Source organism: Amphiura filiformis, chromosome 14, assembly GCF_039555335.1.
Source record: "Amphiura filiformis chromosome 14, Afil_fr2py, whole genome shotgun sequence".
NCBI lineage: Eukaryota > Metazoa > Echinodermata > Ophiuroidea > Amphilepidida > Amphiuridae > Amphiura > Amphiura filiformis.
The window spans coordinates 47,492,283-47,564,371 of record NC_092641.1 but is presented as its reverse complement, the minus strand read 5'-3'; the positions used below and the strand labels follow the sequence as shown (position 1 = coordinate 47,564,371).

Here is a 72,089-nt window from a genome sequence, read left to right as displayed (position 1 = left end):
AGCAGACTGAAGTAAGTGATACAGGTCTATAATTACTTGCTTTAGACTTATCACCTTTTTTATAAATAGGTGATATATTAGCCTGCTTCCAGTCACTAGGCAGAATACCAGTTTCAATTGATTTTTGAAATATCACAGTGAGGATGGGCGCAATTTCAGCTGCGCATTCTTTCAAAATGCGCGGTGGTATGCAATCAGGGCCTGGCGCTTTGTTTGCATGCAGGTTTGAGAGCAATTTTTCGATACCATTGGATTGTATTTTGATATCGGGGATTGGTGGTAAATCACAAGATTTCTGATCAGGAAGAGAAGTCAGGTTTTCTTTTGTAAACACGGACTGGAATTGCGCATTCAGCAAATTAGCTTTTTTGGTGTTATCAGAAATGAGTAGCCCTTGATCATTAAGGGCTGGGATACCAGACGAATCTTTGCGCAATCTTTTAACAAAGCTCCAGAATTGTTTCTTTGACTCCATGCAGAACTCTCTCACGTATCTGCGATAGGCTGATCTAGACGTTTTGTTTATGCTCATCCTCATTTCCTTAAAATGCTCCCAATCAGTTTCATTGCCACTCTTGCGCGCTCTGTTGTAAGCTCTTTGCTTGCGCCGCGATAATCTTTTGATCTTGTGATTTATCCACGGCGCCTTACTCTGATTACTAGCCATTTTGGAAGGGATGTACTTATCCATGGCTGTGAGGGTCTTATTTTTAAATTGTAACCACAAATCCTCTACTGACTCCTTGTATATGTCCTCATTACATGTGTTTGTGAAGTCTTTCATAAAATCATTCATGTCCTTTTTTAACCCATCTATATCACCTTAGGAATACTTTACGTGGTTTTTGACGGTTGATCTTAGGTCTGATGTTGATCATAATCTCAGGGATACCGTCGTGATCACTAATACCAGGAATGACATTGGAGTTTTCCACCAAGGTTTGATTGTTAGTAAAGAAAAGATCAATGATCCTATTCTTACGCGTCGGTTTCGTGACCATTTGATCAAAATTAAAGTCAGCCGCAATGTCAATCAGTTGTTGACAGACATGTTTTGGATCTGAACCAGTCTTAATTGAGCGATCACTCCAGTCAATATCACCGAGATTAAAATCTCCACCGATCCATATATTCACCTGGTCTGAGTTCTTTATCATAGTTAGGGACTCCCTCAGCTCATTTAGGTATTGAGTGTTCTTCCTATTTGGAGGACAATAAAAAGCTCCAATCAGAAGGGGTTTGGCCCCTACAATATCTCTCTGAACCCAAGCAATCTCACAGTTTGAATCGAGATCTACTCTATGGGCACAGACAAGGTCGTTTTTTAGGGCCACCAGGACTCCACCATGAGCATCCGCTCTGTCTTTACGAATAACAGTGTAACAGTCAGGGAAAACTTCACTACTGTTCGTGGATGGGCTCAACCAAGTCTCAGTACCAATGACTATGTCTGGTGACTTAAACTCCAAACATGCAGCAAATTCAGCTGTTTTGTTGTTTATACTTTGGAAATTGATCACAAGAACTTTGAGCGATCTTTTTGGCTCATGTTTTGGTTTCTGAATTTTTGGTTTATTCTTTTTGGACACGCCATGACCAGTTTGTGGTCCTTTAAATTTAGGCGATGAGGTGGCTACTGGTGGGCTCATGGGGACCTCCTCATTACCAACAGAACTATGACTGGAAAAGCTATTTGACATTTCCAAAGACCACTGGGAAAACAGGGATGTGGAGAAATTGGGTAATCCGCAATGACAACATGTCCATGATATGTTGGAATTTGCAAGGACCTCATAATGCAGACTATTTATACCCATGCAGCTAGTGTGATACCAGGTGTCACATTCGTCACACTGGACCGCTTTCTGGTCCCATGTGCATGGATCATTACAAACTTGACACGGGAAATTTGAGCAAGAATCATTGTCGTTTAATTCAGGAACAGGCACAGCAGGGGTTGGCCCCGGTATAGCATTCATATCTACATACTAACAAAGTATGATGTTTTGCATAACTTTTATTTTGCATAAAGAAACACCGCGCGATGTGTGTTGTAAGGGTGCATACCACCAAATTAATGTCCCTCATCATTTATTAGACATTAGGATAATCATCTCTGAAAACAGAAACATACAGTCATGCAGCGTACACTTAAGTGTGAAACATGTGTTTGAACCTGAGGTATACTGGTATACTACTCTCAGGTTTGACCAAGAACACTAATTTATGCAGGATACATCCCATCCCGACGCCTATACGGTAGGTCTGACCAAACACGGAGAAGCTGAAGGTCACTCTACCCACTCTGTTATTTATCTTCTACCTGACCAGCATGCAAATCCCTCAGAATTTAGACAACCGCAGGTCAAGGCCGTGTAGGCCCTATGTGTTGTTCGGTATCGGCCGCTTTAGGGGCAGAATGGATCCATACGGTCACTGTTCTAATATTGTCTACCTTTCAAAGAATAATTTATATTATATGTAGCCTAATACTTTAGGATTGTGGAGACAGATACAGATATTGCTAATTCATTTGTTACATACACAGTCCGCTATATTTTGCCTTTTTAAAATATAAGTTACCAATCATTGTGACATGCGCCCTTATTCACAAACACGAACTGCACGGGGTTTCCCAGCAAAACTTGTATTTTTTCATAGTGACCGTAAAGTATGATATTTTGCATATGCAAAACTACATATTTTGCCGAAGTATGTAGTTTTGCATATGCAAAACTACATACTTTTGGAAAGTATGTAATTTTGCATATGCAAAACTACATACTTTTGGAAAGTATGTAATTTTGCATATGCAAAATATCATATTTTGCAAAGGTATGTGGTTTTGCACGCAGCACCGGGTTGAGCTCACAGTCACCTGCTTGCATCAGAATTAAGGAAATGATGATCACAATTGACATTTTGTCACAACTTTTCAAGATCTTACTTTTGTTATTGGAGAGGAATAACTGTATTGGAAAATATTTGTATGTGAAATTTGTACACACATTTGGTTTCAGGGCTACTCTTTTCAGTAAATCAAAAATATTAGTCCACCTGTATGCATTCTGATAATTGTATAAGTCTGTGTTATTGTTTGGCATATCAAAAGCAGCATTTCTATCATCATGAATCTCAAAGATGTATTCAATACCGTTTTTGTTGAAGGATGTAGTATTTGAAACTTGAACATCATTTTGACGTACTCCAATCTGCAGCTGAAGTTCAGCAAAACATATGATACTCACGATTATCCACAGAAACATGATTGGTGGAATATTATGGGAAAGAAATAGCCAAATACCATAGGGAAAGACACCCGACACAAACCAGTATCCGTTCCACACTGCACCGACTCGGCGACAACTACTCCATACCGTCGATGGACGCCATGTTGATAGTCAAACTACGTCACGTAAACACAAAGATGGCTTCCGGTGATCAATCACTCACAGCGGGAAAAATTTGATGTAATATTTCTCCAGAACCAGGGCAAAAATATCCCAGAAGAATGGTCGGGGGATATCTAGAGTTCAATGGCTAAAGGAAAATCTGGTCTTCAGGTGTTTTGAAGACCTCGGAAGTTGTAAAAAAGGAGCAGAAACACGGAGACATTTGAGTCCCGACCTGCTCACTCCGATGCATGCACACTCCTTAGAGGCAGTGACGTTGACCCCTTAGAGGCAGTGACGTAGCAAGCACTTTTTCAGAGGGTGAACAAAGTGGGGAAAGGAAAACTTTGACGAAAATGGTCAAATATTGGCTAATAAGTACAAAAGGGCTACAAATCTGATATATCAGGGCAACCAGCGTCATGGGGCAATAGAGGTGAAAAACCTTTGGACAATGAGGGCCCAATTGAAGCCATTTGTCATTTTTTTTTCAATTTTAGCACTATTATTGGGTACTATTTTAGTTTGAAACAGCCACAAATTGGTGAAACGAAAGCCTAATTGAAGCCATTGAAAAGTTTTCACAATTATTGTATAATATAAACAATTGTTTTAAAAATAACACGTGGATGTCCATAGCAGAAGCAAAAAGGAAGACTTGTCCATTTTTCAAAATAAAGTCAGTAATAGACCTAAGTCCGTCTTAAATACTGATTTTGGTGACAAAATGTCACGGGCCTACATATCGACAGGCCGGCAGTAATTTTCACAGGCTTTTGGGCCAAGGAACGACATTTAAAGCACTGCCTATAATAATCACAGGCCTATACGTAGGCTTACTATATACTATCCTGGGCCTACTCAATAACATACAATTTAACCTTTTCCATGTTTTTCTTCTTTTTCTTTCTTGTCAATCACTAAAACTGGTAGGAATTTGATATTGCGTCCTCTACCCTTCAGAAAGTGCCCTCCTCAATACTACTTACATGCATGGGCCTACTAAATTACGTGCAATTTAACTTTTTCTCTTCTCTTCTCTCTTCAATTTTTCTCACTTTCTTTTCTTTTTTCTCTCCTTTCCCCCTTTTTTCTACTTGTCAGTCACTAAAGTACTGGGGGAAATATGATATTGCGTCACACACCCTTCAGAAAATCCCCCACCCCATGATTGATGCACATGTTCGCCATAGGCCTACATCCGGCACAAGCGCCTGCGAAACCTTGCAAACACCTGCGGTATATAAACGAAAGAATAACGAACAAACCCAGGGTATATATACAGAACTGTACGAACACACATCGGACAACTTCCGAACATGTGTATTCGGCACACTCCGTTCAAGTTTTGTGCATGCACAAAACTTGAAACGTATTGTCGACGGACTAAACAAACATCACCTAACACAAAACGCATTTGGCGGATAATAGCAGGACATATGAAGAACATAAAACGAACATTGACGAACACTAACGGATTTGCAAAAATACCATCCGTTTCTTATACGGAAGACCGATCCGGTGTAGTGTGACACTAACACGGTCTGGGTCAACGTACATCACCGAATGCAAAAATAATATGCTATCCGGTGGTGAAGGCCTCACAGGAACGTATTTGCAACGAACACGGGCCGAGTGCAACGAACAAAGAACGAACATGAACGAAAGGAGAGCGAACAAACTCCGGCAATATTCAGCACCATACGAACACACATCGGATAAATACCGAACATGTGTATTCGGTACACTCCGTTTCAAGTTTTGTGCATGCCGACGGACTTAACGAACATCACCTAACACGAAACGCATTTGGCGGATGATAGCAGGACATAAAAAGAACATAAAACGATCATTGACGAACAACAACGGATTTACTAAAATACCATCCGTTTCTTGTACGGAAGACCTATTCGGTGTAGTGTGACAGAAGCATTAATTAAATCAGAGTTTTAAGCTTAAATGTAATAGCCAGAGTAGTGCACAATTGGCAAGTGGACTACGGAGAAGTCTAGTATGCAACTAAAGTTTTTCTGCTCAAACTTCAAAGTCTCCCAAAATTCGCGAATTCGCAGTGGCCATAAGGGACTATAATCAAACTATTTCTTTTGCAGAACACCTTTATATAATGACCACTAGGAGATGAGGGAGTTGCAAGTAGACCAAGGAAGAAACTGATACGGGATTTTACAAGATTTGAAAGAGTGTGGGTTATGAACAAGAGAATGGTGGAAATTGGAGGTGAACCTTACACGGCTGGATGCATTGCGTAACCAAAAGGGGAGAGTATAGGCAGCTGCTTCCTGAAGTTTTCACCCCCCCTTGTCTACCTGTGGAATGCTGTCTGCCCTGATATTCAAGATTCTTGGCCCTATTTTGCCCCCTCCCCCCCCCTACCCCTCTGCAAAATATTGGAAACGTCTCTTCAACAGAGCCTTGTTTTATGGTCTTTTCTTAATACATGGCATCTACGAAAATGCAATTACCATTGACCAAATAGTCTAATTATATGCCTTTTGTAAACCAACTTTTGGTTCACCACGTTCACGGGTAAACAACATAGGTCTATACTGCAGCAGTAGTTGTCTTTTTAAATATTGTACCTAATTTTAGGTCAACATTTTAGAAGTCAATTAAACTAAAAGTATAGCGATATGAGTACACGCTGATATAATTGCTTTCTTCAGTAAATAGTAACATAGTTGAAATCTTCAGTAGATAACAACAAGATAAAATGAGCCATCTTCAATTGCATAACATGGTAGACTGGTATAATAATATGTAAAGGGCTTATGTGTCTTTGTCTCAATGAGAGAAGACACAACTTATTGCTCTGAGTTTGCTGTCTTTTTTGCTACTTATTTCAATTTGAACTTGGCTTCAATTGTTGACTTAGCAGTCCCTGTATCACTACCTATTTTGGCATATTTCATGTCAATTTGCAACGGTATTTCACTGTGCTTTGGTTTTAGTGATTTTTGGCTTTATCACTTTCATCCGTAGGCCTATATCTGTACATGCACTGAAATTAAATTTCATCCTGCATGGACCACATGCTTTCTTACTTTCTCTGTTTTTCTACCTCCCCTTCTTTTCAGTATGCATATTACACTTTAATATTTGAGACCTTCATTAACTTGTGTTTTATCCAGCAATTTTTGGTTTATTATTTTTCACTATACATGTATTGTCTAGGTCTATAAACATTATTTGTTTTTTATCTAATATGCATATTGCAGTTCGAGTGACATTAGTCCACTTATCCTATCTATTCATTCTCTACAACCTCTATTGATTGCGACCCCACTTGACATTTACTTCCTGTCAATTAGGACAATACCCTATTGTCCTGTGGTGGTGCTTATTTACATATTGTTTCCCAGTCTAACCTTGTAGTGAATTTGCTCTCAATGAGAGAAGATACAACTTATTTTGCTCTGAGTTTGCTGTCTTTTTTGCTACTTATTTCAATTTGAACTTGGCTTCAATTTTTGACTTGAATTTGTTTTTAAACTACAGCATGTAGTTTTTGTTGTTTGCCTTATATTTTGTTGTCTGTCCCTGAAGAAGAGCAGTTTATCTGCTCGAAACGTCGGTTGTTTTTTGTCTGTTTAGTGTTTGACTGCTATGTACACAGTGATTTTCATCACTTCCAGTGTACTGTTTTCCTGACACTTTTGTGGGCTCTGGAATTGGCAATTTTTGGCCATCGAACTTTGCCTGTTTTGTGCCTACTCTGGATGTTTGGTTAAGCTTGTCTGTTTATATGCACAGTGATTTTCATCACTTGTTCTAGTGCAGTTTTGTATTACCATCGATCCTTGTTGTTTTTGCAGGTTCAGCACTTACTTCTGTGGGCCTTGGAACTGGTAAATTTTGGCTATCGAACTTTGCCTACTTCTTTTGCCTACATTTGCTGTTTGTGTCCCCCTGCATACTGTCTAGTCTGCATTTTACTTGTTTCCCCACATCAAGTTGGTGTACCTTGCTTTTTTCTTTCCTGTTGTTCTTATTCAAGGTATCCTCTTGTATCATTTATTGATCCTTGATGTGTTTTGTGTCCTCGTCCGTTGGATTCACCATTACCTACTTTTTCTGATTTTGCTGGTGATCCCCTGCAGCCGTCATGGTTCCGGACCTAGGACTCCTCTCGTTTGTCTCTCGTCTACATCCCCAAATCCGTCTCGTCTTCAATCAGCTTCGTAAAACACAAGAAAAAATCTTGCGCCACACTTCTAATCATGATTTTCTTACTACCCTCAGATCCATCAAACTCATCCCTAAAGGATTGTCTATTAGAGGCCACATCAATACAACAAGTAGGTTTTGTTCTGACCTTGTTGATGAAGCTTTTCTTTCTACATCCAGCAAGCTTCTTGATATTCTCATTATAGATTCTGTCAATGCTGTTCAACAACAGTCTACTGAATTTCTGTCTCTCTGTCGTATTTTATCTTCTCTGGTTAACCCCGATATCTTTTCAGCCATCCTTATGAAACTCAAAGAAATGGGCTCTAAACTACAGTTCGAGCTTCTAACTCAAAAATGTCGCAAACTCCGTGAGAATATTAGCATTGCACACTCATCACCTGGTGCTTACCACTATATCGATGAGTCTAATCGTCCAGCTATGATTAGTGGTGATAAACCTAACATGCAAGCTTCCATCCTTAAGGCTACTAATAACAACGTTCACCAGGATAGTAGACCTACTCACAGGCCCACACCGGCACCAACCAGAACTCACAAACGGCGTTGGGTAAAACGAGCCTATCGGCATCGCCCCAAAATAGCCCCTATCACTGATAACAAGAGTGTTGTCAACTTGTCTTCCCACAGTCTTAACGAACATGACGCCTCTGTTCTATCCCGCGGGCTGAAATTTTGTCCGACAAGTACCTCTCTTGATAATCTTGAGCTTCGTACGGACTTGGATAAGTTTGCCCGTCGACTTCGTCTTAAAGTTCACTTTCACAGAGACGATGAGGAGAACACTAACACCACTCCTACTACTGATGAAAGTCTTCTTAATCATCCACTCTTGAAGCGGGAAAGTCTTTTCACACCCAATGCTGGTCAAGATCCATTTCTTGATGCTTATATCACTGAGGTTAAGGCAGACATTATCCAAGGGATAAAGCCTAAAACATATCGGAACATCTCTCGTGATGAGAACAAGGCTCTGCATGATATCAAAAATAATCGTAGTATTGTTATCAAGGAGGCTGATAAAGGTTCTGCAGTTGTCATTCAAGACAGGAAAGTTATGTTCACGAGTGTTTAAGACAACTCAACAACTCTGATCACTACCAACAACTTGACCATGATCCTACCCTGAATTTGAAAAGCGTGTGTGTAAAGGTCTTAACAAAGCCTTGGAGGTGGACCTTATAGATCATGATCACAAGGTTGCGCTCACACCCAAACGTCCCAAACCAGGTAGATTTTATACTCTACCTAAGATCCACAAACATTTTGACACTATACCAGTTGGTCGTCCAATAGTTAGTGCCAATGGCAGCGTCACAGAGAAGGTTTCTCTTTTCATTGACCACCATCTCAAACCACATGTCTCTACTTTGCCATCGTATGTTCAGGATGACATGGATTTCCTTCGCAAGATAAAGGCCGTTAACGCACATGGGCCCCTTGCACCTAACACCATACTTTGCACTATGGATGTTTCAGCCCTATACACTAATATCCCGGCAAACGAGGGTATAGATGCATGTCGCACTTATCTTGAACCTACTTGCTCTCCTGACCAACTTGATGCTTTCTGTGACCTCATGGAAATTGTTCTTACTTGCAATAATTTCACATTTGACAGCACTAACTACAAGCAAATATTTGGGACCAGTATGGGAACAAAAATGGCGCCCTCTATGGCCTGTCTTTTTATGGGTCGTCTTGAAGAACGTCTGCTCTCTTCAATCTCCAAGAAACCCCTCATGTGGATGAGATATATCGATGATATTTTCTTTCTGTGGACACATGGACCTGATGAACTTCAGCACTTTGTCAACTTCTGCAATTCATTCCATCCAACTATCAAGTTTACCTCTGAATCTTCTACCAAGGAAATACCCTTCCTAGATGTACTGGTATCCATCAGAGATGATACTCTCCACACGGACCTGTACTCTAAACCCACTGATTCACATCAATTTCTTCACTGGACTTCCTGTCATCCCAAGCATACCAAGTCAAGTCTTCCGTACAGCTTGGCTTTCCGGTTGAACCGCATCTGCTCCTCCCCTGAGACGCTTGAGAAGAGAAAAGTTGAACTTGAATGCTTTCTAAAGGCCAGAGGCTATCCTGGTTCTGTTATCAACAGACAAATCAACAAAGCTCTAGAGATTCCTAGATCTGATGCTCTCGAGCCTAAGACGCCAGACTCTGATAATCCAGAACGCATTCCACTGGTCATCACTTACCATCCTTCGCTTCCCAAACTTTCTCAGATACTTCACAAACACTTGCGTATCTTGCATTCTTCAGATAGATGTAAGAAGGCTATTCCTAACCTACCCATGGTAGCTTATCGGAGAAGTGCTAACATCAAGGACATGATTGTACGTTCATCCCTACCTCCAGCCCAACCTCCTCCCAGAGGCTCGATTGCATGTGGCTCATGTACTTTATGTAATCATGAGATCCACTCTAAACCTAAATGGGGTGGTGGCTCACCAGTCGCACACACCAAGAAAGGGTCGTCTTTCACTAGTTCTTCCACAGGTGAAAGTCATGTCATCCACAAACACCTCAGTTGTCAGAGTGAGAATGTGATCTACCTTATCACATGTGCTAATTGTCAAGTGCAGTATGTGGGAGAGACTGGTCGTAGCCTGGAAACCAGACTGACTGAGCATTGTGCCGATGCTCGTCTTAAGAGAAATACACCAGTAGCTAAACATTTCAACCTCCCAGGACATTCTGCAAATCACATTACTGTCATGTGTATTGACAAACCCCAAAGACTGACACTTTCATGCGAAAGAAACTTGAGAAAGACTGGATCTCTAAACTTCAGACAACCCAACCACTTGGCTTAAATGTTAAAGATTAACATGCCAGTGTATCTTTAGGCCTATGGATCTTGTTAGCATTTATTACTGGACCTACATGTAGGCCTATATGTTTGATGTGTCAATTCACATTTGGCTTTCTTATTGTAGGCCTCGTTGCTTGCTAATATTTTTCCAGCTTTTAGCAGTCCCTGTATCACTACCTATTTTGGCATATTTCATGTCAATTTGCAACGGTATTTCACTGTGCTTTGGTTTTAGTGATTTTTGGCTTTATCACTTTCATCCGTAGGCCTATATCTGTACATGCACTGAAATTAAATTTCATCCTGCATGGACCACATGCTTTCTTACTTTCTCTGTTTTTCTACCTCCCCTTCTTTTCAGTATGCATATTACACTTTAATATTTGAGACCTTCATTAACTTGTGTTTTATCCAGCAATTTTTGGTTTATTATTTTTCACTATACATGTATTGTCTAGGTCTATAAACATTATTTGTTTTTTATCTAATATGCATATTGCAGTTCGAGTGACATTAGTCCACTTATCCTATCTATTCATTCTCTACAACCTCTATTGATTGCGACCCCACTTGACATTTACTTCCTGTCAATTAGGACAATACCCTATTGTCCTGTGGTGGTGCTTATTTACATATTGTTTCCCAGTCTAACCTTGTAGTGAATTTGCTCTCAATGAGAGAAGACACAACTTATTTTGCTCTGAGTTTGCTGTCTTTTTGCTACTTATTTCAATTTGAACTTGGCTTCAATTTTTGACTTGAATTTGTTTTAAACTACAGCATGTAGTTTTTGTTGTTTGCCTTATATTTTGTTGTCTGTCCCTGAAGAAGAGCAGTTTATCTGCTCGAAACGTCGGTTGTTTTTTGTCTGTTTAGTGTTTGACTGCTATGTACACAGTGATTTTCATCACTTCCAGTGTACTGTTTTCCTGACGCTTTTGTGGGCTCTGGAATTGGCAATTTTTGGCCATCGAACTTTGCCTGTTTTGTGCCTACTCTGGATGTTTGGTTAAGCTTGTCTGTTTATATGCACAGTGATTTTCATCACTTGTTCTAGTGCAGCACTGAAAACCTAAATTGGTCAGCTGGACTAACTTAAAGCTAGTCCAGATGGTGCCCACCTGGACTAGCTTTAAGCTAGTCAGTTTTGCTGGACTAACAAGGTTGACTAACTTATCTTAGTCCAGCATGCTGGACTAGCTTTTAGTTAGTCGCTTGACTAGCTTTTGGTTAGTCGCTTGACTAGCTTGATGTTAGTCCAGCACGCTGGACTAGTTCAGGTTAGTCGCTTGACTAGTTTCTTGACTAGCTTGATGTTAGTCCAGCATGCTGGACTAGTTAAGGTTAGTCGCTCGACTAGTTATTGACTAGCTTTAAGTTAGTCCAACTGGTGCCCATCTGGACTAACATAGCCCTAGTCAAGCCAGCTGGACTAATGTAACATTAGTCCAGCTGACTTGACTAACATGCTCGACTAACCTCAAGCTAGTCCAGCCAGCCGAACAAACATAATGCAAACCATACATGCAGTTGCAGATTGGATACAGTCTGATAAGGGTTATACAATTGGAAAGTAAATGAGCCACATGTGGATTTAGTCTAGATAGGTTAATGTTTGCTTATTGCTTCCCTGCATGAATTTACAAGAATTATTCCATAGATAATCTTGAATCATGCAGCATAAATAGTGAAATATGAAGCAAAAGCAAGCACCAATAATTAGTGCAGAACTAGACCTGCATGTTGGCGAGGATTTTGATTTTTCTCTTCTGACCATGTTGTCTCATTTCATCTGGCTACCTAGTACCCACCACAGACTGTATCCTATCCTCTTTTGGAGACAATAGATTCTGAAATAAGAAACAATTCAAAGTCCAAAATAACATTAGAAAAACTTTATGACATTCTTATCTTGCATCCAACAAAACATTATGATACCCAACTCTTCATAATATTATTATAAAAGCCTTAAACATAAATTACAAAGATTTCTGTTTATGAAATTTAGTAAATAAATAACTAATTATAAATGTATTTAATCTGTCAAAACCGTAACTGTTTTTTGTTAAAAACAGCTTGGTTTGACAGATTAAAAACATTAATATTGATCATGTTGATTACAATTCACAGTATAGAGTCTATCTAGATATCATACAAATTAACATACAAAATAAGCATCATGGATATAGGTATAATACCATTTTTCATCCTGATATGGCAGTGACGTCATTGAATAGTCATCCAGCAAACAAACTCATGATGTTCCTTTTTTTAATCTACAATTCATATTTGCGAACCTTAGAGAAAGCGAACCTTAGAGATTGTGGTCCTTAATAGAGATAGCAGACCACCGCTGGTCGGAAAGGGCATTATATAACTTTTTATTAATGCCTGATTGGGAGAAAAATAGTCATTAAAGTTTGTCACTCATATTCACAATAATGAAGTCACCACAATCAAAAGTTTTGATGAAATCATTTTGAATGCGTATCAAATCATGAATCAGGCAAGTTTCATGTGCATGATTCAGATAAATCCATCTTTGACAGGCAAAATTAGTGCAAGGTTCTTTTTCACACTGCTTGTTTGTGTAACGTCTTTAACTCGTTATTTTGCACGGCTGATGTACAGCATTTTCTTCTTGATGAGTTGCAATTGTTGGAAGTCCATTTCTACCACAGTTGGGTTACATTTCAGCAGAACCTGAAAGCAAATTATACAAAAAGTTACTATTAGTTAAACTTTAATAGGCAAAATGAATATTCCTGCTTTCACATCTGGCAGTTTTCAGAAAAAATATTTTGTGTCAGCAAGAACTTTACAGTTTAATACATGTATAGTCTACGGAGCCCCCAAAGTGATATGGAAGGAAAAAAACGGAGTCTGACTTAGTAACTCACGGCCCAGAGATAGTAACTCAGGGCCCGAGATAGTAACTCGGGGCCCCTAATTAGTAACTCGGGCCCCAACTTACTAAGCCGGGAGTCGGAGATAGTATTTCGGGGCCCGAGTTACTAACTCGGACCCCAAGTTACGATGTCGGGGCCAAAGTTCCTATCTTGGACCCCAAGTTTTTTTTCTTCCATGTCACTTTGGGGGTTCCGTAATAGTCCCACCAATTAAATCACCAAAATTTAAGGAAGTTCTTACACCTCCAAAATTTTGGTTGGTCATGTATTTCCGCATCATTTTTTGGGACAGTGTTTACCAGGGACAGTGTTTACAAATATAGCGTACTGTCGTAAAGGGCCGCGTCAGATTCTGACATTCTGTTGTGGTTTGAAGATAGGCCTACCTCACATTGAGGCCGGCATCACACTAATTTCTGATTTCTTGGTGATGACTTTCGAGTTAAATTGCCTTAGTAGCAGTTTTAACATTTAGAAGCAAAAATGTGTTTTAAAATGGCCATAGAACCAATAGTTGAGGCAATACGGGGGCATTTGCTTCCCCCATATTTTTCTTGGCCCCCACTTTTAACTCAAATTTTCACTTTTTGCAGCAATTTTACCCAATTTTGTTGATTTTGCCCCCCCCCCCCCCTGAAATTTACTCCCCATCCCCCACACCCACCCAAAAATCTTGGTGCCGCCACTGAGAACCATATGTGTGGTAACCACAGTTTATAACATTTAAACATGCTAAAACGTAACATATTTCAGTCATAAAATTTCACTTGGGGTTATAATATATGAGCTTTCTTCTGATGCCAAAAAATCTTCCTTTTGCCTGTCCTTTTGATGAGATATTTGTAACAGTAGGGGATGAGGATGTCATCTGGTCATACATTTTTCAATTACCTTTGCTATTTGAGTGAAATCCTCCAGACTGTATACATGGTATAGTGTATATGATGGCTTTGGGTCTTTCAAGCTTCACGGTTGCATCTCGTCAGAAAAGGAACAGAACCTATATGAAAAAAATACATGACATTAAAATGGTATAATTTGACAAACTGTCGACAGTAGATTTTGTTTGGGTCGTGGTTATTATTCTAAAAAGTGATAATTAATAATTTTGCAGACCATGTACATAGCATTTTAGCAAGTTATTACTATTTAAATGAGTCATATTTGAAATTGGTTTTAAGTTTGACTTTAAATTTCTTAATAATAGTGAAAAAAAAATATGTTTTAAAATTTCTAGTTGCTCTATTAATATATAGTATTTATGAACAAAAAAGTATCCATCCAGCTTTAATTAATGATTTCTGCTAAGTTTAATTAGCCTAAGCATGGCACATAAATGTATACCACCAGCACACCACACGTCAACACGCTCTGTATTCTGTTTACATGTTGGGTAATATTTTAATTAATATGTATTTCAAATTCGATCACTTTACTAGTTTACCAAAATTAAGATTTCTTAATATCCGAATGTTCTCGAAAGTCGAAATTATGAAAAATAGTGGTAGTTTTTCAATCCAAATAAAAATAGTACTCGTTTTAGAACAAAATAGGGGTTAAAATTGCTCAAAATGTTCTTGCAATTTGGCTCAATCATGGGTCGCTTTGAATTTACAGACAATCTTCATCATCATGTGTTGCCTTTGATTAATTTATAACTGGGGCTTTGTAATTGTTGAGAGCCCCTGGAGGAATTTGCAAACGGCATACCCAAAAATGCCTGCCCCTACCTCTAGGCCTGCCCAAAATCCACCCCTTGTAGGTCCCCCTATGCCAAATTTTTGGGATCCCATTTTGCAACCATGGTCTATATTGCGAGTAGGAAAATTTACATAGCATTTCCGTACTGTTTCCTAAGCCTTTTAAGATCATTTTATTTAAAAGGTGCCCCTGAATGTGTACTAAAATTTCCCCCCTTTCGGCTAGCCAAAAAGTCCCCCCTCCCAATTTAATTTCACTTTATTCCAAGTAGTTTATTCTAATTCCATTGTGGTCCTTGAACCATGAATTGTACTTTACATTTAGAATAAATTATAGCAACAAACAATAAAGTATCAAAAACAGTACACAACTTTAACCCCCATCCCCAGTAGCGGCTTATAATATTACACACTGTCATGACTGTACACAGAGGCAGTCCCTAATTTAACTTGGAGGATCTGGGCTCATATTAGTCATAAGCTAGCTTACCAATACCTTTATATCATTATAAAGGTGCCGAGGCATGTAGGCCTACTTTTACTTAAATTTTATAATGACCAAGGCCCAAATACAAGTACATTGTAGAATATCATACATGTATAGTGTACACATGATTGCTATTTAAACAACAAAATTAGTAGGATCATGCATGATGTATTGTGCTGTTTACTGTATGCGGTGCATAGGCCTCTGAGCTGATATTATTTTTGTCTTTCTGATGTAATATTATAACAAATTGCAACCTTACATATATCAACACAAAGCAAGACTTACCTAGAAGTGAATGACATGTTATACAAAATCTTGATGAATTAATTCCAGGACATTTTGTGGCAAAAACTTGAGAGCGTTGCTCTGTAGTGAACCATTGCATTGAGTATGCAGTTGACCTCAGCAGTTGACAGTTGCAAAATCTATGTTTGCCCGCTTGAAGACCTTCTTAGATTTCAGTTGGGTCAGAGGTCACATACCACAGAGTACTGGCAAATTGACTAACTTAAGCTAGTCAAGCCAGTCCATCTTCCTTCCTGCTTGACTAACCATAAGCTAGTCAATTGACCTTTTCGGTAAATCCCATAAGCCTTTGCGAGTACACCTAAGAACTCGTCATTCTGCGTCACGCCGCTCCGCGCCGATGCGCACATCGTTTATCGAACATCGATACTGCGCATTGCAAGTCGGCGTGACGTCAAATGACGAGTTCTCAGGTGTAGACTGCTGCCCTCAGTCGTCAACCGTCTGCTAAGTGTAGACGGCTGATTGGAATTAGTCTATCTCAGGTGTACTCGCAAAGGGTTATGGGATTTACCGAAAAGGTCAATCCTTAAAACTAGTCAAGCAGGACAAATCACATTAGTCAAGCCAGCTGGACTAATCAAAAACTAGTCCAGCTGGCTGAAAACTAGTCCAGCAGGCTTGACTAGGTTGAAATACTAGCTTAAGCTAGTCAAGCAGGCTTGACTAACCAGTTTGACTAGTTTAAAGCTAGTCCAGCCTGCAATTGACTAGTTTAAGTTTTCAGTGAGTTTTGTATTACCATTGATCCTTGTTGTTTTTGCAGGTTCAGCACTTACTTCTGTGGGCCTTGGAACTGGTAAATTTTGGCTATCGAACTTTGCCTACTTCTTTTGCCTACATTTGCTGTTTGTGTCCCCCTGCATACTGTCTAGTCTGCATTTTACTTGTTTCCCCACATCAAGTTGGTGTAGGCCTACCTTGCTTTTTTCTTTCCTGTCTTTGTAGGTTTACAAAACACAATCATTTGGAAAAGAAAACCCGAAACTAATGTTGCACACGGATTTGTTTAATATAATTACAAGTTGAAATAATTCTACACCAAAATAGGCATGACACAATTTATATAATTGAATAGCGAATTAAAAAAAGACTAGTTTAGTTTGCGTATGACGTCCTGCCAACCAGACCAAAATGCTGTACTGCGCAGATCAGCAACCATTCACGCCGCGCCTTTGCCCTGACGTCAGACGCAAACTAGTCTTCAATTCGGTCTTCAATTATAGGAGACACCAAACTAATAATTTCACAATGAGGGTTCTGTATTTTGTCCATTTTGTTATCATGAGGTAGCTAGCTTAACCCTGGAATTGGGGAAACTTTCGATCTAAAGTTATTTAGTATACATTTTTAGAACTGAAAAGACTTGATAAATTCATCTGTGAAGTCAAATTTGGACCAACTTTGAGAAATTTGCACCAAAAATGGTCAAAAAATGCTCAATTAAAAAAAAAATAATCATAAAAAGTCTGATTTCGCCAAAAATTCAAATATTTTTGGTGAAGTTTATCAAAATTAAAAAAAAAAAAAAAAAAAAACCTAGATATTTTATCTTATTTTAAAAATTATTCAAAAAATTTTTGGCCAATTTTTTTGATATGTTGACCGAAAAGAAAAATTTGGGCCAAAAAAACCGTTTTGGAGGATTTTCTCTAAAATTGAGCATTTTGGCCAACATTTGACCTCATAGATGAGTTTATGAAGTCTTTTTTGCCATTCTAAAAATGTATACCTATATTTTATAGGCTCCCTACTTTATAGACCAACAATTTAGCAGTTACGAAGTCCGAAAGTTTCCATGAATTCCAGGGATATACCACCCTTAAATAATCAAGAGGAGAGGAGAGGGAGAGGGGAGGGGAGGGGAGGGGAGGGGAGGGGAGGGGAGGGGGGGGGGAGGGGAGGGGAGGGGGAGGGGGGGGGGGAGGGGAGGGGAGGGGAGGGGAGGGGAGGGGAGGGAGGGGAGGGGAGGGAGGGGAGGGGAGGAGAGGAGGAGGAGAGGAGAGGAGAGGAGAGAGAGAGGAGAGGAGAGGAGAGGAGAGGAGAGGAGAGGGAGGAGGAGAGGAGAGGAGAGGAGAGGAGAGGAGGTCGAGAGGAGAGGAGAGGAGAGGAGAGGGAGGGAGGAGGGAGGAGGAGGAGAGGGAGGAGAGGAGAGGAGAGGAGAGGAGAGGAGGAGAGGAGAGGAGAGGAGGGGAGAGGAGAGGAGAGGAGAGGGGAGAGGAGAAAAGAACGTTATGAACTTTGAGCCTCCATATCTCCAAATAACAAAACTATAGGGCCTACACCAAAACAAGCTGTGGAAAGTTGCGTTTGGCAACCGGACTAACCCTGGGGACTAATCACGGAGGAGGGAGATTACAAGCACACATGTGCCCCACCCACACCCACCCCTACAAACAAACACACGGGCACACCCCACTTACATCCCCACACACAATAAAAGTCTAATAAACAAAAGTATGATCGATCGGTTGTTTTATTTATTTATATACTTTGTATGAGGAAAAATGCAGTAGGCTACTCGTCCACTCGTCCATCACTGTGCGCCACCATTTTACTAAATCGTGTTATCTTTTGCGAAAATGGCGCTATTTCTCTAGGCTAGCCGCTGCACCAACGCGTTTCAACGAAATCAAAATGATGTCTAAATTGTCGTACATTTTCCATGTCGCAAAATCGCAGCTGCGATTTTGCGACATGGAAAATGTACGACAATTTAGACCATGGTCAGTGGAGTAGCCAGTGGATGATTTTATATGACTGAAAGCAGTCGTTAAAAAAAATATTTAATCAGCTAATTAGCACTAATTAAACATTTTGAATAATTAATCAGGTCTGATAATGAAGCCACTTTTTATCACCCTGTATACATATAGAAGCAAGTATATGTATATTTTGGTGAACCTTTTCAAGCTCTGTTAGATTTTGTGGTCCTCAGATTGAGTTAATAGGTCTACTCCTGAAAAGAAATATAGGCACTCCCAAAATATACCACATGTTCATTAAAAAATTCATTGTTACACCCTATATTTCTTCTAGTACACCTAAATATTGACTTCAGGTTTGGTTCATTGTAATCTATGTTTTTATGCTTTCTAGCAATGTATACTTTTACATACCTGTAACTGGTACATAAAAAAAAGTATAACCATTCATCTCAAAATTTATGTTTTCAGTTATGAAAACAGTATGTGACGAAAAAGGGTCTCAACTTGTGACTTTATGACCTTATACATTACAACAAATATTGGTATCGTGTAAATTCGTCCAAATTTTAAAAATAAATCGACTTATAAAGAAGACTAAGAAGATGCTCCGCGAGACTATATTTACACCCAACATTAAAGTACTTGAGTTCTTATTCCATGATATTTTTCACTAGGTACAAAATAATATCGAAACCATGGTAAATGTTAGTCACTCTCCAAAAATTAATATTTTAAAAACTAATTAATTCAAAAAAAGTGACACCAATGCTTGTTTGATAATAAACATTCTTGTTTCATTTCACCCGGTAATTCATAGTCAAATTTTGTGGAAATTGATACCAATATCCAGAATTTCTGCATCCATTGCTATATTTCTATCAATGACGGTTTTGTTGTTGGAAAGATAATAAATTTACAGAGATTATAATAAGTGCATTGACCTAGAGGCCCTGATGCCCTATCGAGAGCTACTTTACTTAATATAAAATATCATTAATCTAAAACTTAAGCTACAACTTAACTCATACATTACAACAAAATAATATATGTATCTGAGTAAATTCGCGAGATTATACGTGACAACAAATCCAAAAACCAAAAGACAAAATGTTCACCAAACAAAGTAACAAACAAATCAATATCAATAGTGCTATACAGTTCACTATCATGACTATAGACTGAATCCTTCGCTCATTTGGCTAAATACCAACAATTCTCTATTACACGGTTTTTAATGAGAAAACAAATGTAATTCTCGTGCACGGTATTCTCCACGCGACAAAACATAATCAATTAAGAGTAGAATGTTGAATCCCCAAATGACCAAAACTTAATGACCCGAGTCTTTTCTTGTTTTTAAACCACTGAATTAATTGTAAAGAGCACAGATTTATGATGAGTTCTCCTTTTTTGGGGACTTGATAGGAAAACACAAGTAGAGTTGGGAAATCAATGTCCATCAGCGGATGAATTTGGGAAACTTTTCAGCAAAATTGTAAAATAATGATAGAAAACATTTCATTTAAATGCATATTACTCTGAAATGTGCACATATTCTGCTCTATAGCTTAGCATTTCAGTGATATTAAAGCACTTTTTTCAGATGGCCTAGAAGAAAATAGTCCCTCTTTCTTTTCAAGCACCGCCCAACCCTAATTGGTGGATGGTTTGTTTAAATATTAAAATTACATGAATTAGACATCGGGTGCCTCTTGGTGGAACTTAATGGTAATGGGGATCGTCAGCATATTGGGGAAATCGTCGACGAGTGAATCAATGTAAGCTTTCTGAGGAGGGTACTCTTTGGAATCAAATTGGCGATCAAATGGGAAACCCATGGCACGTTTGTCTGGGTACTTCTCATCCTTCACGCCACAGTAGCTCGTACCTTGATCCAAATCATCTGTATCGACATGCTCCCAATTGGTGAGCATGACAAACAGGTCAAAGCGCATCCCCGCAGGTGTTCCGCGAGGTACCAACATATGCAGTGGCCAACCGCAGGTACAGTAGCGTTGATCTCGGCATTTGCAATCGCCGGTACTCTTTTCGTCCAGACCCGCTTCCGGTTTTTGAGCAAAACAAGGATGTCGTCGTGTGATTTACCAGGTGGTTTGATGACAGATGATAAGGTGGAGGAGCGCCCGATGTTGTTTTTGCCTGGTGTGACTGGTAAAATAGAAAGAAACGAAAAGGGTAAATCACGATAGGACGGTCTTGCATTGAGGCGATCAGGATCGAGTCCTCAACGCAAGACCCCCAAAAATTGTTTCTTTGTCGTAACCTAACTAAAAATTAGGGGTATGTAGTTGTTGGGTCCAAAAAAGTTTGTCTCTCAAAACAAAATGGCCGCTAAATAAGGTTTAGTAGGATAACTTTACTCATCAGTGAGGTGATTTTTTTTGCCCTCACCAATATGGCGACCAAGTGGTTTTACTTTTTCGGTCGCCGTCCGCTAAAAACCAAATAGAGGTCAGTGGATGACGTAGCTTGTGACCTCTGTGACCCTATCCAGTCGTCTATCCCTTTATATTCAGTATCAAAGTTACGTAATGTTACTAAGTCAACGGGATCACGCGCTTGAGCAATGAACCACGATCGAAACAATCTCCATCCAAATATAATGGCACTCGAAGGCATACCAAAATAGCGTGATCCGGTAACCAAGAAAATTACGTAACCACTTCGATGCTGAATTGATCCCTGTATGTCAGCGCTCTAATCGGACATAATAGAACAATAAACTCTGCAGTGCGTTGGTTTTATCAGGCGGGAATTCGCCAGCGAAGTATTACGTGTAATCCGATTATCACTACGTCAACTGGATCACGCTTTTGAGTTCTGCACCACGATCGAAATGATATTCTCAATTTGGTTGTGCCGAGAATTAACGAACGCATGCTCTCGCGATTCAAATAATGCTTATTTTGCACGCTGTTTTTGAGATGTTGAGAAAACGGTGACTCTCTACCAAAGGGTATTTGTGACAATACAATGATAAAAATGATGTTGATTCTATTAATCTTCTGATTTATCATCAAATGAAACTCTATATACTTAGATAGATTTTTGACACTTAAGAACGGAAAATGTCGAATGCTTTGTTTGACAAACATTCTCGTCCAAAACATGTTGTTAGCTATAGATGAGTTGACCTCAATGTTTATCAACAAAGGCAAGGGACTGGTATATCGATATGCTTGAGTGAACCCCATGTAACCACTTCACTGTTCAATAGCCTTATGTGATGTGGCGGGAGTTTTAAAAACACGAGCCCTGAACCAAATATGATGCGCGCGCATACTGCCAGGCAAAAATCATTGGAAATTGTGATGATGCGTGCGCATACTGCCAGGCATTGACGTCAGAAGTCAACTCATCTATAGTGATAAAAGAGAAAAGACAAGTGACTTACGGTCTTCTACGAACTTGTCCATTTCAATGAACAGTCGTCGTTGGTCGGTCAGTAGGATAGGTTTGCCATGCTGGTCGATCTTAGGTGCCATAAAAATACGGAAGGCTGCTTGTACGTTTCCACCAGTGTTGTTGGTAACTGTGAACTTGTACGAGAAGTCTTTATGGTTGACTTGGTTTACTTCAACCTGCGATGTGATAACAGCAAAGCGTAAAATAATTACCAAAATTGACAAATATTATTACTTAGCTTTTAAACCAGTTTGTTAATCTTATACTGTATGCCTCCGGCCATGCCGTAGTAAAAAAAAAAAGCGGCTGGACTTGAGACTAACAAAAAGTTTATGGGTTTGACTAACGAATCACGAGGTTCAATCCCATGACAATATTACTGACAGGCTCCAATCATGTTATTAGGCAAACATGCAGGCTTACGTCTCGAAGCTGTCACGCGTTCGCATTTGTCACAGAGTAGTGTGATGTTCAGAAAATTCTTAAAATACCAAACGGATTCAAGCAAAGTAAAGTGTGCTGAGGCTTGTGGATCAACGTCTAGGCGTTGTGCCTGTGCGTAGCGCACTGTAAATCAATGCGCTTTATTATTATTTTTTAACTCACGTAGACAGGAGTATGTGGTTTATCGGGATCCACCTGCTGCAAAAACATGTCTTTGGAGATGTCAACTTTCTGTTTCTCCATGCGAGTTGTCAAGATATTCCCCGGAGCCTGGGTATATACAATCAAAGAAACGTATTAGTGACCGTACAACACGAATTTACCGTAAAGTCGGCCCGATCAATTTTGTTTTATTTCGTGTTTAGAAGATATAGGCCTATATCATAAGCTTTAAAATGGTAGGCCTATAGATAGTTAGATACCATTGACTTCAAACGATATCCAGAAGCGGGGTTATGGTTTGTTGAACTTTGCTTCTCCAACAAAATTGTACCTTTTTCGGTTCCACATTGCTGGTAATAAATATCAAACAGTCATAATTGGCGGTCATTTCAAATCATCCCCAAGTCAACGAGGTTTAGGAATGCCCTCTCATTGTTATGTTGGTTATACATACCTAGACAAAATACATTGCTTTGTTACCCACCACTTGAACAGGATTTAGCCAAAGCAAAAAAAAACTAGAGCTATTTAAGAATTCTATAGACATAGGTAGAATCTTATTTCCTCTTCAACAATAGGATTATTGATTGGTTTAAACTTGAGGTGTTTGACTGGCGCTATCAAAATGAGATACATGTAGCACCAACTTGAGGTACCTCTGAATATACGACCCGATGACCCTCGTTTATCGCAAATGTCATCATCAAAATGCCATAAAAATTAATACAGAAACTTTCACATTTTCATATTTCAGCAAATTTGGCGAAATCGAAAAACAAAATAAATTAGATTTTTGCTGCATTTTTTCAAAATTTTCTACCCGCTGACCCTTTTTCATCTTGTCTACCCAATGTCCCATTTTTTTTTTCAAAATATTCTACCCAATTACCCCCTTTTTAATTTGTTTATACCAGTGACCCCCTTTTTTTAACAACATTATTTTCTTTATGTTACTTACAAGTAGGCCCCTACCTCCCAACGCCGGTATGTACGGCATAGGCTTATCCGTCACTTCTACAAAGTGCTGATTTGTCTGTAAAAAGTATAGGAAAAATGGCCCCAAAAATGGCAAAAGTTTTGATAAATATACCCAAAATCATGAACTGTCTGTGCTATATTTGTTAAATTATGATCCAAATATCAATTCACCATCGAAGTGGTTACGTAATTCTCTTGGTTACCGGATCACGCTATTTTGGTATGCCTTCGAGTGCCATATACCTTGTGTGGTGATTGTTTCGATCGTGGTTCATTACTCAAGCGCGTATCCCGTTGACATAGTAACATTAGGCCTACGTAACTTCGCTGGTGAATCGCAGACGGGATAAAGGTCTACTTTTTGGCCAGAATGAAGATTTCTGTTGAAAAAGGCTACATTTGGAGATCTGTCCTTATCCACGAAAACTCTGGCTACGGGCCTGAGCCCTTCGGGGGGCACTTCAATTTGAAATGGATATAGGTGTATAGGGCTGGCACTTTCGCACTAAGGGGCATTCGGTGAGAGTAAAATTTAGAAAATATGGGGTCATTGGGTGAGAGCATGATTTTTGGCATTCGGTGAGAGCAAAATGTAAAAAATATGGGGTCCTTAATTGGGTGAGAACATGACTTTTTTTTTAATGGAATCTTTGGGTGAGAACCGAAACAGCGCCACAGAAACCTCGAAAATCGAATTTCTAGTTCTAAATGGCTTCAAATTTCTTTGTTTGTTTGTTTTTCAAAATAAGTAACAAAATCATTGATAAATGAAAGTTGCTGTTCAAATTGAACTTGTAAGGGTCTTTTGGGTGACAGATCAAATGGAAAAATAAGGGTCTTCGGGTGACAGAGCATGTGTTCGTAAAAAATATGGGGTCTTTGGGTGACAGCGATGCTGAAAAAGGGGGTCTTAACAGCCCTACATGTACGCGTCACCTCCAAAGTTGGAGTGCCCCCCGGGGCCTGAGCTCAGAGAAAAGAGATTTTTACCTCGATCGACATGTTATCTACTGAAATGTCATCAAAACGTAGTTCTTCATTGGTGTACGGGTTGAGTGTTACTTTATGAGAAACAAAAATGCCATCGATAAATTTATGCCAGCGAAAGAAAATTGGATCTCGTATTGCGGTTCCTGTGTCTCCCATTACTCCATATGCCTGTCGAGATGGTGAAAAAAAATATTTGAAGTTATTTCAAGAAACGCCCACGGACACAAATTAAAGAGTATAAAGAAACACATAGAAGCTCTTAGACACCACACAGGATTCGATTCCTGCCGGCATTACTTGCTTTAAACCAGCAAAAACTGACAAAAACTCATATAGAGTCACTCAAATATTAAAAAGTAACACAGAAAGCTCGTAAACAGTAACACATAAATTTTAATAAATCATTCAACATATTTTTTGTCTCATCAAGTCCTTAAAATTAAAGTTTTCAATTTGATATGCCACATTTCAGTTTAATGCACTAGTGAGCAATGAAAAACCATGTCATTACTTTCTTATAATTATATTACACTCAAGAAGTTATTTGTGAAACCTAATAATTTGTTTTGAGATGAAAAACTGAATTATAAATCACTTTTTAGTTTTTGCCATTTTTGCCGGCAAAAACTGGTTTTTTTTGCCAAGTGGTTAAACCAGCGGTTTTTTCCACCTGCATGACCTGTGGCAAAAACCTCCGAATCCTAGAGACACCATAATACGTTGTCAACCATGTCAATTAAATTTGAAGACTTAACATTTAATGAAGGAATATACCAATATTATATTTTACCTGCTCATAACGTCCATCTGGGTCGGTAATGACAGAAGTGAGGTCATGTCCATAGTTGTGTACACTGCCGTACAAATCCATATTCGGAGAACTGATGCTAGCTTCAACAGCAGCACCCAGATTTACGATGTTCACGGGTTCTTGTCCTGTTTTCTGCAATGTCCACACACAAAAGATGTTACAATGATTTGCTAAATCGTATGTCATTAATGTCATTAGCGGGGAGTGAGGAGGTAGGCCTACTGAACTTTAGAAGTGACGTGTATGTGCCTACCGGTTTCGAGAAGTATGAACCAATAGCCTATAAATTCAATAAAAAGATTCCAAATTCAAAGAGAATTTTACAGTTTCTGTATTATTTTATGACATTTTGATGAAGATAATTCTTGAAAAAGGAGGCAGCCGAGTAAAAAATTTAAAAAAAGGGGGAGGGGGTATATCGCGCAGGACTTAAAAACGGTCATCGGGTTATGGTATATTCGACTTTAGAAAAGGATGGCTGTTGACAGGTACATGCACACATCACTTTTCCTATTAGGAAGGCAACGGCTTTACAAACAAATTTATATGTTTACATGTAGAACCAGGGCTTAGCTAGCGACCCGTCCACCCGTCTTTTTGGACGGGCAATTGTCATTTGAGACGGGCAAAAAATACAATTTTGGACTATTTCAGACTATTTTAGGTCATATCAAAAGACGGGCAACTTCGAAATCCTAGCTGTACAGTAGAACAACAAATTATGAAATTCACATGAGATCTTACCGTTGTAAACGTTCCCGTGTTGATGGCGTCCAAAATCCTATGGTAATGGTACCTTTGGTTATTGACAACCACTGGGTTGTTGGGATCGTCAGCGTAGTTGTCAGCCAGGGTCATACCAGATGGACGAGGGCTGTATTGGTGAGTGCCATAGTAATCAGTCAAGTGAGAATCATAACCCTCCTGTAAAAATGATTATTGCGATACTATTAATATACTCTGATCAGCCCCGTGATCAGCTCGTAAAAGGTGGGACTCATAACATCGGATTGATATAAATGGCGCACACAAAAGCGCTCAGAATATTGATCAAGGTTGCCCCGCAGGGTTACAAAGAAACATCGCTCAAACACTGAGTGCCATAGTAATCAGTCAAGTGAGAATCATAACCCTCCTGTAAAAATGATTATTGCGATACTATTATACTCTGATCAGCCCCGTGATCAGCTCGTAAAAGGTGGGACTCATAACATCGGATTGATATAAATGGCGCACACAAAAGCGCTCAGAATATTGATCAAGGTTGCCCCGCAGGGTTACAAAGAAACATCGCTCAAACACAATATCGATCAAGCTTAACTATAAATTAGCCCCGATCCTGAAGGATGAGGGACATGAAGGGGTAACAATTTAAAATCGATAACAGATAACACACCTTGATTTCTTGCCCTGCGGGGCAATTATATATTGGAACTCGATTCAGTTGCAAGTCCTCACTATGAGAGTTTCCGGCCACAGCCCTGCCGGGCCTTGATGTTTTATAAGCTCTGACGGGCTGGGGGCTTGTCTAATAGTAGACCCATATAAACGTTTCCTTAATGGTAGAGTTTTCTCTCCGGAATTATCAATAAACAACATTATGGGCTCATTATAGTCAAACAAAATCATTTGCCTAACTACTATACGAATTATTGATCAGTAGCACTGACACTGAAATCCGCTGGCTGATAAGCTGAAGAGCACAGTGGTGGAAGATTGTGTGAATAATAATGCACGTTTCAATTTACCGGAATGGGAAAGCTCCAATCCTCATAAGGAACAACTCTAGGGAGTCCTACAGCCATCCTTTCAGCATCGTAACGTGCCAACATCTGCTGGTGCATGTAGTAGAACAATTCGCCCTCTCTGTCCTTTGTCTTGCCGTTGATCCCACTCCAAGGGTATACCTTCAACAAAATAATTCAAAACTATAGCTAAAATGTGCTCATAGAGCACAAAAACCCAGCCTGAAATTATTATTATGAAGTTTTATGCGACTTTTGACCCAGGCGAACTTGAACGCAAGAAACTTAGGGGCTGTGGAATAATTATGAGCCCGGGGGGGGGGGTAAAATTTCCGAACGGCTCGCCAAAATCGCTTGCCCCCCCCCCCTCGGCCCGCCAAAAATCGCTTGCCCCCCCCCTCTTGAACATGCCAAATTTTTGGGATCCCAAATTCCAAACTTTAAATGGTCTAGATGTATGTTGTGTATGTTGCGAGCGCAGCGAGCAGGAAAATTTGCATATTTAAGCGTTTCCGTACCGTTTTCCTAAACCTTTTAGAGCGTTTTATTGAAAAGGTGCCCTGTGAATGCGTGCCAAAAATCGCTTGCCCCCCCCCCCACGTCTATTTTGTCCCGTAATAAACTTTTTAGGCTGCGTCTTAAATGCAGCGCCTCAAGCGGTGACCTGTTTTTACTTTAAAATCGTAGCGGCTCTGTCATTGGTTATTATCAAACAAAGCTATCGCCTCAATTCTATACAAACCACGATTAGGGGCACACTTAGAAACTTGCTTGACAAAACTTCGAAATTCTTTTGATATGGTAATCTACAGAAGATCTTATCTGATACCCTGATAACACATAGGCCTACATGATTCTACTATACTATGTTAAATTTTATAAGACGGATTCAATTATTATTTCTTCTTCACGAAAGAAAAAGGAAATTATCTGAATTAAAATTCTGACGGGGTTCGAACCCACAACCTCCGGTTTCACAGTCGAGCGCTTACACTACTGTGCTAGCAGTTCTGTCAGAAATGATTTTGTTCATTAGCTCTTATTGATTACGAAATTAAGCGCATACACTTGAAATGCTATTGCCGCACAGTGTCTTCGACCCTATATCTTCATGGCAGGAATCGCCATGGTAGGTTAAATCCACAGCCACGAGTAGCCATTTGGTTCAAACCTTTAAAGCTCTTTTAAACTAATAATTAGTCGAGGGACATAACTAAGGCTACTCACAATAGCCGGGTAATCGATCTTGGTTGTGCGTGATTAAGCTTGCATACCCCATTGAGGTCAATGGTCATCGACTTTATACTGCCTACAGTGAGTGCAGCTGTACTACACGCTGCACGCTGTAGTCCATAACAGGACCAACGCAATATAAAATGGTCAAATTTTGAGTTCAAAGCGCACGGCCAATTTTCAAAGCGCATTCTAGCGACTATCATATCTGTTCAACACGTATTTCCAAGTTTATGAGACCAAATCTGGTTTCTTGAGAAAAAATCATGACGGGAGATATTCATCATTTTCTAACCCGGTATCAGAAGATTTTCGTCTGATATCAAAATCGTGCATAGCAATTCACGTGTATCGATCCCGTGTATTCATTTTAGTGTCCCTTCTGCACCAAATAATTATTAGCCAGGCGGTGTCGGTGTGTGCCGCACTTGTCTCTTTATAGCCTACTGAATCTCCAATCAATAATGAACCGTTGCCTCTGACTATGCGGTTCATATGCAAATGCTTATCAGTAAAAAAATTCGGAAGTGGCAAATGCATTATACTCACGGGGGAAGGGCACTAATAACACAAATGACCATACGGGTATGCTCCCCCGGAAAGACCCCCCTTTTTGGATTTCGCAGCTCCGAAAGACCCCCCTATATTTGACCAAAATAGAACTCCGAAAGACCCTTGATTTTGATAAATTTAGCTCTAAAAGACCCCAAAATTGTTCATTCCTCATATTTCTGGGATTTTCAAGCAAAAAGCCAAGAAAGACCCTTGATTTTGACTGTTCGCAGCTCCAAAAGTCCCCATATTTTACTTGTTCGCAGCTCCAAAAGACCCCCTTTTACTGGTACGCCCGCATCTCCCAAAGAACCACCACCTAAAAATTCCGGGGGAACATACCCACCAAATATTGTTGATGTGCCTAGGCTACTGCTGACATTTGATCAATATAGGCCTACTATTAACTTGGTGATAGTAATACTAGTAAATTCAGTACTTATAATATATCAACAACAAAATAATAGTCAATCTTTCTAATATTAATAATACAGATGATATTAATATAATTATAAAGAGTTTTGTTGCAAAAGCCCTTTATACATCTACTTTTTGACTTTTTTGAAAAAAACAGCTTTTTCAAAAATTGTTCAATTATTACTAGTTCGATTTGATTCATTTTGGTTTTGAATAAAGTGTTGATAAATAGAAACTAAAAGAATATGTTTGGTACAATTTTCAAGCCTTCCTATTTATTTTATTATTTCGTTTATATCGTGCCTTTTGTGGATGTAAGGGCTTTTGCAACAAAATAAATTTACCCCTTTTCTAGAAACCATCTTTGCAATCAAATTCGAACCCATATTTTGCACTACTTTATGTATCTTGACTAATGTTTTCAAGAGAAAAATTGAAATATCTCATTTACTTTGATTAAATTCGGCAAAATGTCATTTTTTTAGTATTTCCGAAGCTACAACTTTTGTTAATCAAAACGATTTTTTTTCAAACATAGTGACCCAAAGACAGTTTCTTTTTGGTTTTAATAGGTAAAGATTATCATGGCTAGGCCTATACATCAACATATTTTGACATGCCAAAAATATTCCCCTTTATAGGCCTACCATTTGAATTTAGGCCTATCCTGACATGTTTCTACATCACATTCGCGATATCGAAACGGTGCAAATACCTATACCTGTGCCAATATTGGCTCCCCCTTGTCCCGCCAAAAAGCTTCCCTATAATTCAACACCCTGGGATAAGTATTGGCACTGTATTGCATCACATCACCCCCTCCCCTGCACCTCATCCTGGTGCGGCACTCTTTGGTGACAGATCGAATGGAACAATAGGGTGTCTTTGGGTGACAGAGCATGTGCTCGTAAAAAATATAGGGTCTGTGAGCTTCTGTGGGTGACAGCGACGCTGAAAAGGGGGGTCTTAACAGCCCTACATACTACATGTAGTACGCGTCACCTCCAAAGTGGGAGTGCCCCCCCCCCGAATCAGTCTGACTAAACTTCTTTGATTGATGCAACGACCGGCCGTGACCCAAGTTATGTAATCACTTCGATGTCGAATAAACAAAATACAACACTACATGTATTGTATGTCACACCACTCCACGCCATACATAAATTCTGCCAGTCACATTTCCCCAATATGAAATTTTTTTAAAGTAAAATTTTAATTTTAATTTTACCTCATTAAAGTTTGGCGGAAGCGGGGTTCGAACTCACGGCGGCGGACTGCTTTGGATACACTATGAACCCAGCGCCTTAGACCACTCGGCCACTTGTCTTCTTGGAATTCATTTGAAACTTATTTGAAGATATAATCGCAACTTCAACATAGGCCTACCACGTGACAAGCAAAGGCAGAAAACGCACCATATTTTGGAATTTTATTTGCCTAAAAACATTTATGTGTATTATTAGCGCTCAATTATTGTTAACTGCGTGTTTTATACAAAAAAACCCATTAATAAACATAATAACTGGGCGTCTGTATGGACAATACATTATATCGATTTTGACACGTGCTTGTGTCTCAGTACATTTCCATGGTCAGTAAAATACTATAGAGGAAAACCTACCATTTTCTTGTACACACGTTCGACTGATGTTTTTATCAATTACATAAAAAATCCATTTTAGACCCCAAATGTTTTTTCAGGAAATAAAAGATTAGATCACCATAAAAACGAAACAGTAATATTTTGCCGGGTCTAATGTAATATTCACATAGGATTTTCAACGTTTTTTCTATCCTTATTTTTGCTCAATTAAAAAAATATTTTGGCGTATATAAAATTGAAATAAAATTCTCTGCTTCTTAAACGACATCAAATGTGCCACAATTGGGTATCACGAATCGTTATATATGATGTGCAGTTAATATTCATATTTTCTTTTATACAGAGGATGCTTCAGTTTTGACAGGAAAAATATTTTCTTGAAAACCCTCTCACTCGGTTATTTTAAAAAGGTAACCACGCTTCCCTAGAATGTGCAATAAATTAGCATTAAAATTTTTCTTATTCTAACAGCAAGCGTTTCTAGAATGTATTATGGCGAAATGTGGTGTAATTGTATGTATTGTATGTATAAACCTATATAAGGGACGCACCATTGGATATCAAGGGGGGGGCTTGGCAGTTTTTGGAAAAGAAATTGTCACGCCATCTGATAAAAAATTGCTTCACCTCAGAGCCCCCCCCAAATGCGCATTGTCTCAAAAAAAACATTTTGGCCCAGTTTTTGGAGGCTCGCTTAACAGTTTATATGTAGGCCCTACAGTCTCGCTAAAAAAACACAGTGTATGTACATATCGCATTAATAATACCGGTTCAAATTGATGATTATTTTTGTATTTTCCCCAAAAACCTTTATTTTTCCCCTCTGATCACGACCCGGGATCACGAAAGCTGACTACGCTCCTGATATGGACTCAAAGAAGAACGTTTTTCGTGCTACGCGAAATTTAGGTGCTACAAAATGTAAACTGTTTGCTTCATCGAGGCGCTAAAATTGCTTCACCGAGGTATATAGGCCTACTAAAAATTGTCACGACTCAGCCCCCACCTTGATATCAAATGGTGCGTCCCTAATATTGTACCATGCCTGCCATGTATGCATGCATGCAGGGACCGTCTTTAAAATAAATTATATCAAGTTGGCAAGTTACTATTTTTGGTGAATATTTTGTATTGAACCATGATCTTTCTGACATAAACATTCAGAGAACACCTCAAGGAAATATGAAATGTCCCATATATATCTTTACATTAAAGTCGAAGCTGCAAGATAGCCTGAATAAAATTTTAATTTGCCGGCCAAAAATGTGATATTTTTGAACTTTTTCTTGACTACTTTCATGGAAACAAAAACTTACAAGAAACCTCGGTAAAACTGACGATTTACAAGGAATTCCAAGTCTCAAAAGAAAATCTATCCGTGTTATTTTGCACACAAAATAGTTCTTGTCTCAAAAATCCCAAAGAAGAATGCGTTTTATCTGTACTTTTTAGAATAAAGCTTCGGGACTTTAGGTCTCAAATTTCGTACCACGACAAAAGAAGTACAGTACATACATCTGACACAAAGCATACATCCTTTTGGCCTGATATGGAAACGTAATTAGAAGGTAGCTATTGTATTCTAACAATAAGATCGGGGTCAAATAGCTTACAAAAGGCTCCTCCGATTTATAGTGATCTACAATCAATCGGCAAGCTGCGAGTTATTGATTTTAATCAATCACGTATTGCACTCCCCAACGGTAACAGAAGGGTTTAGCCCAGGTTTAAATCTCATCTCCTCCCAGTCGTCATAAGCGAATTATAAGTATGAATTGAAACCCTCTAGAAGTTACCAAAGTATACCGCACATGGCGCTATTTATAAACCTGAAAGATTTCTAGCACAGGTCGAATGCGAAAAAGACGGATGTGCCCCTCGGCTTGCCAAAATTGCTTGCCCCCTAATTCGGCTCGCCAAAAATTTCTTGCCTCCCCCAATTTTACCCTCCCCAGGTGCCAAACATCCCATAATGTTAACAAATAGGCCTACATAAGGCTGTCAATCAGATCATCCACCCATGAAAGAAAATATTTCTTAACTATATTAAGAAATTGTTTACATAATAGTAGGTATATCACCTCAAAAATAATCGCAGCAGAAACGCGTTATTTAATGTTCCTACATTATTAAGCTTTATTAAAGCATCAAAAATCAAAAAACAGAATTGAAATCGGTCAATGCATTGTGATGTAATGTCAATTTAAAGATGCTCGTAGATGGAATGAAATCCTGCCACAAATGGCTGTAATAACAAAATTGGCACATTTCGAGATTTTGAAGGTTTATTTGGACGTTTGCTTGGAAAAACAGCGTTAATTTAAATAGCACATGTTAAATGCCTATCTTTCCTGACTTCGTTACAGAAAACAAAATTAAAAAATCCATCATTGAATAATTATAATAAATTAATCAAATATACTATTTTAGCCATTTCGGCCAATCTGCAGACAAATTAAATCTCAAAAAATGACTAAGTTCAGCTTATTAATATGCAAAATTGATGCCAATAGAAAACCGTACATGATATAAAGGTGCGGGTTTTTTTGCACACATATGTATACAAAGTTCTTTCAATTGATGACAAAAATACACAAAAAGTAATTAATTATGCAAATTAGGTAATTACAGCTAATTATGTATGTATGATATTATTATGCAAATTAGGCATGAGTAATTTTGGTTTTTTTTCAATATTTAATGAACGTCTGTTCATTCATCATAAATCTTTAAGTATGATCCTGTTATGAGGTTGAATAAATGAACTGCAGTTAATTATTTAAAAACAATACAAAAAAATTAAAAGTTTGACATTTTGACGGTGTCTGGAATATAATTTTCATTTTTACTGTAAACATGGTATGTGTCACCAATACTCAAAGCCAAGTCCGAAAAGTAAAAATTAAAATTCAGTTGCAATGAGACTTTAAATTAACATTTTGTCATCTGGATTAACATGGGAGGATAATCGGTAAAATTAACAGCAATTTTACTGTACCGCGTATACAAAAATAGTATGGTTTTGGACACACACAATGGCTTAGAGCTATTGTGGTTTGGAAAATTACTCCCTAAAAAAAAAACATTGATTAATGTTTTGCTTCAACTGGTTTTAGTGAAGTGTTTCATTTGTTGTCGACGGAATTAATTTACATGCTAAGAAAGATTAGTATTTCAGCTAAATGGTGGTAGTTCCTTTACTTCAGTAGGCCTATATTTACTGATTTATGAGCGATCTTCAAAAATCCATAAAAACAGGCAGTAGTTCTTAAACAAAACAATTTTTAATTTGGGGGGACCCGATGGTAGCCTCGGGAAGGCTTCACACACCTTATATTAAAAATTCAAACAATTTGGATAAATGAAGCATATGAAGAAATTCATTTATCGACATGGATGTTTTCTAAAATTGGCCAAATTTGAAGCGCGCCCTTTTCAATTCACTGTTATGCTTGCATGCACAGTGTAGCAGAATTATTGTGCAGCCACTGTGACATACCTAATAATAGGCCTAATTAGGCAATAGAAACAAATTAGTTCGATCTTTCGACCGACCATCGATGCTTGGTCGATCCTTATTATTTATGAAATCAATTAATTTACCATTGTTAATTGTGATAAAATAGTAATTTGTGCCTGTAGGAATATTGACCAATATAAATTTAGCGTTAATTCTGATTAATTAGTTGATAGTTCATTGATAACAAGCATCGAAGCAGCATCGACGGTCGATCCAAAGATCGTAAACATATTTTGTTTCTGGTGCCTTACCTGATGCCAGTGGAAATGGTGAGAATTCAACTCAACATCTTCTCTCCACCATGCCATCTTGAACTCAGGGTCACGATCATTGCCCGTGGTGAATGTCGGGATATCAGGATCTTCAGTGGCGGCCACCTCCTTTTGTTTAGCGGCAGCACGGTGAGCTCTGTAGATTGCTGGAGCCGTGAAGTAGCTATGCGGGTTTACCTCCCAGAGAGGAGGCGAGTGAAGAGGTGCGGTATCTGGGCGATGCAGAACGGCCACGGTGAAAGCATAAAGATATAACCCTTCATTGAGAAACGTTTTGAAGTGTTCAGCAGCTTTAAAAAGTCGTCAACGCTTTTTAAGGAGATCAGATAGTTGTACACCTCAGCAGCTTCTTTTACATGAGCGGTCTTGAAAACAGAGAACAGCTTTCCTCTTGGTAGTACCCCGATTGATGTGCGATCTGGGTAAACAAGGAACTCTGGTATGTCTCCTGGTGATGGGCTGACATGTTCTGCCTTAATGTCATAAAACCGGAAGAGGGACAGGAGTTTGTCTTGGTTGGTACTCATTTCGCTTGCAAAGCTGCGGCTATGAATTGAAATCGAAAGAACGAAAATAAGAGAGTTGATCTATAAAATAAATTGTGAAAGTAATCCTACTGATAAAAACAAATGGAATCGATTAATAAGCAAAAAGGTCAAAGGTCAAAGGTCGGGTGGTATGATTTTGGCCTGCTTTTATTAGAACGATTGCGCGAAATCATCAGCGCGGATTCAGGGGGCCTCCCCCTCCTCGCCCCCCCCCCCCCTCCCAAATGATGTAAGATATACAGGTCCATGACCCTGACAAAGGCTAGCATGAGCAAATGGCTGTTTACTTTAGTGATAAAGGCATCTTGCAATTTTCTTCGTAGTTATAGCCAAATTTGTTTCCTGTATAGGTAGCTTAATAAAAATTCCTTTAAAAAAGGAATGGGGCGCCCATTGTGAGCTTGGTCGTGATGTGGTGAATTTCATGGTGTTTAGATTTGTCGTATTATTATCTCTTGCAAACCCGGTGACACCTCATTATAGAAATCAGACACAAATTGCGCTATATATAAAGAAAGTTTTGCTACATTGCAACACAATAAAAACCTAAATGCAAAATGAGATCCTGTAGGTGGCTCCCGAGGGGGCTTAAAAAACTAAATGCAAAAAGAGGTTTTAAAAAATATTGTTTTCCAGAGTCAAGACGCAGGTACGTATCATTATTAAGCCTCATATCACTTATTTATTGTCGAATAAGTGCAGAGTAGGTTAGATATGAATATTAAATGTTAGACCAAAGTCGCTCAAAGTACATGTACTATACACCTGATCCGTGTACGTGTCTTTATTAAAGACAAATTCTTGTTTCTGTTTGAGCAATGATATAAAATAGTGTAAGAATGATGCACCATGCAAATGCCTTCAATTGGATCTTCATTTTGCAAAATTTTCCAACTTCGGAGTGGGTATGCCTATAGTGGATAAGTACCGTAGCCATTTTCGCTTCTGCTTTCCACATTTGCCAAGTTATGTTTAACACAATTTATAGGCATACAATAATAGGAAAAACTTTTCCATGAAAGACTCTGTCTACTTTAGATCCGCTACTGGCGCGCGCGAACACTTTTAAGTTACTGTTTGAGCCCAAACCAGGTTAAAATTTGGTGTTTACTTAACCAATTCAAAATTGCCTACTACATTTTATGTAAATTGGATAATTTCTGAAGTAGTCATCGTAGTCGGCCTATAATTTTGTCAATCAATTTGCATCGTTCCAATCTCGTTATTCGAAATGTTAAAGTATAGCCTAGTCACGAAGTCGTTGATTGTGGGCACAAACCAGTGGCGTAGCCAGGACTTTTTCAGAGGGGGGGGGGCCAAACTTTGACGAAAATGGTCAAAAATTGGCTAAAACTGACCAAAAAGGGCGGGGCAAAACTTCTCACAGGCTCACAGGGGGAAGCTGCCCCCTGGCTACGCTACTGGCACAAACACTGACTAAGGCCGAAAATGCACAAAGAACAACACATTTATCAAACTTCATCCTTAAAGCTGTAACTATACATGAAATTTCACTAATAATTTATTAAATGTTAAAATGTATCCTACCTGTTTGCAGATACGTTCACTTATGGCGACGACAAAGGCTGATATGATAATAATAGTCAGAGTGGGCAGGAACGTAATATTATTTCTTTCAAAAGTATAAATAGACGTGACATATACCAAAATACAAGGAATTTGTTTAAAACCCATTGTTTGTCCAAAATTCCATTAATGAATTGTCCCCGGGAATTGTCAAGGCCAAATACTACGACAATTACTTTCAATTTTGAGTGTGGGAATATAAATTTCATTTACTACAAACTGTCCCCAAAACAGCCTCTTAGCTTCGTAATTCACTGTAGCAAAAAAAAAACCCATTAACCCCAGTAACCCTAGACCTACTGGGTATATTTTGTAGTACGGACTACGAAGGGGGGGGGGGTAATTTTCAATTCTAAATGTCATAATTATACGTCTACCGTTATAATGTGTAGCTATGGTCAGTGGCGTAGGCCCTAACTAGGGTTGGTAGCGCCCGGGGCAAGAAACAAAATTGGCGCCCCTACCCCACCCGAGAATATCTTAAACGCGGGCAGTGGCGTAGCTAGGAGCTAAGGATACATAATCCCCCCCAGACAAGCGAGCACCTAGACCAGTGACTTTGGTTCGCGTAGTGAAGCCGATACTGCTTAGCAACGACTTTGACAAGGACGCATACCCAGACGCAAGCAAGCAGATATGTTCGCGTCTATGGAACATGTTGCATTTGACGCGAGCGATAATACCGCAACAATCACGCAAACGAGCGCGTCTTTCTCTCCAGACATGAACGCTTATTTCTCCGCGTCCGACCACCCGACCAAAATCACCTTGGATACGTGGCTTCACCTACTGCCACGGTCAGGGATGGGCAGTCATATGTCTAGGTGGTATGTCTATGATCCCCCCCCCCCCCATTCTTGAAACAATTGCGCGTGGAGCGCGTATAATTTTGGACATATAAGGCCTATACACGAATTAAATTTGGTTACTGGAAGTTGAATATCGGTCTTAAAATGTTCTTTCAATTGATTTTGTGCTGAAATGCGCGCTTCGCGCGCGACAAATTTGACTTTCATCGCTTGGAGGGGCGCAGAATCGATACTGAATTGGTCAATTTGGCGCCGGGGCATGTTGCCCCCTCTTTTGCAGTAAACGAAGATATTTTTTTTGGTAATAAGTATAGGCTACAATGTATCCAATCCTGCATCTAGGGTCCCTAATATTGAACAAATTGATCCGTGTATGGGCCGCATACCACGATGATTCTAGACATTACGTCATGAACTTATTTTAAACTTCAGTAGGTTATTTTCATATCACGCCACTAGTATTTTGAATTGAATAATGTTATGATCAGTTCCCTGGATAATGTGGTTATTAATTGTTAATTTCTTATGCATGATGATTTCAGTGAATAGATCGTCAACAAGTGTGAACTGTATAGGCCTGTTATCAGCCTTTGCATCGGGGCTTGAGATTGGAATTTGGAATTCCAATTTCCTTTCTCATAAAGTAAGGCCTAAGAGTAAACTTGTACACATTAGGAAACGAATTTGGAGAAAACCTTCTGTTAATAAAATACTATGCTGAGCCACCAGCCTGGGTAATGCTGAGCCACCAGCCTCCAGAAATTTCAGATGATTGAGCTCAGTAATACATCAAAGAATGTCTTCCAATTCATGAAAACAAATAGATAATCAGCTTATCGGATTAAAAGCTTAAAGGGAAGGTCTTGCTGCTCAGCGAGTGTTTGTAATTATCATCAGGTTTTCTCCAAATTCATTTTCTAATGAATTGTGTTTGAGAGTGGGCTTCTCTCCTTTCCCTTGCTATATTCTTCCATTTCTTGCTTTGTTTATCAAAGCTATCTGGGCCAGCATACATCTCATTAGCCTACACTGGCTATCCAGGCTTGAGCATTTTTATTGTATGAGCTTGGAACGTACCATGGATTTCCCACCAACCTGGGTAAACAAACAAACATAGCGAGATATAATAGCACATAATTAAGTCACCAATTTCTAACTTTAGTAGGCCTAGTTTATTTAAGGAAAATTAATACTCGTCTCATCATTGTGTCAAATGAGGTATCAAAGTAGGTGTCTTTAAGAAATTGCTTTTGTTTTAGGTGTTCGAATACTTTTTGTGCGCAAAATATTTAAAGGCCCATTCAGTGATGCCAGCGAAACAAACTGTAATAAAATAAATAGTACTGTATAAATTGCTTAAAAGTGAAGGATATGGCCAAGTCACTAAAATTGTCATTAGGTATAGGCGAAAAACGAGGAAAAAATTAGTATCGTCAAAGTAAAGTCCAATTCAAATACTTTCAACAATTACTGTTTCATGCAAAATGCCCTATCTTTAATACACGGCTTTTGGCTTAAGCAGTATTTTTTGAGGCCTCATTTTACTGCAATTAAGATAAATGAAGTCATGACAACAAAAACATCGAAACCGGACACAAAAATCAAATTATACCTTTTAATTTAAAGACCATACACATATACATGAAATAGAAAATAACAATAGTCATGACAAAATTGACAGTGATTTCTCAATTCTTTACCTTGGAAAGCATATTCCATTTGGGTAAAAAATGTCATAAATATGGTGTTGAGTTACAAACCTTATTAATGATGTAATCATTAATAAGGAGTTTGTATCGTTTGAAGTTTTTCCATATAAACCAATACTGATATAAAATAGATTGAGCACAATACACAAATTTATTGGTCGAGCCACAAGTTGTAAATATATTGGGCAGGATGACGTCAAGTGCAATATTTTTTTTTATAGCGAGACCAATAAATTTTTGAATTGTCTGAATAGCCTACATCTAATTTATTCAATATTATGCTTTTTTTTTTTTTTTTTTTTTGGGGGGGGGGGGAAGTAGGATTTGTATTTGATTTGCTTAAATACCCAGCAAACACAAAACGATTTTAAATGTTACATTATTAAAGGGTATAAAACGTCTTAATATAAATGCTCAAAAACATTTTTGGAAACTTGAGGCAAAACATTCCAACATAATGTTATTTTAAGTGTTGACAAAATATTTTGTTTGCCCAAAATATTCTACAATAACAATTTGACATTTTTAAAATGTTGTTGTAGTGCTTTTTCATATTATAAAACGTTTTCATGACCTTTATATAATCCGACATTTAAATGTTATTAACATCGTTTGAATAAAACCAAGACACGTTTATTTATAACACATTTCGTCAGACGCAACCCATAGTGGTTTAGAGTGATTTTTTTCAAATTTTCCATTTCACAGAGTGGCTTAAAGGTTTAGTGCTAGCTATATCCTATAATAGTTATTCCTTTTTAAATATTAAAGATTCAGTTTAATAGTTTGAACCTTAAAACTTCAATGTCAAATGGAATCTGGTCACAGAGATAACAGTGGATGAGTGTCAACTCCATTATTAGTAACATATCCTTCGAACACATTTTTCTCGAAATATATTTTGTACTTCATGTACACCACTATGTGTTGCGACCGACAAAATTTATAACGTTTTAGAAAAACATTTCTATATTTGTTGGGCAAACTCCCATAAGTCCTTAAAAGAGATTGGTTTTGAAACTGAAAAAAGAAAGATAATATTTCAACAAATATTCTGGAATATGGAAAAACTTCAACAATATTTTATAGTTAAAAGTTTGCAAAATAGTAATCAATTGACATCATGAAAAGATTTACTATTTCACAAACCAGAACCAACTAGACCCAAATGAAGCCATTACATATTACTTTAAGATAACATTTACACTTTCTAACTGATACGTCTCTTTTGATTAACAGGAGCTGTTATAAAAGTGTATCTGCAATGGCTTCATTTGGCTTAACTCAACACCATAAATCACTGCCCAGGAACAATAGCAGATAGCTGACCTAGTGCAAGGCTGCTAAAAATATGTAAGTTTTACAACTATACATTGTTTTTCCTCAAATCTGGTAGTGATGGTGCTGCATATATCACTGGTTACAGTATTGCACTGTACACGCCGACCTAACCCCACTGGGCTTATACACACAGGCGATGTGTTGGCAAGTTTGCGTAACAGGACTGACATCACTACCAACTCAGGGTGAAACAAAGTGTATACCTATATTGGTTGTTATATATGTATCAGATATATTAAATTACAGGTGTAAAATGCTATATCATGTTGCCTTGTGTTAATTTTTATATCAATTTTGTTAAAATCATAAGCTAAAGATAACTACATATTATTGCTTACTGAAGGTGGAATTGTATAAAATTATGCGTGCACACTGAGATGTTGATGCAGCTAATGTACAAGCCCTGTAGAGCGGAGTGCAAAAGATGCATCAACATCTCGGTACAAATACATCATTATGTATCAATTTGATGAGCAACAAGTAATACAGTTTTAAACCTGTGATTTTTGCTATTTTTGCTATTTTTATAACATAACTGTCACTAACAATGTTGCAAAATATGAACAAATATAACAATACAAATGAATCCTTTATTTATGGTATCCAAAATTAGTACGCGGTGTCGCGGAGTGTACACTAGTGCAATTACACACAATTAACACACTCCTGGCAATTTTCTACAATTTGCTCTGATTGGTTCTCTCTCTAAGAGTGTGTGAAATAATTTTATTTCATATATATTTTAGTTCACATCGGCTATTCATACAATCTTAGATAACGAGAACCAATCAGAGCAAGCGTTTGAATAATCAAAACCATGCATTGATTATGCACGGACTAGCATTACACGCAGTGCTTTCGGATGCATTCACTTTCCTTGCAGGTTGATGCATTTATATTTGCTTGTATTTTCCAACAATTTTAGTGACAATTTTGGTATAAAAATAGCAAAAATTTTGGATTTTTTTTATGTGTATGAAATAGGTTAATAAATGCATATCACATATTGCTCGAGAAATTGTACAAAATAATGCACTTGTACTGAGATCTTGATTCATCTCATACACTCCCTCCTTTGGGGCTCGTGCATTAGACGAATCAACATCTCAGTTCGCATGCATTATTTTGTTAATTTCACTCCCAGCAAGTGATACACATTTATTAACCTATAATTAACACCATACTCTCTGTATTTATTGACACAAAAAACACACAAGGCAACATTCTGATACATCACATTTTCCCTCTCTTCAAGTACCATAAATATTGGCATACTGCAAAGGCCAGCTACTGATATTGTCCTGGTTAAAAAGTAGTATGTATGCAAAAGATAAAAGAGTCACATGGTCCGAAAGAGTAATATTGCAAAATCCCACATCTTAAAAAAGATAAAAATAAATATTTAGGCAACGATAAAAAATAACACCCCTGTTCTACGGGTGGACAAACATGCCAAGTGGGGTCGGGATTTTTTTCTTCTTTTTTCTCTTCTGGAAGAGGCTAAATGGCCCTGAAAAAATCCAATTCTATCAAAATCATTCCATTTTGAACGAAAAAGGCCTGTTTTTAATTCCATTCAGCTAAAAAAATCTCATATGCACACAATCTGGGTCGGTCGAGCCCATAGAACACTGTATTTTTTCCATCGCTTTACATAAATTGGCAAATTTAAATTAAGTTACACTTGAGATTCTCAATGAACAAATTACACACAAAAAACTTAACAAAAACAAGACATAACAACAACATACAGGTAGATTAGTCCTTAGGTATTTGCTTCTCTCATGTGTGTATTTATAAAATCAAACATTTTCCTGTAAAATGTATTTTGACCAGAAAACCAACTAAACTTTGTGATTGGCCAATTGGACATGTGCCAAATAAAGTTACCTTTAATAATGTTGGATATGAAGCACTGCTTTCTTTCAGCCTTAAACCTGTGTCGTGAAACAAGTAAATAACTGGTCTAACTTGGCACATACATAAAATTAAATTTTGTACAATACATCATCCTCACACACAAGTTAACATATTAAAAAGGTTTTCCATCACCACTTTGCTCATAGGCAATACATACAAAAGGGGACTAATTTGAAATATGAACTGAATACCTGTTAGTCTATAATATTTTTCCAGGGGTTTCACTTCTTCTCAAATTGATGACATGAAAATTGACCTCTGCAATGGAATGCATAATACATTACAACCAAAAATTGACTGAGTTTAAAAGAATGCAATGAATTTTCATACCCATTTGGCACTCATACAAGTTTGTTAAGGATTTATAATCGGACCCATAGTTGGGCTTGTGCCTTGGATATAACACACACCCTATCAATAACAACAAAAAACACTTTTCAGGGAAATGGTTTCTTAAATGTACCCCAATAGGTACTAATTAGAACGACAATGTGATCCCCTTTTCATTCTAAACTGTACAAAATAGAAAAGTCCTATTTTAGGGGGTTAAGTCCATGTTTTTATAAAGGCTCACATCTGGAAATTACACAACCCTGCAAAAAATATCCTGGCTACAGGTCTGGTTCTAATTAGTCCCTTTTTGTGGATATCTGCCATCATGACAATACACTACTTATCTAATTTTCTAAGACGTGACTTTTTTTAAATTGTGACTTTGTATGTTATGTAGACTAACCATGTGACTCTTTATACTATTTTTTGCATACATTCTTTAACCTCATCCTCCTCCTCCGCCACCAAATCCTCGTCTATCTGGTCTGAAACCGCTGCCTCCACCAGCTCCCATCAGTGGACTGTAATCTGAAGAATAATAAGGGTGAAGAGAGAAGATAATGTTGAATAAGGAAATGGAAAAGGCTATGGAAAATAAATTGTTTGGTTAGGGCAGGCCTTCTCAACTAGTTTATATGAAGTGCCAACTGAAAAATTTCAGTGATCATGAAGTGCCAACATGTTAAGGGAGCCTAATGACTTTGTGAGTTCGAGCGGGCTCATAGCGGGTACAGTGCAGTGGTGAAGCTTTATCGGGGGTCCAGGAGGCAGCGCCCCCGGAAGCTCCTGGATTTTAAGGTTTTTTAAAGGCCCAGATTGAGTATTTTCACCCCTCTTTGTTCAAGATTTATGTGAAAAAAATATTAAAATTAATGTGCGCCACCTTGTGCGCCACTTCGACTGACTCCAAGCGCCACAAGTGGTGCGCGCGCCACCAGTTGAGAAGGCCTGGGTTAGGGTTAACAAACTGATCGTAGCTCTAACCTGCTGACCCACAATATTATTTGAAGGCCTTTGGGAGAAAAGGCAATCTGAAGCCATGAAAAACCAATGCAAACATTCCGTAGCATAGATTGTATTGGGTAAACAAAAATCTACACATTTTCACATTCGCATGCATATAAAACTGCAATTTCACAGCTAAATTTTGACAAATGGTGACATACTAACAGTGTCCTGGACAGTTAATGAGGAACTTGGTAACAATAACAGAGCAGCATGCTATGTTCTTGGATCCCCATTTTCCTACAATTTTGTCAAATGATGGCATACTAATTATAACTGTCCCGGACAGTTTATAAAATGAGGAACTTGGCAATAATAAAAGAACAGCATCTAACAAAACTATGATGTACTTACTATCTCGTATGAGTTTCTTCCTCGGTCTGCTTACACCTCCTTCAGCTCCTGGTGATGATAAAGGTTCCTACAAAGAATAGAAAATTTTATTCAATCAAGAGTCCCGAGACTTGAAAATGCAGGCCACCGTGATTTCACAACTTTTGGGCGACTTTGGAGCTTCATGAGAAAAGTGTTACATGTAGCCTCTTTTCACTTAATATTTTCAACGAAAACAAAAGATCATGATGTTCTTGAGGATTTTTTGGATAAAATTCACAGAAAAGAAGTTTATACCAATTTTTTTTCTGAAAATGCCATCTAAAAATGCTTTCTGTAGACATATTTCCTGTAGACATTTTGACAATTAACCTCATGCTATAATGGTATACATCTAAAAATATGACATACAACACTGGCAGCTATTGCAGATAGGGCCTTCTAGTCCTTACTCTAGAGTCCGAAGTAAAACGGGAAAAAAATCACGGAATTGGAGGTATAACACGGAAAATGACATTTTTGCATGATGTGACAAAAGTTGTTAAAAGATAGGAGAAATAAATGTTAAAAACAATCTTGAGTTGCATGTGTCAATTTTTATGATAAAAAATACTGTTTAATAATACCGAAATAAAGGTATATTACCAAGGCGTGAACTCCCTATCCATCCAAACATTGTAACAGTCGGCCTATTATCGTGAGAATATTCCAATATGAGCATATCGATCGTGATATGGAACACTTTATTGTGACGTTAATATCATTCAAAATCATTGTTTATACATTTTAAGCTTTATTCATAAAACATGGATTTACAAATTTTACAACACAGAGTACAACAAGGAAAATGGATTTTAGAAAACTTTGGACTCTACCTTACTCCTTGTTCTGTACTTTTCTGCTGTCCTTTCTGTACTTTTCTTAGGCAATCAATACAAAATTATACATACTTCTCTTATCCACATATTTCACTTAAGGGCCTGTACCTAAAATATAATGTGGATCAAGGGTGAAAATAAGAAATGATGAACCAGGGGCTCCTTTTTACACAAAATGGCCCCAGGTTCACTTCATTCAACATGGAACCAGGGGTCACTTCTAATCAACAAGGGGCCAATATTTGTTCTGAATAAGTTCATCATGCATTTATGGCTATGGAATTGAATTTTTCGGTGTAATGACCAGGGGCCAGTTTCTGAAGAAAAGTGTCCCCTGGTCAGCTTAAATTTAGATGGGACCAGGGGCTTGAGGGTTTCTGGGGGCTAAACGGCTCCCGTCTCCCACTTATTTTCACCCTTGTTGTGGATAGATAACCCCATGGGCACTACTGGCCTTTAAGAACCATTTTGATTGGTTACAGAGAGGGATATACCATGCATTGTGCCAATCATGATCAGAGATATGTTAAGAACAGTCAATAGCGCTGAAGGGGCTTCAGCTTAAAATTTTTGAGAGATCTAAAAGCTCTAATTTGATTGGTTACACAGAATATAATTTCATGTAATTAACCAATCAGGGGCATTGTAAGAAAGGTAGTATTGGCCTATGGGTGATAACCAATGTTGGATTTATTTGCTCATCCAAACCTAGAATTGAAGACCGAATTAAAAATACTAGTTTGCATTTGACGTCCAGTCAACCAGACCCAAAATACTGTACTGCGCATGTCAGCAACCAATCACGCCGCGCCTTTGCCCTGACGTCAGTCGCAAACTAGTCTTTTCATTCTGTCTTCAATTATAGATGGCATAAAGCCAATAAACCATTGTTTAGTTGAGATTATTATTCGTAACACCTTACCTCTATAATTTTATTTTTTAACTTAGATTTGTAGCCTTTTCCAGCTCTGTGATTTTCCCAGTCCTCAATTTCCTGTTGTCTCTTTTCCTCTTCTTTCTGTAAGATGTTACACAACAATATGCAGACAAAGAAGTGTCTAATTAAAACATAATAATAAAAAAAGGATTGATATAAAATAACAACATGCAATGCACTGTGCCACTTACAGGAAAGTCACAAGTAAAGTGGAGTAAAGACACACCAATGCATCCTTTTCATTTGCCATACTCATCTAAGCATATATATTTCCATAGAAAATCCAGTTTATAAACAAAGGAACTATACAATGAGTTCAGTCAAACTCAACAAAAATAAAAACTGGCTTTGATGTGGGAAAATAAGTTCTGGGTATTTTTACACTATTTTTATCAACACAGGGGTGTGAGAGTTCCTCTTTTCAGCTGATTTTCCTCTTTTTTTGTTGCCAAAATTTACATGTTTTCTTTTATTTTCAGCTTATATTTGCTGTTTTTACCCTGTTTTTCAGAATTTTTTCTTTTTTGATCTGTGGTCTCTCAAACCCCTGTCTCTCACGAGCCCTGTTATCAGAACCACTGAGCAAAATAAGGTGCATGGCAGATAAGTTTCAAACTCTGGGAAGCTATGTCTTTATACACTAGAAAATATGGTATATATCGCCATGCTCCACCAATCTAGTGTTCGGATGCATGCTAGCCATATGGGCTTCATCATAAAAAGTACAAAGTTTTGAGATATTCTCTGACAATTATGAAAAGCGCCCTCACATCCATATTTGGACGTAAAACAGAAAACAACAACTCCAATTTTTATGCAACTTTCATAAATGGAATTCTAGACATCAATTACATACAAATCAGCACCAACTTTAACAGAATTAGGCATATAATAATGATTATTGTTGAAAATATTGATTTTCAGACCCCCCCCCCCCCCCCCGTCCAAATACTTGTTTTGGCCGGCACCAACTCATTTTTTGGCCGATTTGGATGAAAATGGTGTCAAAATGCTCAGGAGATCATACTGCATCAAATAAGCCTGTTCACTAAGAAATTTGAAGCATCAAGATTTTTTAACCGACCGGCGACCACTATTATGAAGAGTGTTCTCAAAAACTACTGAACCAATACTACACATAGGCTTGTTTGTACTCATTTGAATGCATTTTTCATGCCGATTCCAAATATGGTCAAAAATGTGTACAATTCTGACATTTTTGAATTTTGGATAAAAATTTGAAACTTGTCGTCTGCAGTTGACACCTGTGTGAAGAGGGTGTAAAGAGGATCATATTTATGTACCTGTTTCTGTCTGACACTGTGTTCAGCTGCTCTTGCATCATGGTCTTCTTGCATTTTCTGTCTGGCTTTCTCCATTGCCTCTTGTCTGGATAGCACTGTTGCATCATCTGTGTAAAAAACAAAAGATGTATTTGGTCAGTACAAAAATGGTCCTATTTTTCATTGTTTTTTGTTTAGTACCTCACAGTCACACTACACTGACTGAAGCGTATCAGATTCCAAATGTGTACTTACACTGCAAAAGCAGTTTGAATATATTATACATATTTGGATCCCTTGCCATATTAGGTAGAACCTCAAACTGGCAACAGACTGTTACAGATGAATGAAGAATTATGTGCAACAAATGTTACACAATCTTATGTTTCAGCTACAGTGACACTTCGTGACGTTACACTGCACAAATTCCATTCACTGTCAGAGGAAGTTTGTGGGCTTGAATGCAATGAAGCACATAAATCTGCAATCATTACAGCATTGATTTGCTAGGAATTGAATTTTATTATTATTACTTATAATCTTTATTCAGGGTAGGCCCGAATCAGCTAACCGCTGGTCTTACCCGGGGCCCTGCAATAATACATACAAATTTAAAACAACATATCATAAAATATTTAACTTCAACCACCATATCAACATAACATATCAACTCATATTATAACAACAATATAATAAACTCAATATATTGAGACAACCTGCATAAGCACCACACAAAATACAAATTAGTGCTGTTTGAAGTGATGTCTCTTATACATCTCCTTAAAAGAATGCAAATTTAGAGAATTTCTAACACATAGATCAATATGGTTCCATACTTTAACACCACTATAACTAAAAGAATGTTCAAAACACTCGATATCATAACCATTATTGAGTGGTGGAAGAGCTAGCTGACCAGAAGTAGCTTGTCTTGTATTACGATCATGGTTATCACTTACAAAATTGAACTTCGTAGATAAGTACTGCGGTGCTAGATTATGCAGAGATTTATATACCATAAGTGCTTTACAATACTGATTGCGAACTGAAAGCCGCTCCCATCTAAGTTCATTAAACATGTAATCCGAAGGAGTGAAAAAGTCAACACCTAAAATAATTTGCGCACACCGTTTCTGTTGAACGGGGCACCTGTCTCATCAGATCACTCTAATACTTCTTTAAAAGTGTCAAAGGTGTCATCAAAATTGGAATAGATAATAATGTTATGTAACTGGTTCAATTCACATTCATGCATGCTGTCAATTCAATGAGGGATGGGATCATGAGGCTATCACCTTTTTGTTCATATTTATTCTGGCCTAAATACTTTACTGGGATTATGTGAAAAACCCAAGCTTCCTTCAAATAATATCAACAACCGTTTTGATGGGGAATGGTGGGGGGGGGAGAGGAGGTAAGGGGATGAGGCTACAGATCAGATCACCCACCTTTAATCAAGGGGGGTCATAAAAAAATTGACTCCAGTCCCCGAAATTTTCATGACCCACCCCTTTTCGAAGAAAATGACATCCCCTTATTTTTTATAACAGTGAAACGTCACTCATTGCATGCCACAACTAGAGTGTCAACTCCTGACCTTGGGACTCAATCTGTATCCAACTACCAGTCTCAATTAAATGCCCACCCCCCAAATTTTCCAAAATAAAAACTGAAAAAGCAATAAAATTGACCATTATTATAAGTGCAAATATACATGAAAAGAATGTTAGATCATTCCTAGGTCTCATCACTGGATATTATAGGAAATTATTTTCTCATGATAATATCAATAAGCCATTCCTCCTGCAAACAGATACGTCTAAAACTGAAATGGGTGACCATTTAATGTAAATATGTACGCAAAAAATTGATCTCTAATAAATACCCACCCTTCATGAAATCTCATGGCCCATGGGTGCTTATTAGGAACAATAGAGTATCCATTTAAATAGTGCTATTTCAACTCACCATATCTGTTCAAGTCATCTCCTTGCTGTCTTTGTTGTTGCCATCCTTGTATTCTTGAACTGTATTTTGACTTGAGATAAAAGAGTGCGATCAAACCCAGGATGATGTACCAGCCATATGCACCAAGGAACTCGAATGCTGTGATGCAATGAGGAAAGATTAATGGAAAGTTTAGAAACAATATTTAACATTTCGTGTCACAGGTATTCAATTATCTGCATTTACCATATTTGGTCATGTTTTTACACTGGGCACTCAAAAACGGTGACGCTGTCACAATTTACTGAATCATTTTATCTCCTTTTTCCTATATTTTTCCAAAATAAATTAATCTATCATGAACAAATGTTTTTTATCTTATTTTGAAGAAAAATTATTAAGCTGATCAAGGGTGGTGCCAGAAGCGGATGATGATCCGGAAGCGGAGTAGCTCTGGCTGCAGTGCATACAAGAAATCGGGTATTGGGACTGTACTGTTAAGGGGTACTACACCCTGTGGTAAATTTGTGACTATTTTTGCATTTTTCTCAAAAAATAATAACACACTGACAGTAACAAAATTTATGGATATTATTGGGGCAAGGAATCCAATTACTACACTGGAATTTCTGTGACTCAAGACAAGCAGTTCAGTATATACATTGTATGATAGGAAATGAGGTACATCCAAGCGGTACCTTATTTCTTATCATAAATAACGAACCGCTTGTATTGGGTCACTGAAATTCCAGTGTAGTAATTGGATTCCTTGCCCCTATAATATATGTAACATTTGTTACCACTGTGTTATTAGACACAAATTTATCCAGGGGTGTAGTACCCCCTTTTAAGCTAGCCTTTAAATTGAACAAGCCTTACATTAGACAGGCGCTGGGCGATTTTTACCCAGTGGTTCTAACCTTTTGGCTCTTGGTTTAAAAAAAAATGAAATGGACCAGGAGCCACTAAAAACAAGTGTTTGGCTCCTGGTATAAAAGCTTAAATTGACCAGTATAAACTATAATTGACTGGTTTCTTGCTCAGTTGGCAGGTCAACATACATGTACATGACAAACCACTATAATTGCTTTAAAAAGAAAAAAAAAAAAAAAGAATAGGCCTAGCAGTTTAATTCATCTTACAAGAAACTAAAATGCCCTTAAAGCCCTCAGCAAGTGAAGTATTAATAGTCCAAATGCAATTTAAATTGACCTTGGATGCCACTTTGACCTTTGAGTCAGAGAATCTCAATAGGCCTACACTTGTCCATTGACATTATTGCACTTTTTGAACAGCAATTTTCTTATCTCAGTTCATGAAAAGAGTGGGTCACTGTGTTGCCAGTTTTATTCATTTGTATTACAAATTTAATATGGTTGTTTTTTCTTTGATTTTGTATGATTTAAAGCTTGGTCTACCATGTAAAAAAAAATTTTTTTAAATTTCTTTTTAATTGGTTGGTTTAATTTTGTTTACACTTTGGTTATACATAATGTATAATGATGCTGGAATGGATAAAACCTGTAAAACTAAATAATTTCTTCTTTTCTTGAAATTGCTCCTGGTTTTGCAAAATTGGCTCCTGGTTCAGCAAAAATCCCCACTTTTTGGCTCCTGGTCTTGACATGCTTAATGTATAACTTAGTCTTGAAATTGAACATCCTACTTACATGTGATGCGATCAAACAAAATAAGGCCAAGAAAAAAAATTTGTTTGCTTGCCCTCAAATGAATTTTAACAATTGGGTTGGTCGGTCGGGATTTCTTCTTTTTTTTCTTTTTTCTTTTTTTTTTTAAATTACTAACTCTACTGTTTGTATTACATTGTAATTAAGGCTCAAAATATGAAAAATCAGACAATTTTGGTGTCAAAATGAATCAACTAACATTTACAAAACAACTAAAATGTTGAACACAGGCTCTAAAATACTTTTTTTTTTTTTTTTTTAGACTGTAAAAATTTGAAAAGAAAAGAAAACTTTTTCAGGAATTTCCAAAAATAGGGTCGGTATTCTTTTGTACAGTTTATAGAAAAAAACAACTTTTTTCTGATTTCCAAAATTAGGGTCGGTCGGTTGAGGGCAAGCAAACATCTTTTTTTTTTTTTGGCCTAAGTTGGAACTCGGCAATCCTAGAAATATGAGATAAGGGCCAAATAATGTGTGGCTGGGTGGAAATATCAAAATTGACTTTTTCGCAAAAATGGAAAGGAAAACATTTTTCTTTCACATGGAAATATTTTTAGTTGACCTTTTTGACCCCCATCCAACTTCGATTGGTCAAAAATCATGATATTGAATTCCAAAAGAAGCTTGGATTCAGCATTTTGTTATACCAAATTTCGTAGCCATATCTTGAACCAAAGGTATCGCTGCTATAAAGTTCACAATGTATACTATAATCAATTCACTTCACCCCCCCCTCAGAAAAAATTCCTGGCGCCGCCACTGCTCAAGGACAAGGCCAGGGCAATAATGATACAGTTTGCATGTTTGATGGCAAATTTGAATTCACCTTTGGTGTGTCGGATTGTTGGAAGTGTCGAAATTCTAGAATTCTGTCAGCTGTCAAAAAGTTGGAATAATTTTGTAACGTCAGGTTCATGTCATTTTTGCCACTAGAATAATTTTTTAAACTTACACAAACAGCACAGAGGTCATTTCGTTCCTGTTTCGTGTCAAATGCACCATTCCAAGATTTTGACAGCGCCCTCTGTCGAAATTCCAGAATTCCTTTTTTTAAAGTTTTAACAGAAGATCATCACGCTATAACTGTTCATTAGGCACTTGAAACTTGATATCGAGTTTAGCGTCCCTTTTTTTTCAGCTCATAATGAGGCAACTATTTCATTATTCATTATTCATTATTTTCAAGGTTTCATTATACGCGGCCTTTTACCAATGCTTATGCACTTTTGTTCATTCTATTTGGTCCCAAATGTCACACAAACGTTTATAAAAGTATAATTATCTTGCTTTTTGTTTAAAACAAACTCAATGTATTCCGAAGTACATTCTTCTTCACTCCAAATCTTAAATTATAAACATAAACAATGTCCATGGCTAGGTTAAGTTCACTTCTACTAGACTACCCTGATATCCCAAAGGTATAGTTGAAATAATTGGATAGAGCAAGGATCAAAAATCTGTATATTTTTAATGCTCAAATATTTAGATGAATTCTTCCACTAGTTGTCAAGGTTTTCTATACTATAGTTTTTGAAGTGGTTTAAAAATTTTGCACAACAAATTTTCTTTCTGGTTTAGTAGTAATTTGCACAATAATGAATTATTTTCAGATTTCACATCTCAAACGCGGCACAAAATTCATAACGCGGGCGGCGGACGCTAAACTCAGAATCAAGTTTCAAGTGCCTAATATCGGTCACCTGAATTACTAGTCCGGCGAGGTGCTCTGACGATAACACTCCGATCGCCATTCAATCTACATTTATATTATAATTTATATTACTTTAATACGTAGCGGTGTAGTCATGGTAGTAGGCCAGTCACGGAACCGCTACGTGAACGAGCTACTGAATTACCAGATGTAACTGTAATATTTATAATGTCTCCGGTCGGAGGCCGGCTCCCATCATGAGGCATGACATTTTGGGCAATGATTATGATATCTATTTTAATTTTTAAGCTTACCTAACGATGCCGAATCGACAACTTTATGTGGTGTTGGATTTGCCTGGTCAGGTGGTAATTGTCTGTCTTCAAAGAAACCTCTGCCACCATCCTCATCGACCTGAATGTCCACTCCGTCGTCATCCATAACTTACCCTAAATAGTGAAAAACAAGACGGGAATTTCCTCTATTTTTGCAACAATTTTCGCTGACGTATATTTAACACGACCTTTGACCTTTGAACGAAAATGTACACAGCGCCGCCACTGTGCGCATGTGACTGTTTTACAATACAGGCATTTGTTGACACGATTGGGGTTTTGAATGAATAAACAAATAAATAAACAAACAAACAAACAAACAAACAAACAAACAAACAAACAAACAAACAAACAAACAAATAAATAAATAAATAAATAAATAAATAAATAAATATATTATTATTAGTGAAATTACCACTAATAATAATATATTTCGCTCCTATATTTTATAGTTGAGCACTTTATCTAGTGATGGTTTCACTATAATTTCTTACTAGGCTATAAATAAATAAATAAATAAATAAATAAATAAACAAATAAATAAATAAACAACTAACTAACTAACTAACCAACCAGGGGAACCGCAACCAACCAACCAACCAACTAACCAACTAACTAACTAAGGGAGTGTTCATAAATACTTTGGTGGGGGGGGGGGGGGAAAAGTTGGAACCTCGGACGTCAAAATTTTTGATCCCACCTAAAAGGTGGATTTTTTATCCCCCCTTCATGTCCTAAAAAGAATATACATCACTAACAGTGGCATAGATTTCTTTTTAACATAGCGGGTTGGAGAAAATTTCTTGAAGTCCAGTGAATCCAGCACCTTTTGCCGACAAAATAAGTTTATGGTACAAATGCGCGCGAATTTGCCATATTGAAGCTAAACTGGTGAAATATAGGCCTAGTACGAAACTGGAATTCATTTGATGATTGTATGGACCATAGGCCTATATATATTGGGGGAGGGGATTTATCCACCCGGGATCTACCCCTATGGTCATTAACTCATTAGCTAAAATTTGTTGATTTGTAGGTTGAGATTACAAAATCGAATATTCAACATTCATGCTCGCGGAGCGCGCAAAAAATTTGGAATGTACATGCCTTCTCGTACATTTTACCCCGGAATTTTACCCTCAAATTTTTTGATCCCCCCTTTTAGGACCCTAAAATTTTTGATCCCCCAATATTCCCCACCCCCACCAAAGTTTTTATGAACACTCCCTAACTAAATAAATAAATCATCTTATTATAGGCTTATACTAATGCAAAACTTTCAAAACATACATTTAATGAAATTCTTCTTCTTATGCATAGGCCTATCACCTCAAAAATAATCGCAGCAGAAACACGTTTAATGTTCCTACATTATTGAACTTTATTAAAGCATCAAAAATCAAAAAACAGAATTGAAATCGGTCAATGCATTGTGATGTAGTGTCAATTTAAAGATGCTCGTAGATGGAATGAAATCCTGCCACAAATGGCTGTAATGACAAAATTGGCACATTTCGAGATTTTGAAGGTTTATTTGGACGCTTGCTTGAAAAAGCAGCGTTAATTTAAATATCACATGTTAAATGCCTATCTTTCCTGACTTCGTTAAAGAAAACAAAATTAAAAAATCTATCATTGAATAATTATAACAAATTAACCAAATATACTATTTTAGCAATTTCGGCCAATCTGCAGACAAATTAAATCTCAAAAAAAGGAATAAGTTCAGCTAATTAATATGCAAAATTCCGGGGCAAAATTGATGCCAATAGAAAACCGTACATGATATAAAGGTGCGGGTTTTTTTGCACACATGTGTATACAAAGTTCTTTCAATTGATAACAAAAAATACACAAAAAGTAATTAATTATGCAAATTAGGTAATTACAGCTAATTATGTATTCATGATATTATTATGCAAATTAGGCATAAGTATTTTTTTTCAATATTTAATGAACGTCTGTTCATTCATCATAATTTTTAAGTATAATCCTGTTATGAGGTTGAATAAATGAACTGCGATTAGTTATTTAAAAACAATACAAAAAAATAAAAAAATTGACATTTTGACGGTGTCTGGAATATAATTTTCATTTTACTGTAAACATGGTATGTGTCACCATTACTCAAAGCCAAGTCCGAAAAGTAAAAATAAAAATTCAGTTGCAATGAGACTTTAAATTAACATTTTTGTTATCTGGATTAACATGGGAGGACAATCGGTAAAAGGAACAGCCATTCTACTGTACCGCGTATACAAAAATAGTATGGCCTTGGACACACACAATGGCTTAGAGCTATTGTGGTTTGGAAAATTACTCCCTAAAAATATTTTTGATGAATGTTTTGCTTCAACTAGTTTTAGGCAAGTGTTTCATTCGTTATCGACGGAAATAATTTACATGCTAAGAAAGATTAGTATTTCAGCTAAATGGTGGTAGGTCCCTTTATTTCAATAGGCCTATATTTACTGATTTATGAGCGATCTTCAAAAATCCATAAAAACAGGCAGCAGCTCTTAAACAAAACAATTTTTAATTTTGAGGACCCGATGTTAGCCTCGGAAAGGCTTCACACATTATATTAAAAATTTAAACAATTTGGATAAATGAAGCATATGAGGAAATTCATTTATCGATGTGGATGTTTTTTAAAATTGGCCAAATTTGAAGCGCGCGCTTTTCAATTCACTGTTATGCTTGCATGCACAGTGCAGCAGAATTATTGTGCAGCCACTGTGACATACCTATATAATAATAACAAATAAACAAAATGCTTGCAATGTTTTGTGGGTAACCTGATTGACAATCTCATCGCCCACTTTACCTCATCAAAATGCTGATTTTGGTATCAGATGAAAGCTCACATTTTTCTCATAAACATAATTATTAAAATCTGGCGTTCCAAATCGGTATATTTCCGAAGAAATCATCAAAAAACTGCCTAATTAGTCTCAAATATGGTATACCATATTAAGACTAATTAGGCAGTTTTTTGATGATATCTTCGGAAATACACTGAGTTGGAACTTCTAATTTCAATATGTTTATGAGAAAAATAGGCCTTTCACTTGAAATCAATATATTACATGATCAAGAGTAGACTACCAATATCACGCTGTATAAATATCGGTAATTCCATTAGGAATTAGTCACATTTACAAAAAACATTTACATGTTCTTTTTGCATGAGTGCTTGAAAGGGATGACATTTTACGTTATACGTAAGTTTTAAAGAATTTGATTTTCCAAATTTATCAGGTCACCTTCCTTTAAGGTCAATAATTCTAATATTCCGTGACTATAGAGCGATCGTTATTTATGGCAGGGGTATGGGAAAAGTTTAGGGGGAACACGAAATTTTTTGGGGGTCTTGGGGGACACAGGCCAGGGACGACTAAATAAATGATAATGTAAAGGATGGAGGACTGAAAATATCAGATAACAGAGATCTTGATCTAAAAACCAAATTAACATGGGACTTGAAAGAAAATACCAACAAATCTTTCATAACAAGATGATAAAGATCATGTATGCCTCAAGTTATAAAATATGGATACCTGACTTTTTTCAATGTTGGGGAAAATATTTCAAACATCAGAAATTCTTTTGATTTTCCCAACATCGAAAATTCTTTCAATGTTGGGAAAATTATAATTTTTATTGCTTTTTCCTGACTTCAAACTCCCGGGGGGGGGGGCACATCAAACATTTTGGTGGGTATGCTCCCCCGGAATTTTGAGGTGGTGGGTCTTTGGGAGCTGCAAACCGGGCTGTGAACAAGTAAAATGGGGTCTTTTGGAGCTGCGAAAAGTCAAAATCAAGGGTCTTTCTTGACTTTTTGGTTGAAAATCGCCTGAAAAAACAGAAAAATATGAGGAATGAGCAATTTTTGGGTCTTTTAGAGCTGAAATTATCAAAATCAAGGGTCTTTCGGAGCTTTATTTTGGTCAAATATAGGGGGTCTTTCGGAGCTGCGAAACCCAAAAAGGGTGGTCTTTCCGGGGGAGCATGTATACCCGTATGGTCATTTGTGTTGAGTGCCCCCGGGTTCAAACTCCGCACGTAATGTATTACCATACGACAAGGTTAGATGTCGTTATGATCATGATGGTTTTTTTACAAGAATGGAATGTCTTATTGTCTCTGATCCTGTTTTCAAAGGGGGGGGTTGTACCACCCCCTAAGATTTTTCATCCGTCATAAAAAAAAACGCACGCACTTACGCCCAAACGACCCAAGCTAATCGTAGATCCATCCTTTGCGCTCATTTTATAGGTCTGTCACACTACGACGGACTGGATCAACGTACATCACCGAATACAAAAATATTTTATTCGGTGGAAAAATCACCAGTCCGGCAGAAGACTCGGTGGGATTTTGGGTCCGATTCCCGTTCGTCTCTCTATGCGTTGTGGCCGCTGATAATCCTGCAGGCGTCTTATATCTGATCGTTCAACGTCCGACAAATGACCGCATTTGGGGGTCCGATTCCCGTTCGTTTCTCTATGCGTTGTGGCCGCTAATAATCCTGCAGGCGTCTTATATTCGATCGTTCAACGTCCGACAAATGACCGGATTTGGGGGTCAACGTCCGACAAATGACCGGATTTAGGGGTCCGATTCCCGTTCGTCTCTCTATGCGTTGTGGCCGTTAATAATCCTGCAGGTGTCTTATATTCAATCGTTCAACGTCCGACTAATGACCGGCGAATCCGTCGCATGTGGCACCAACAGGGACGTCCACCCTATCTGAAAAGTGGAGGAGGAGAGGGTGTTTGAGAGGGTTTTTGACCCCTTAGAGGCAGTGACGTAGCAAGCACTTTTTCAGAGACGAAAATGGTCAAATATTGGCTAATAAGTACAAAAGGGCTACAAATCTTATATATCAGGGCAACCAGCGTCCGGGGGCAATAGAGGTGAGAAACATTTGGACAATGAAGGCCCAATTGAAGCCATTTGTCATTTTTTGGGATCAATTTTAGCACTATTATTGGGTACTATTTTAGTTTGAAACAGCCGCAAATTGGTGAAACGAAAGCCTAATTGAAGCCATTGAAAAGTTTTCACCATTATTGTATAATATAAACAATATTGTTTTAAAAATAACACGTGGATGTCCATAGCAGAAGCAAAAAGGAAGACTTGTCCATTTTTCAAAATGAAGGTCCAATTGAAGCCATTTGCATGGGGACTGTAGGGCCTATTTACATTATTAGGCCTAGGCCTATTGTGTAAAAATTTAGTTTTAAAAATGGAAAATTTGGAAAATTGTTTTTGGTGCATCATTTTTACACTTATTGCCTTAAACATGTTAAACAAAAAACAAAGAAGGCCCGAACTGAATTTGCAAAATTTAAAATGTTACACTGGTCCACTGACACTTAGATATAAGACTTCGGACTCGTAATTTCAGGTAAAGCATGCATGGATTGATATGTTAAAGTCAGTAATAGACCTAAGTCCGTCTTAAATACTGACTTTGGGGACAAAATGTCACGGGCCCTACATATCGACGGGCCGGCAGTAATTTTCACAGGCATTTGGGCCAAGGACCCACCTTTAAGCACTGCCTATAATAATCACAGGCCTATACTTAGGCTTACTGCTATCCTGGGCCTACTCAATAACGTACAATTTAACCTTTTCTCTTCTTTTTTCTTTCTTGTCAATCACTAAAACTAGTAGGAATTTGATATCGCGTCCTCTACCCTTCAGAAAGTGCCCCTCCCCCAATACTACTTACATGCATGGACCTACGTGCAATTTAACTTTTTCTCTTCTCTGTTCAATTTTTCTCACTTTCTATTCTTTTTTTTCTCTCCTTTCCCCCCTTTTTTCTACTTGTCAGTCATTACTAAAACTACTGGGGGGATTTGATATTGCGTCCCACACCCTTCAGAAAGAGCCCCCCCCCCCATGATCGATGCACATGTTCGCCATAGGCCTACATCCGGCACAAAAACCTGCGATACCTCCCAAACACCTGCGGTATATAAACGAAAGAATAACGAACAAACCAATCGAATATAATTATACAGGATCGTACGAACACACATCGGACAAATTCCGAACATGTGTATCCGGCACACTCCGTTTCAAGTTTTGTGCATGCACAAAACTTGAAACGGAGTGTCGACGGACTAAAAAAAACATCACCTAACACGAAACGCATTTGGCGGATAATAGCAGGACATATGAAGAACATAAAACGAACATTGACGAACACTAACGGATTAGCTAAAATACCGTCCGTTTCTTGTACGGAAGACCGATCCGGTGTAGTGTGACACTAAGACGGACTGGGTCAACGTACATCATACCGAATATTTGGGGGGTGAAGGCCTCACAGGAACGTGTTTGCAACGAACACGGGCCGAGTGCAACGAACAAAGAACGAATATGAACGAAAGGAGAGCGAACAAACTCCGGCAATATGCAGCACCATACGAACACACATCGGATAAATACCGAACATGTGTATTCGGTACACTCCGTTTCAAGTTTTGTGCATGCACAAACTTGCCGACGGACTTAACGAACATCACCTAACACGAAACGCATTTGGCGGATGATAGCAGGACATAAAAAGAACATAAAACGATCACTGACGAACAACAACGGATTTACTAAAATACCATCCGTTTCTTGTACGGAAGACCTATTCGGTGTAGTGTGACAGACCTATTAGTGATAACATTTTACAGCATCTTACCTGGCTGGGGAAGGACCGGCTATCAAAGATGACCATGGAGGGAGGAAGGGTTGATTTTCATTTTCATTTCGCTCTTATGAAATTATTCCAAAAGCTTTTGACTTTTTACTTGTTAATTAGTCAGAAATACTAGTAGTCATTTCATTTCATATAGGAGAAAATTGGCTGAAAATCGTATTTTTGTAGAATTTTTAGCCAAAAATCAATTTTGCCTAGACTTTTGTACACGCCAGGATTTCCCAAATATGCATGGGCGCCCTCACATTATGACGTCATAGCGACATTATTGTGAGGAATGTTCGTACTTATTTTGGTATCACTGGATAGAAGAGACCCATACCTATACATTAGTACCAAATATAACGATATATAACGTTTTTAATATGGTATAGTAGTTCTAGGGTTAAAATAGACTGCACAGAAGAAACATTGAAACAAACCACGGTAACGTAAATGATGGTAACGTAAATGACAGCACCAAAATGTTTGATTGAATTGTCAAAAATCAAATCCGATTATTTTCGTATACATCACAACTGTGATGAAAATCATGACAAACCAGGTATCAACTAAACAGATATAAAGGGTGTTGGCGCTTATAAAAGTGGTTCAATGTTATGCAAATGAGACAGCGCTCCGTAGCTTTTACATTGAGATTTCGGGGCTTGCTTTTTGTTATTTCCTATTTCCCTATTTCACGTGTTCAAGGACATTTCTTTACAGACGAATGAGCATGAAAAGAATCTTACGCACGACTATATGGTGCGGACAAAATATCGCATTTTATTATAAGGTTTGTAATTAAAGTGCAATACACATTTTCCATCCATGATGTAAACATGGTAACTAAAAATATATTTTTAAAGTCGTACATTTCCACTTTTTCGGACATTTTACTTGGTAGTGGAGGTGCTTTCCTTTGAGTAGTAACACAGCAAAATTGTGTAAATTCAGATTATTTTGCTGCGGCACACGTGTTACTATAAAACATCATATATTATAAGCTCAAAATGGAAAATATCTTCACCTGATGGTTTACTTTAATGATTTACGTCATGTACGTGGGCTCTATATTTTTAATACTTAAGCAAAGATGAGATTGAATCTTGAGGATGATTAGTATCATTTATTCATTGTGATCATATTGTTTCCGGTCCAAAGCCTGTGCAAACTGTTGCGATTATTACTAACATGCATTATAAATGAATGCTTCGAATGGATCACCAAGATATTAAGCTGATACGCTCAATTATTAACTCTAAAAGCAATTTGTAATGTGTTGAGAGGCGCGACATATCATACAGAGAGCACAAAAAGAACGATTCCAATGAGCATTTTCTAAAAATGTTCAGACAAAATTGATAAATTTTGCGATCTTCTCATTGAATTTACAGCCGTATGACAAAACAGGCGAAAATTGTAACTTTTTTTTGCACAAGATTTGCAATTTAAAGAGAATTGGTCATGGCTCATCTAGTGATGTTAGTATATGGACAATATAAGTGTGCTTTTTCATTTAATGACATAAAATTTGAAAAATATTGCAAGGAACACTTGAGGTTTTGACTTTTAAAACCTACATTTTGGTCAAAAATGTGCTTGGATAGGTAGTTTTCAACAGATTTTCCACATTCGCCTTGCTATAACATTGAATTGCGTTATCTGTTGACCTAGTGACCTAGTCACTGATATAAAAAGTCTTTGATATAAAAATATAAAAAAATCTGATTGAATGAAGGGAGCACTTGAGGTTTTTCAACAAAAACCAATCAAAGAGGTCCATTTTCAGCTAGAAGCTCCACAGCTCTTACATTGCTATGCACTCAACCGTGTAATGTAATCAAAGACTGTGCGGAGACAATCACTGCTTGCATGAGAGCTGTTGGACGAAAATGCGTGCTCATGTGTATCGAGGTGGAAACTGTGCGCATGATGGTTTATAAGAGAATCGGTTTGGTATAGAAACCTTTCCATAAAATGGCCTCAAAACGGTTGATTTTACATGATTGTAGCAAAATAATAATAATTTTTAAAAAATCTCCAAAACGCAAAATTCTGGGTCGGTCGGTTTCGTAGCACAGAGGGTTGGGTTTTTTTTCGTCGTCTTATAAATACTTAAGGGATAACCTGAAATGTAGCCTACATGTAAAAATTTACTGCTCCATCAAATGACCAACACGCATTTAGATCAATATTTCCGTCAGTACATTCACAATATTGTCCACATTAAGATGCAAACCCTCTCCAATTCCAAGTAAATGAGTTACCTGCTTCTTTTTTGATATGATGTATGGGACTGTAATGGTTTTGACATTCAGTGAACACTATATGAGAGATCTTATTAAGTACTTGTCAACACCGACCTTTGAAAACGAGAATAAAAGCAATCCCCTAAGCCCAAGAAGATGAGAAGACGAAAAACGAAAAAAATCGTCTTGTGAATCTGATCACAATTGACCAAAAAAGAAAATGTTAAACTCTGCTGTATTAAATTCTAGACTTTATTCGATCGTGTCAATGGCTAGCAAGCCAGGACTGACCTACGGGAGCTTTGAACGTTGACTTCAGTTTTTATTTAAGTTTAATAAAGCAACATACTGTTGACTTGCTAGGTAAAAACATATCCCAGTCTCCGGCAATCACAACATTATGCCTTATATGTAAGAAAAATAATTATCAAGCACAAAAAACGTGGTTTTATTTAAAACAAATTCTGACCATAAAAACGAATAAAAAACATCCGTCTCTCAGCACGCGATATTCAAAATTCCCGGGCGCCGAAATTGTTGAGTGCAATGACGTCTCAGTAATACAATGAAGACTGACGACAATGGAGCACAAATAACCATTACGTCATTGCACTTAGACAATTTCGGCGCGGGAATTTTGAATATCGCGTGTTGAGAGCCGACTGTTTTATTCGTTTTTATGGTCAATATGAGTTTGTTTTAAATAAAACCACGCGATTCATGTTTGATAATTATTTTTCTAACATATAAGGCATAATGTTATGATTGCCGGAGACCCCCTTTAACATAGTCAATTAAGTTTTAAGTAATTCATTCTTCTTTACAACACTGTAGCTCCCAAAGAACCTGTTTGTCATACAGTCGACGACTGCGTCGAGGGCTGTTATAATGATGGCATCGATGGGGAATCAGTTACGATCAGATGAGTTTGTCCAGCTTTCCAGAAAGTAACCTGCACTTGAGCCAAATTGTTGTTGAATGTTGACAGTTGGTATCAGGTGTCATGCTGGACACATTTTATGGCCATGGTGTGGTTGAGAGAGTTATTCATTGCCCATTTTCATCTTAAAAGTTGGTAAAAATAGACCGATTTGTTTCAGGTCTCTGTAGCGTTAATGCAATATATCTTTATTGTAAGCTTGAAATATTTTGACCTAAGGACTTTGTGTGACCTGAGAGCACATCTTACTTCTTACTGCTCCCTGAACCGACTTGGTTATCGGGGCACCACTGATGACAACTTGACAATCTCTCTCCATCTGTTTCTGTCTTCCACTGCCCTCTGTGAGGTGGCCAAATTCTGGCGAGTCCATATTTATGTTGTCTTCCCATCTCTTTTTCTGTCTTCCTCTTCTTGTCTTTGTTAAACCAGGGGAGTTAGAGATGTGGCCGTACCCACAACGTAGATTACGTTAGTGAGATGTGAGAGCTCATCAGGCACACCAAATTGCATCCTGAATACGAGGAATTTTTTTAAAATATACTGTGCAAAGGTGGGTTACAGAGCCCTTTAGAGGAGTAGATGTAACATTTTAAACGAAGAATATTAGTCATTGTAATAACTTTTATTAATAATAAGCACCTCAATTGCATTGCAAAAACGTTGAATTTTCAATCTCTTAGCTTCCGTATAGTAACATTAACTTTTATTATAGCACTAAATATATCAATTGCATTTCAAACAAAGATGAATTGTAATTTCTTAGACATCACGTAGACATGGTGGAAGAATATTGATCATTTTAAGGTGATACTACACCCCTTGATAAATTTGTGACTATTTTTGCATTTTTCTCAAATAATAATAATAATAATAACACACTGGTAACAAAAGTTATGTATAATGGCAAGGAATCCAGTTACGACACTGGAATTTCAGTGACTCAATACAAGCGGTACGTTATTTATGATAAGAAAAGAGGTAGCCTACCGCTAGAAATTTCCTAACACAGAAGCCTATAATGAACCACTTGTCTTGAATCACTGAAATTTCAGTAAAGTAATTGTATTCCTTGCCCTATAATATACATAACTTTTGTTACCAGTATGGACATGTAGTTATATTTTGAGTTGAATGCAAAATTAGTCACAAAATTTATCAAGGGGTGTAGTACCACCTTAATAAACGTCATTATTGTGTCATCAGAGCACTGAAAAACAATGAATTGCAATTTGGCAGTAAGAAATTATCACTTACAATGAGGAAGCGGAAACACTTCAGTCCACTCGATATCAACATGGTCAATAGTATAAGGGTCGGTTCATAGTGAATATTCGAAGGCGAATATTCGTTGTCGAATACTTTTTGTGACGTCAAAATATATACGGCAACGAATAAAATATGATGACACGCCGAGTTGAGTCGGATTAAATATCGCGCAACTGATAGCGAGATACTATTGATTTATATGAAAGGCTCGAGGTCACCTGAATATCGTTCGAAGAACGATGATTTCAAAAATCCCCAATGAAAATTAACCTGCACAGTTGTGCAAAATACGTCTGGATAGTTCCAAAATGGCTGATAACGAACTGAAAGAAAACGTTATTAGTGCGGTACAAGCGTACCCATTTTATATGACATAAAAGTAAGGGACTATATAAAGACGTCCAGAAAAAGGAAAATGCCTGGCAGGCAATAGCATCCCAATGCTGTAGTGATGGTAAGTTATGTTTTATGCAAATAATATGATATTTAGACTTACAAACATAACCTACAAATGTACAAGTGAACGGTTCATTGTTTGCTAAATCCAAGCGAGATCACCCGAAAATCTATGCAAGAGAAATTGCTACTGCTGCTGATGAAAAATCCTAGAGTGCGTTTGGAGTTTTTTCTTCACTTTACCAGTAGGCCTAATAAATTCATTTAAAAAAAATCAAATAAACATTTAGAGCGAATGTTTTAACTCACTGCTCATCTGATCCACTTTCCCAGGAAATATCGATACTCCTTTTTTTTCCTGACTTTCCAGACATAATTATGAGTAAACATCAAAATTAATGTTTACAAAACAGTCAAATATATATATACATTCGTTTGCATTTTGTACATTAATATTAATAAATGTACAAACATTAAAAAAAGGGGGCCTAAGAGTATGTCTATTTTTAATCATATATTAATTCCGCCATGCCCAAACATATTTTATATATGAAATCGTGTAAAACTGACCCCTTGTAAATCTATGGAACCCCAAATTCCAATAAAAAATAAAAACAACTTTGTTATCAAAATACACTAGGACTATACATTGTATTACAGGAATTTAATAGATGGTGCATTTGAATAAATAAATAGATCGCTGTAAACTTCAAGAGTCTAAAACGGGAAAGTCTTCTCCACATGTCTGCAAATCATTCGCTGACGACTTGACTCTGATAACGGCTGACAAATGCGCTCACCAGAAGTTACTGAGCAAATTCCATGCCTTAGCCTCCGCGATGGGCCTCACTCCCAGACCAGACAAAAGCTATCATCTTGCCATCAATGATAACAATGCATCATTCTCTATGAATGGTGATAGAGTCCAGTCGGTCAAAGACAAACCCACTACCTTTCTTGGGAGGATTACCAATCATCGGCAGGCTATCTCGACTGCATCAGCTGGATCCAAGCTTCTTGAGACTATTGACTCCAGTTTGAAGAGCATTGATAGGAAGCCTATCCGCGGTGAATACAAAACATGGATTGTCTTGTACTACTTGATCCCTAGTATACGGTATTTTATGACTGTTCACAATATCGCGAAGACAAACCTAGAGAAATCGCAAGCAAAGATAAACAAACATGTGAAGTCATGGCTCCATCTTCCACGCAGTGCGACAGTTGCCATTTTGCACCACCCTTCTCTTCTGGGCATACCTTACCTCCCTGACTTTTCAGAAAATCTGAAAGCCAATGCACTCAACCATCTTTTGCATACAAAGGATGCCCTTCTGCGAGAAATCTTGCCATCTCTAGACACTGACGCAACTCTGATCCCCGCGTTTATACTACCTGGTGTGAACATCATCAAGGACATTGATACTCAAAAGCCCTTGAAGTCGTGCAAGAAAGCCATCTCTAAGACCACCACCGACACTTCTGTTGCCAAATGGAATGACAAGCTCCAAACTCTGTCAGTACAGTCCAAGTGCCTGGAAGCTGTTGAACTTGAGAGTGACAATAAGCTATGGAGGAAGATCATGACCATTTTACCACCTGGTCAACTATCTTTTGTGCTCCGTGCATCATCAGACACATTACCAACAGAGGTGAACCTTCGTAGGTGGAAGATCCAAACTTCAGCTGTTTGCTGCCTCTGTAGTCAACCCAATCCAACAACTTTTCATGTTCTGAATGGCTGCCAGGAAGCACTTCAACAGGGTAGATTCACCTGGAGACATGACTGTGTCTTGTCATCAATTGTTCAATTCTTGAAAGACAATGTCCAAGATGGCAGCACAATATATGCTGACATCCCTGGCTTCCAAGCAACTAGTAACCCTCCTTCCACGGTTCCTCCTGACATTTCGTTAACCTCGGCAAGACCGGACATTGTGGTCATCAATCGCAATAAGAATCGTGTGACTCTGGGAGAACTAACTGTTCCCCACAACTCTAAGCAAAGTATGTGCAATGCCAAGGACAGAAAAGCAAACAAGCCAAACTATCTGACTCTTATCCAAGAACTGGGTGAACAGTTTGATAATGTGCAATATGTGACCATTGAAGTTGGATCTCTTGGTCATACAATCCAAAGTGACTTCCATGCTAGTCTGAAGTATCTGTGTAATGCCAATGTCTCCAAGCAGTCTCTGAGAGTCATCATGCAAGATGTTTGCAAAACCGCCATCACCTGCTCGCAGTCAATGTTCAGTAGGCGCAAGTTGTCTGTCTGGTCTTCTCCACCTCTCTCCTTCTATTCCCATGGCAAGTTTACCTCTCGGGTTTACAACCCTCCATAATCATGTGTGCCTGATGGCTCCCAGAGACTAGTTGCTTCATCCAACTGACTTGATTCAAATGTGACTTTTCCAATGTTGTATACTTGTATTTATTTATGATGTGCAATACGACCATGATTTTATGCATTTGCTTTGTTATGCAGTTATAGGAGTGTGTGCATGTAAGTGTGTAGATTTGTGTTGTGAATGAGTGTAGTCAGGAGCAGGAGTGTGTAAGTGTTTAGTTGAGGTGTATGTGCAAGGGAGTAGATGTAGCATTAGTGGGTTGAGTATGTAAGTGTGGGTATAGGTGTGTTTGGGTAGATGCTGAAGAATGAGTTTTCACCATTGGTTTTGGGAATTTATTAACCTTTTGCTTTCTTAAATTTTAAAGTTTCCTTGCCTTGCCCCCTGCTGGACAGGGTAAGCAAGTTGTCCTAGGTTTAATATCTCTGTTGTGTAATTAATATTTTTATTCTTGTGTATTTCATGTATTTTTGATGTTTCGCAAATGTTAATAAATGCGGTTTGATAATATACACGGGTAATGGACGAGAAATGTTTGGCAATACCGGATTGACCACATAGGCAGTGAATAAAGAAATTAATAAAAATAAAAATAAATTAAATGAGAAAATGAAAGCAAGGACATTTGGTGAAGTATTGTTTTAGAGTGCGAAGGAGTCCTACATGTTATGGCCCAGGACACTGATTAATGTAAATTCGACCCATAGTTATTTTATCTACTTTTGCCAGCATTCAACCTGTTCAAGGTGATTTATGCCTATTTTAAATAAAATTCCGAAATCTGAAGTATCAACGTTGTATCGTGCACAAATTATGATCCGAGACTATTTCATTTGACACGGTTGTATATGGATTTCAAAAGATCGGTCCTATAATAGATATCGATTAGAGAATTACAGCAAGAGACTTTGAGGATGCCGTAATCCTCTTGACCATCAACCAATCAGATAGACATATTTCAGAAATATATTCGTAGAGTTGAAACTTGTTCAACTCTTGAAATATATATTTCAAGTAATCTCGTTTCACATTTAGCAGCAATAAAGTCACGAAGGGGCGGTAATGCTAATATACGATTTCAGTCAAATATTGGTGCAAATATACGATTTCGGTCAACTATTTGGCTATTCTTTGCCCAAAATTATGAAATGTATATCAGTAACAACTCTTAGGAGGGTTTTCGAGTAATTTTAACGAAATAATGAGGTAAAATAAAAGAAAACCCACTTACAATTTTGGACTTGACGCTTAACTGTGGTGTTCTAGGGAATTAAAATATCACAATTAATATGTTTCATTCAAAATCGTTGTCCTACAAGCACATGTTAAATGGCTCGATTCACATTAGGTATAAGTTGGGACATTGTCAGATTGTGTGAACATTACAAATACAAACAATAAGGTTGAAAAAGAAAAAGCCATTTAAAAATGAATTTAAAAGATCGTCTATTTGTAGCTTTATGACACTGAATAGACCAAATATCTGCCTCTGACGAAAAAAATGTTTTCCATGCTGATTTGTTTTTGTAACGAGTATGTCATTTAAAAAAGAAAGAAAAAAAAGGCGGATATTACTTTTTAAAAACTCAACGCATTACTATCTAGGCCTATAATTATAATTATAATGTTATACTTGATTAGATAACAATTAGCCATGTGTTTGATAATTACAGAAAATTAAATATGCAAAATTGCTTCTCAAAGCAAATTAAATTACCTGGAATATGATTGTATGGTGTTAAAGTATGCAGTTTAAAGTGAATTGTAAACAAAATGTGAAAAAAGAAATGGCCCTCTTGCATTATATGACCACTGGGGTCACTTATATTCAATTTGCTCCTCCTGATCATCCTCCACCCCTGCAAATTATGCAAATGTTAATAATGTTTACAATATTTATTATGCTTACTGTATTGGTCTCATCACAAGCTTTAGTTTGACACCAAATTTAACTACATAGGCTGTAGGCCTCCCCGGGGTAGGCCTATATTATGAACCCCAAAATGTTACATCTCCACTTAAAACGCATGGTCACTTATTGACTTATTTATTGACTTATTTATTTCTTTATTAACTTATTAATTTATTTATTCATTTTTATTTTCAGACATTAAATCATGACAGTAGTTCAATATTGAGTTTACCTATTATTGTATTGACTACGTTATAGAAATTCTCTAATTTTTGCTTACCTAGGTCAACGGGCAATACTTGTTAACAGTCGGGCAACGCTGTGAATTGTAGAAATATATCTTTCTCCGGTTCATAGTTTTATATTCGAAGCCGCATATATTTTGACGACCAAAAAGTATTCGAAGCCGAATATTCGCCTTCGAATATACACTTTGAACCAGCCTTAACATGATTTTATTAAAATTGTTTTCCTGCAAATCAAGGTAGAAATAAATAAAGGAAAAGGTCTCGCAGCATGAACACCCGACACCCGCGGGAACACATTTGTATAATAAAGACTTCAGAAGCCGTGAAACTCAGTATTCTTATATCAGCAGCTACCTCAAGAACCACTGAACCAATACTAGGCGTGTTTGTACTCATTTTTGATGCATTTTTCACGCTGATTCCAAATATGGTCATGAAAATATACAAATCTGAAATTTTTGAATTTTTAAAGCAAACATTTTGCCGTCTGCAGTCATGGAAGTTGACACCCGTGTGAGCAAGGTGAGATGTTGAATCAGTGATCGGAGAGTGAAAATTATTATCTCTATAATTAATACGGTTGAATTTAATTCTTGTCGTGTACTCAGAGGTAATAAATATAATCTGAATATCAACATGATCAATTTTAAATTCAATATCACTTTTTGGTAATAGCAATAACCCAACAAACACAAAACGTTTTACAGAAAACGTTTAAACTCGGGTTAAGTATTAAGGGTAATGTAAAGGGTATAAACGGGATTACAAACCGTCTTAATAACATGATTTAAAAACATTTTTGAAAACTTGCTGCAAAACATTTTAACATAATGTTTTTAAAGTGTTAACAAAATATTTTGCAAAAATGTTTGCCATGAACATATTTTGCACAATTTAACATTTGGGCAACAATATTCAAAATATTGTTGAAAGTATTTTTCATATAAACGTTTTATATAAACAGTTTCATGACCTTTATATACCCAACATTCATACATACACACTATGTAACGGCGCGCGTGATTGGTCGAGAGCCGGGCATAAACAGTGTCCCGGATGTGCGATCGCCGGGTAGGAAAAATGAAGGAAAATCATGACTTTTAATAATGTTAATTTTTTGTTATTATTTTGATGAAATAAGAATTACAAAATGTTCTTGTATGTATGAACGGGGCATAAACAACCGTTTAGTCATGAAAATATATGAATGAACCCCTAATTTATATGTTATTAAAATGTTTTGAATAAAACCAAAATATGTTTATGACACGTTAACCACTCCCTATTTTTGTCGTTTGATCGCACACCGTCAAAGAATATTGATCATTTTAATAAACGTCATTACTGTGTCATTAGAGCACTAAATCTGCCAATGTCATTTTGAAAAACAATGAATTGCAATTTGGCAGTAAGTAATTATCACTAACAATCAGCAAGCGGAAACACTACAATCCACTTGATATCAACATGGTTAATAGCATAATAATCATTATTATTAAGATTTTATTAAAGTTGTTTTTCCGTTAAGCAAGGTAGAAATAAATATAAAGTCTGCACAAAAAGTAACGCAGCTGTTATAAATACGCCTGTAGCTTCAGCACTAATAATAATGTTTCCACAATATTTATGCATAGAAAGAAGGATGATTTATTTACTCGCATTTTGGTACCCCACTTGTCAAATGTCGTTCGGAAGGGTTACCAAATCCTGTGTTGCCTGACTCGGCAACATGCTGCCTGATTCGCCAGTACTTCCTGATCAGGCAGTCCAGGCCCGTACGCAGGTTTTTTTTTGGGGGGGTGCTGATTTTGAAAAAAGTGGACCTTTTTTCCAAGGGGGGGGGGCGATTTTGTAAAAAGTGGACTTTTCCTGACAAATTTGGACCTTTTTTGGCCAAAAAAGCGTAACAACCCTGATTTTTTTGCTCGCTACGCTCGCAAATTGTCATATTTTGGGACTTTTTGTATACTAATGCACATTTGGGGGGCGCGCACCCCCCCCCCCTGTGTACGGGCCTGAGGCAGTCGGACCGTAAAGAAAAATACCCGAAATTAAAAGTTGCAGTTTACAGCGATCAATGGTTATTACGCAATCATTGTGGCACGTAAAACACTCCATTATTTTATCTTCGCTCTGACTTCAAATCAATACAAATAGCTGCAACTTTTTAATTCGGGTATTTGTCTTTAAAAGCACTGCAGCTATGTTGTTAATATTGAACGAAATTGGACAAATGGGGTATCAAAATGCGAATAAATAAATCATCCTTCTCTCTATGTTGAAACATTGTGAATACAATTATTAGTTCTGACGCTATAGGCGTAGTATAACAGCTGCGTTACTTGTTTTGCAGTCTTTACTTCATTTATTTCTACCTTGTCTAACGGAAAAACAATTTTAATAAAATCTTATTATGCTATTGACCATGGTAATATCAAGTGAACTGAAACGGTTCCGCTTCCTGATTGTAAATAGAGAGATTGCGATTTTCCAAACGTAGACGTAGGACGTACGTTTTTACGTACGTTAACACGTACGTTTTTACGTAGCTATGTATTGCAGTGAGGCCACATACTTTACCAACGCTCGTGTTGTGGCGCTATGTCCTATAGTCAGTCATCTGGTGATTTGTTTTGCATGAAATCAGCCCGGGGTAGTCGGTGGGGTCAGGGATCAATAAAGGGATCTTAATCCTCTGTACGTCATACATACATTCGCCCAGTCTCATTTCCCTAATATTAAATTTTAAAAAAAATGGAATTTCAGTTCGGCACAGGTGGGCCTCGAACCCACGCCGCTGCTACATACAGAATACAGAAGTCCAGCGCACTAATCCACTGGACCACATGACAGTTCGGTAGCCATTTTGAATTTTAAACATATAGGCTATAGGCATTGATCGGGTATAGACCACTTGACATGTGACGTCATTGCCCGGCAGTATGCGCGCGAATTATGACCATTTCCATTGTTCTTTGCCCTGCAGTGTGCGTACG

General features: G+C 37.6%; 2 protein-coding genes across 2 annotated transcripts; both read right to left on the bottom strand.

Annotated features, from left to right (window-relative positions):
* Positions 1 to 19,917: 19,917 nt before the first annotated feature.
* On the bottom strand, positions 19,918 to 36,884 carry LOC140170209 (hemocyanin AA6 chain-like). The gene is given in 12 exon segments (XM_072193544.1): positions 19,918 to 20,556; positions 20,559 to 20,725; positions 21,972 to 22,158; positions 22,589 to 22,696; positions 23,547 to 23,621; positions 24,557 to 24,724; positions 25,347 to 25,499; positions 26,112 to 26,291; positions 27,116 to 27,274; positions 34,689 to 35,005; positions 35,008 to 35,255; positions 36,806 to 36,884. Coding segments are annotated over 11 exon segments (2,049 nt in total). The 5' UTR covers positions 35,237 to 35,255; positions 36,806 to 36,884; the 3' UTR covers positions 19,918 to 20,250.
* A 2,370-nt stretch (positions 36,885 to 39,254) lies between these two features.
* LOC140170208 (selenoprotein S-like) lies at positions 39,255 to 53,222 on the bottom strand. Its single transcript, XM_072193543.1, has 6 exons — positions 52,993 to 53,222; positions 49,361 to 49,498; positions 47,414 to 47,520; positions 46,095 to 46,190; positions 44,316 to 44,382; positions 39,255 to 43,484 (listed from the first exon to the last, which is right to left on the bottom strand). Exons 1-6 carry the CDS (start codon positions 53,117 to 53,119, stop codon positions 43,402 to 43,404), a joined length of 618 nt encoding a protein of 205 aa, XP_072049644.1. The 5' UTR covers positions 53,120 to 53,222; the 3' UTR covers positions 39,255 to 43,401.
* Positions 53,223 to 72,089: the final 18,867 nt, after the last annotated feature.

What these genes read in the sequence shown, in the direction of transcription:
- LOC140170208 (XM_072193543.1), bottom strand. Translation starts at nt 53,119, where the DNA reads ATGGATGACGACGGAGTGGACATTCAGGTCGATGAGGATGGTGGCAGA. An exon ending in TGTCGATTCGGCATCGTTAG is followed by an intron (nt 49,499 to 52,992) that starts GTAAGCTTAAAA and finishes ATTGCATCACAG; the next exon opens with CATTCGAGTTCCTTGGTGCA. An exon ending in GAAGAAACTCATACGAGATA is followed by an intron (nt 43,485 to 44,315) that starts GTAAGTACATCA and finishes ATTATTCTTCAG; the next exon opens with ATTACAGTCCACTGATGGGA.